We start from the raw sequence: 72,089 nt of genomic DNA, 5'->3' as shown, positions 1-72,089 counted from the left end.
GTGGCCATAAACCTTTCAATCGTGCCGTTCGCTTGTGGCCACAGGGGTGTAATTTTTCTGTGATTGAAGTACAGATGCTTTGCAAACGCACTGAACTGCTGCCCATTGAATGGAGGCCCATTGTCTGTTTTCACCTCTCTGGGAACCCCCCAAGTTGCGAACACTTCATCCAGCACCTTGAGAGTGCTAGAGGCGCTTGTGGATGGCACAAATTGTGCGATGGGATATCGCGAGTACTCGTCGATTATGGCCAACACGTATTTGCCAGAGGATAATGGTCCATAGAAATCTATGGCGAGTTCCTGCCATACTCCATTGGGTACAGCAGTCATTTGCAAGGGAGCTGGTGGGTCACCGTTGTTGGCCAGTTGGCACAGATGACAATCTTTCAGTGTGAACTCTACCATTTGGTCGAGGGCAGGAAACCACACACGTTCCCTGAGGGCTCACTTTGTTGAAACTATTCCTCGATGTCCTTCATGTGCAATGTCGATGACCCCTTGCTGTTGTTGACTGGGGATCACGATCCGCTGACCCCGTAGTATTATTCCATCTGTGGTAGCAGACAGTTCATCGCAAACGTGTCGGAATGCTTGTCTTCTTCTTGAGGATCATGTCTCCACCAATTGTTTTGAATCCTGCGAAGTACCTTCTGCAGAACAGCATCTTGTGCCGTGGCTTCTCTGATGACGTCCATGGGAATGGCAGGTGGCAATGCTTGGTCAGCCACGAAGTGGATGTACTCCTCGGCAATGGACGGGTTGGAGTCCGACGATGCATGAGGATGACGAGACATATAGTCAGCTGGCTTTTCTGACTTCCCGGGCTTGTGAATAATGGTGAAGGTGTATTCCTGAAGCCTCAGGCCCCACCTCTCAATCCTCAGAGGCATTTTAGATCGGGGGATGCAGTAGATGGTGACTAGCGCCTGGTGGTCGGTGATCAGGGTGAAGTGCTTGCCGTAGATGAAAACATGAAAATGTTCCCATGCCCCGACCACAGCAAGGCTTTCCTTCTCTGGTTGCGAGTATGCCCTTTCAGGATCGGACAAACTGCGACTGGCATAGGCAGCGATGCGCCTCTGGTCAGAGTCATTGTCATATTGTGCCAAGATGGCCCCAAGCCCTACGGGGCTGGCATCTACGGTGATTTCAGTCTTTCGCTTTGGGTTGAAATACGAAAGATTGTCAGCAGACTCCACTGCACGCTTGATCCCTCTGAATGCCTGTTCGCACTGGGGCATCCAGTTGAAGGGTTGACCTTGTTTAGTGAGAATGCGGAGAGGATGGCTGACGGTCGCATAGTCTCTGATGTAGCGAATACAGTAGCTGGCCATCCCCAGGAACGATCTGAGTTCACTGACTTCCTGAGGGCTCTTGGTGTTGTTCAGGGTCGCTATTTTGTCCGGGTCAGGTTTCATTCCTGCCTCCGAGAAGATGTGGCCAAAGAATTTTAAAGTGGACTGGTGGAATTCACACTTGTCTTTGTTTAATGTCAGATTCGCCTCTAGCAGGGCGTGACAAACACGATCAAGCGCTATGTCGTGTTCACGGACATCCGAGCCATACACAAGGATGTCGTCGCTGTAATTGAGAGTGTTGGGAATATGTTGAATGATTTGCCGGATTGCCTCTCGAAAGATCTCAGCGGCTGATGAGACACTAAAGCTCAGTCTCATATCTGAAGAGTCCTAAGTGGGTTTCAAATGTGGTGATATAACGGGACTTGGCATCCAACTCCAGCTGGTGATAGCCTTTGTTTAAATCTAGCTTTGAGAACACCCTCGCCCCGTTCAAAGCAGAGATCATGCCCCTCAGATGCGGCCCCGATGGCGTTCCCTCTCAATCGCAGTGTTGGATAGTCGCATGTCAACGCACAGCCTCACCTTGTTAGCGGTGCCCTTTTTGGGTACGATAACCACTGGCGACACCCACGGGGTTGGACCATCCGTCCGTTCAATGATGTCTGCTGCTAGGAGATCATGGAGTTCCTCCTCAACAGCCGTCTGGAGATGGAAGGGTACGCTTCGAGGGTGCTGTGCCACGGGCCTGATCTGTTCGTTGATGTGCAGACGTATTTGACAACCCTTTAGCTTACCTAGTCCTTGAAACAGCCTGGGAAATTTGCTGACAATGTCTTGGTCATCGTTGACCTTAAAGGGAATTTCAACAAGGCGGAGGTGCTCTGCAGTTGGTAAGCTGAGTAGACAGTCAGCCTCTGGGCCCTTGATGACGTGTATGATCGCCGGTATGGTGATGGCGTCGTGTTGTAGTGTTGTTGGAAATTTTCCCAGGCATTGAAATGGTCTTTTGGACATCCAAGTGAAAACTCGGACAGGTGCAAACGACAGTGGAGGCTTAGGGCTCATCCTGTCATATTCTGTGACCGGGATATAGTTCAGCGAGGCCCCACTATCTAGCACGAATTTGGTGTCATGATTCCCTACCTTTATGTCTAAACGTGGATATTTTTTGAGTTGGTCAGGGTCCGCAATCATGTTCACGTATTCAACTGTATACACAGAGTCTCTGGATGAGGATCTAGAGTCCCGGGATGGTGATCTACGTTCCCACCTGGTTCTTCGCGATTCTCGGCTTGAGTGAGATGAGCCTGAGGATACGGTGGACTTTCCTTGAACAGCCCTTATGTGGTGTTTTCTGGTGTCCGAGCGAGACGACCTGGTCGGTTCACTTCGCCTCTCTTTGTGATAGTCCCCACACATGGCTTTGAAGTGGTTCGTCCGCCCACACTTCCTACATCTCTGACCCATGGCAGGACAGGCATCCACATGAGGGTAATCATGTCCGCATCTGTAGCATTTTCTTGTCCTTTCTGGTCTCCTTTCTCTCCGCCCAGGTTCTCGCCTTTTATGCTCTGGGTGTCTTTGATAAGATGATGGTTGTGGTCTCCACTGCTTATCTTTCGAGCTTTTTCGACCACTGCCTTTAGCTTGGACGCGACGCACTTGTTCATGGCTCACATGGCGCCCTGTTTCAATGTTGGTGGCGTGTTCCTCGGCCTGATCATATATACGCGTCATTTCTTCAATCTCGTCTATGTTGTGGGTTTTTTTTAGTAGCCGCCTTCTAAGAGTTTCTGTATGACACCCGTCTATGATTTGCGATTTTATGGCAGCGTCTGTTGAAAAGGTGTCGAATTCACAATGCCTGGATAGCCTTCGCATTCGGGTGATGAAAGCGCTCATCGCCTCGTCCTTTCCTTGGCGCGCTTGGTGAAACGCATGACGTTCATAGTCCACGTTTCTCTTGTGGAGAAATTTCTTGTTCAGCGCTTCACGCACTTTGTCATAGGTATCGGCATCTGCAGGGGGAAGGTCTTTAATTATTTTGCTTATCTCTCGACCTGCCAGGTTGCGAAGTGCAATTAGTTTCTCTTTATCAACAGTCACTTTAGATCCCTCAATGTAATTTTCGAAATCTTCAAGCCACTCTTGCCACATGGGGCCCATGCCCCCTCCTGTGGTCAATGTTAGGGGTTCCGGGGCCCGCAGGTGCGACCCTCCTCCGACGGCGGGCTTGACCTCGTTTCGCTGTGGGGATACATTGGGGGGTCACCATCTTGGAGACGCGTGCTTCCCGCCTTTTCTGCCTCTAGCCAACCTGCTTGAGGGTGCTTGGATCGGTCGATTGCGATCGTTTCTCTTTCCGCGCAGCTTTGACTTTGCTTGTGCTTGTTTATTCTGGCCCACTTGTGTTATTTTACCTTTGTCAGGTGTACCTTTGCCACTCAGGTGTGTTGTTTTACTAGACAAAGAACTATACCTGACTTCAAAATGGCCACCCCACAACAACCAATGGGTCTGTCCTCAAAGCTGCCTGACTTCAAGATGGCTGCCATAGCTGTCTGCGTGCACTACTTTCTCTCTGCTCACTCGACCCAGCTCCTTCACTTGGGACTCACCGGCAGTCGATTCCGGGGGCAGCACACTCCAAATTTGGTTCTCTTCAGTCTCTGCCACAGCCAGGTGAGGTTGGGGTGGGCTCCCGCCTTACTTTTCAGGGTCCCGTGCTTCTTCGGTGACAGCGTGCCGAAACTCACGCATCGGGCGTGAGGTTTTCCGACGTCGGATGGCACTCGAGCCCGGACATCAACGCGCTCGGAGGCGCTTGCCAGCGGACCTTTAGGGGACAGCGTACTCCACACCGGGGCACTTTTCTTCGCTCTGGGGTGCTAGGCAGAGTCGGATTGGGCTCCCAACTTCTGTACTTCCAGCACTCACCCAATGTGCACGCTTCCGGCGTGAGTCGCGTTTCGGCGCGACCAGCTTCCTTTCCCTCAGGCGGTTCCACGCTTGTTGCTTTGGCCCCTCTTGGCTCCCTCACGGTCTCTGGAGGGGCAGGGTCACCTGCTGCTGGCCTCTCAGCGCGGGGACACGCCGGGAGGCGTCACCAGGCGCTTTACAAACTCCTTTAAACTTAAACTCTGCTCAGGCGGCAGCTTCGCTTCACTCGGCAGCGTTCTCCTCGTCTCGACGCTGCCTGGGACAAGGTGCTCTCGTGGGGTTCTATGGACAGTGAGATAGCCTCATCCTACCCTCGTCGCCAGTTGTCGTGTCCCTAATGTAATGAGGACAGACACAAGGATGATATTCAAGAGCTTTATTCTATACGTCTTAATCTATCCCTGTCCCTACTCTAACTGCCCCTATCCTGTCCAGTCCCCTCCTCTTCCTTTCCACCCCACTAACTCCGCCCACCCATCTACTAGAATGCTGACCACATAACAATGTTGTAGTAAAGAGAAAGAGAGGTGGGGGTGGGGGACCACAAACCCCGAAACTGGCTAAAACCCAGAGGACAAACAATCATGAGGGGAAGGTAGCACCAGAAATGGCTCATCAAGAACCAACTGATATGGAAATAGTGGACCTGGCCCGATGCCCCCTGATGACTGAAATAATGTGGCAGAAACTTGAAACACTTGTTTGCACTATGTTAAACCCTATCTCACTAAAACTAAGCCAGATAGAGGAAACATTAATTGTATTAGAACATCAGGCCAAAGACAATCGTTGTCATTAGAGGCAGTATTATTAAAGCTTGGCCCAATGGCGGATAGACAGCCCCTAACAACTCAAGAAAGGTTTAGAATTGATCCTACTACAATAACACCAAACATATTCCCTGCAATGCTCCATAGGGATCAACAGCTAAGTGATAATCCAGACGAAGCAACCTCAAATATAGCACACGGTACATCTATTTGTAGTAACTCTAGGTTTCTAACTTTCAATAACTCTAAAGAACTGCGTGACAAAGTGAGTCAGGAGGGGGTGAACTCTAATACAGTACCTAGTAGTCTAAATACTACATTGACAGGTCAGGGCAATCAGAAAGAAGTAACCTTGGACCTGAGTAACCAGATGCATGAGGTGCAGACCTTACACTTAGCCCCAGCAGCTGCTCCCCTGGTGCTAGTCTTGGGGAATGTATCACAGTTGCGGAAGGGGCATATAGAATCAACTTAACAATTAATGTATATCGCTCCACTGGTTAAATCAAAATCTGGATATGGTGGGGGCCACAGGCAGAAACATCGCAAGTCAGATGATCATGGCAAGAAGAGTACCATGGGTGGGCTCAGCCAGGAATAAAGTGCCTGGAGATTGTGTGGTTTTAAATTTTAAAAGTGAATTTGTTGTTGGCTTTCTCCTGGAGCAATTGGGCAAAGACAATATTAGAAATTCACACATTATTGTCCTACCGTTGGGCTTCTTTTATAGACCTTCTGTGCCACCAAGATCTATAGGCCACCCACAGCCCAATAAAGGACAGTGGCGGGCCCATCCTGGGGAAACTGTGAGAATATGGATTGGCGGTTTAAGAACAGATATGCTATCCTGTCCGACCTTGACGCTTGTGACTGACTACAGCCAGTATATACAAGCTCACAGTCGTGCAATGAAAGGCAATGCCCCCCTACTTCAGTTAATAGTGTAAGCCCACAGCCATCACATATACGATGGGAGAGACAAAGAAATGTTATGAAAATAGCCACATGGAATGTGGCTGGTATCGTCCAAAAACTGAGTGACACTAACTGGCTAAAGATATGGCAGAACCAGGAAATAGTATGCTTTCAGGAAACTTGGGCCACTAAGTCAGTATTTAGAAATGGATACTGATCCTTTCAGACCCAGGCAAATCCATCTACCTCAGGGAGGGCAAAGGGGGGAGTCCTCACCCTAATCCAGAATGATGTACCAATAAATGTAAAGATGAAATCACATTCTAACCAACATTTTCACATTTTAGTATTGGAGATACACCAGGAAGGGGTTTGGGTACTAATACATTTTTATAATATTAGATTTGGCACAAAGATGCATACGATTGTGGGGGAAGTCAATAAAGCTATCACAGAGACCGTAAGCAACAAGAAGTCCTCTAATACTGATATTATATGGCTAGGTGACTTCAATATACACCCCTGTAAATATAACAATTTGCCCGTTTGTGGGTTAGAGGACATGAGGGGAAACCATATATACCATTTTACACATAGTGAATATGGTAATGGTTTCAATAAGTTAACAGCCTTTATAAATCTGGAAATAATGTGTGACCCGGACCTTAAATCAGATACTTTTCCTGGTTCCTTTTTACGAAATGGGGTGGAGTCCACAATTGATTATATACTCTTGACCGCCCCTCTCATTGAAACGGTCATTAAGGTATGTAACTCTTACACAACCTATAGCGACCATGCTATGGTTTCTATGGAGCTGAAGGTATTAGTACCTGAGGGACAACATCGTAGAAATATTGAAACACCAATTGTGGCTAGGAAAAATGGGGTCCAGCTCAAATGGGCACACATTGACAAAACTAAACTGGTTCCTGAAATTATATCAAACACACAAGATGATATCCTGCTATCCCTAGACCCAGAAGCCGAAGCAGGGGAAGTGGTGCCAGCCTCTTGCAATATTCTAGGAAAAATAAAATTGGCCCTAACAAGAACAAAAGTGCCAAATAGTGGGAATATTAGGGGCTGGTTTGATTCCCCATGAACAAAAGCAAGAAAGGTCCTCTTGTCTGCCCTAAAAGTTAAGCCTAGAAATTATGAACAAATAACAACGTTCCGGGCTTCATACAAAGCTGCAAGGAAAACAAGAGAAAAATAATTCAGGGAGGACTTATGGGCGATTTGGATAAGGCAGCCAGTTCTGGAAATAGTTATGAATTCTGGAAGTTAGTAAATGCAGCATACTTCAATACTCCTAATGATCCAACACTGGACGTAAACATTGATGAGGAGTCATGGGTCACTCATTTTGAGAACATCATTGCTCTAAACACTGATACTAAATCCCAACATGTGACAAATTATGAAATGCCTCATGCACCCATATCATTCTCATTTATTGAAGTAAAGGTGGCGTTATATTTATGTAGCTTAGGAAAGGCCCCAGGACCAGATGGGGTTCCAATTGATTTCCTTCAAGCTAACCCAGATTTACAGATTTATGGATACCACGCCTAACTAATGTCCTGAATATTATAGCCCTGGTAGCCCCCTCGTGGTCTTTGGGGGTCATTGTACCCATTCATAAAAAAAAGGGGATAGGGCCGATCATCAAAGCTTATGGGCTGCCTTCTTCTCTCTAGGCTAGAGATCTGGGCTAGAGAAAATAAGAACTTGATCCAGGCTCAGTATGGTTTCCAGCAGGGAAGGGGCACTGTGGATCTATGCTTGCACCTAGCATTGACCATAGAAAAATATACTAGCATGAAGGACGGGAAAATGTACATGGCATTCAAGGACCTGAGCGTGGCATTTAACTGCGTGGTCCATGATAAGCTATGGGCTTTAATGGAGATGATGGGGGTTGAACCTACTATCCTAAACATCATTAGGCAATCGTATGTCAACGGAATCAATCAATCAATCAGATAATTTGTAGAGTGCACTACATACCAGCAAGGGTTCCAAGGTGCTGAGGGAGGGGAGAAGACGGGTGCTGTTGCTATTGGTCGAACAGCCAGGTCTTGAGTTGTCTCCTGAAGGTTAGAAGGTCTTTGGTTTGTCATAGGATAACGGGGAGGGTGTTCCAGGTCTTGGTGGCGTGGTGGGGGAAGGATCTGCCTCCGGCTGTGGTATTACAGATGCGTGAGACGGTAGCCAGGGAGAGGTCTGCGGAGTAGAGTTTCCTGTTTGGTACGTAGAAGGAGAGTCGACTGTTGAGGTAGGCCGGGCCGGTCTTGTGGAGTGCCTTGTGTGCGTGGATCAGGAGCTTGAAGGATATTCTTTTGTCGATAAGGAGCCAGTGCAGATTCCTCAGGTGGGGGGCGATGTGATCGAGGTGCGGGACGTCGAGGATCAGGCGTGCAGAGGCATTCTGGATTCTTTGCAGTCTGTTGATGAGCTTGGTTGTGGAGACGTGTGCTTAGGGTGCGGTGGCAGATGGTGTCGAAGGCGGCGGAGTGGTCCAAAAGGATGAGGGCCGCCGTCTCGCAGTTGTCTAGTAGGATCCTGATGTCGTCTGTGGTGGCAATGAGGGGGGTCTCGGTGCTGTGGTTGCTGCGGAATCCTGACTGGGAGGGGTTCAGGATGCTGTTGTCTTCAAGGTAGTGGGTGAGCTGGATGTTGACTATCTTCTGGATGACCTTAGCTGAGAATGGAAGCAGGGAGATGGTACGGATGTTTTTGAGTTTGCTCGGGTCCGCCTTGGGTTTCTTCAGTAGGGCGTTGATCTCGGCGTGTTTCCAGCTCTCAAGGAAGGTCCTGGTCTCAAAGGAGAGGTTGATGATGTTGCGCAGGTGGGGTGCAATGGAGCTGCCGGCTTTGTTGAAGATGTGGTGTTGAAAAGGGTCAGATGGCGAGCCGGAGTGGTATGTGCCCATTGTCTTGATTGTGTCCTTGATGCTCACGTCGGCCAAGGTTGTCAGGGGGTCGTGGGGTGCGGTGGGTCCGGCGTGTTGGGGCCTGTTAGGGTCATCCGGGGGTTGAAGCTGTTGTGGATGTCGGCGATCTTGCGGTGGAAGAAGGTGGCGAGGGAGTCGCACAGGGCTTGCGACGGCGGGATGTCGTTGGTGTTGGAGCTGGGGTTGGAGAGTTCCTTCACAACTTTGAGGAGCTTGTTGGTCTTGTGTGCGTTGTTGTCGAGGCGGTCTTTGAAGGATGTTCTCTTGGCAGTCCTGATGAGGTGGTGGTGGTTGTGGATGGCGTCATTGTGGGCTGCGCAGCTGCTCGGCGAATTCTTGCTGTGCCATATGTTCTCCAACTTCATATCACTGAGATTTCACATCAACTTGATTCCCCTAATGCTTGGTTATCCAGAAAAAACAAATAACCACTCCAACCTAAGCGCGTTCCCATGTGATAATCTATCACTTCAAACTAAATTGCAAATAGTTTTATTTTGCAGCCTCTATGAGAATGAAAGGAATGTCCACCTCAAACCAATTTTAAAGAAAAAGGAAATTTAAGGCGTGTCGGGTAGCATTATATTTTTTAAAAACAATACCCGACCCTCTGGTTTGTTACTCAGTAGCGACATTCCTATGGGCCTGCACGAGGAAGAGGAAGGGGATGACACGTAGATTACTGAGTCCGTTGAGTAATGAAAATGTAGGTATACACCTGTTACAACGCATTTGTTACAACGCACTACCGTTACAACGCGACTTTTACAACGCATACCATTACAACGCATTGCGCTGGGGGGCGCTCTAGGATAGGGAATAAGTATAATTTACTATCCAACACCTTCCCTAGGGTCCACGGGGACTGGAGTTAGAATAGTAAATTATACTTACCACTATCCAGCACCTCAAAGCGCTATGCGTTGTAATGGTATGCGTTGTAATGGTCGCGTTGTAACGGTAGGTAGTTGTAATAGTATGCGGAGTAACATGGTACATCCGAAAATGTACCTAGCCTCGCGATATGAAATGTTCTTCTTTCTTACATTTTTTACCAATGCTCGTCTTTATTCTAGAACTGTGATGAAATATTTGTAATTTTAAAGATAATACCTTGTAAAAACTTTTAAAGATGTATTTATATGTGCTTTTATGATTATTTTAACATGATCGAATAAAGATGACAATGATGGTGAATGATGCGTACCATTGAGTTGGGTAAAAATAAACATCTGTTATTCAATGCCTTGAGAGCCTAGCTTGGGTGACATGTGCGCTATACAAATACACATGTTATGTTATGTTATTAAGATCTGGTGTACACAGAGATGAGGGAGTGAGAGAAAACATGGCGTACAGAGAGTGGTGAGGTAGTAGCAGGTCTGGTATAGAGAGAAGGTGTTAGAAATGGAGAAGTGAGGAACATTTAGCTTTTCCAGTTTTTGTAAGAATGTTGGGGCATATTATCAAGGGGGTTTATCTCCGCTTTTTTGGCTTTAAAAGCCAAGAAAGCTGAGATAAAATTATCTCCCTATTACCTAGCTGTCGCTAACACCAGTTAGCGACAGCTAGTAGGAGATAGTGACCATCTTGGGCCCCACTTTGCATGTCAGTGATATTTATCACTAATGACATGCAAAGTGGGCGTGCCAAGATGTTAGCGACTGAAAACAGTCGCTAACATCGCTATCTCCTATTACCAACTTTTGGAGATATTTGCGCTTAGCATGAATATCTCCAAAAGCTAACACCTGCCCTGAGCAGTTCTTAGCCATGTTATCCAATGGGAGGTGGATAACATGGCTAAGAGCATTAGCTCGGTAATGCATGAATATCGCTGACTTTTCAGCGATATTCATGCATTGCGGCGATTTTTATCGCATTTGCGATAAACCTTGGTAATACCAAGGTTTATTTGCGGTAAAAATCGTCGCAGCTCAGCGGTAAATTTTTCACGCTAACCAAGCAATAGCGATAATTATCGCTATTGCTTATTAATATGCCCCGTTGTGTTTTTGATAAGGGTAGACAGATCATCGAAATCTTCTAATTTAGAGATTTCTGGTCAGCCTATATTCCCTATCCCGATTTTTAATGGACGACACCGAACGTTAATTGGCTTATTTCTTCTTTAATAAAACCTCTATGTGATTATGCTTACTCAACTAAATGTTTGTCAACTTGTGATGAACTGTTGTTGCACAATAGTTGTATACACTCTCATGTGAAACCCACCTAACTTGACTAAATTTTCTTTGAATAAATACATATTTGAATTACTCTATTATTCCAGTCACATGCTCGGTGACATAAGAAACCTGTTGGGAAATGTACAGATCTAATTTGATCCATAACTTCATTTGGTTTCACCACCCTATGAATATTTTGTCTCCATCTTGCTCTGTCCACTTTCCGTACAGATCTCAATTTTTTTATATTGAGTATCATTAATAAAATACACTATGATGTCAATAGTGTACCCACCAAACGTTCCTGGATTAACATAAATTCCCTCTAGTTTTCTATCATTTCATGTTTTCCAAAAGAATGAAATCACGGAAAATTAGACCCAGAATCTGCTAATTACAAATCGATTTTACAGATTGATGACTCACTTGGATCCTCGTCGATTCTTGCATCTTTTGTTTCTACCTCTTTTGATGCACAATGTCAATTTTCATGTCATATTTCTCCCCACATTATCATCTTATATAGCATGTATCCAACTGTTGGCACTAGCACTGTTCAGAAGCATTTTTTGTGAAATGCTTCGTCTTCTTACACACCCTATTTGTTATGCTCAGCATGACTTGATGTTTAATCATGGAATATTACTTCTCATTTCTGATATCTTCCTTTTGGATTATTTCTGGGCACTTAGGGGGTCATTAGGATGGCGGGCGTACTTCGCCCGCCCGCCATCCTGTCGGGGATTGGGACCGCCGGCCATAAGGGTGGGGGTCCCGTGGGTGGTATTAGGATGCGGCCGCCACAGTGGGGTGGCGCATTCTGCATTTATAACATTGTGGCGAGCGGTGCTCTCTGCACCGCCTGCCACAATGCCATAAACTAATGTGTGCATTTGCATACACAATGCGGCAGGGACCGCGTGGTGCCTACCGCATTGTATATGCAAATGCAGGGGAGTACCACAGGTACCCCCTGTGTGCACCCCCGCCCCTTCTTCACTTTGGGGGCACGCAGGGGGCCTCCAAAGTGAAGACCGCATGCCTTTCCATGGCGGCCTTGCCGCCACGGAAAGGCATTGTAAAATGCCCATCATAATATGGCTGGCGGTGTCTGATAGACACCGCCATCATCCTATTCCTTTTCCGCCCCGACCGCAAGGCGACTGGGGCGGAAAAGCGGCGGACTGTCTTCCCGTCCGCCGAGGTCCCCCCGCCATATTAGTATGGCGGGGGGGGAAACGAGTGAGGATGTCGGGCGGATTGCCCCCGCCAGGCTGGCGGTAGCTACCGCCAGCCTGGCGGGGGCAATCCGCCCGACATCCTAATGGGCCCCTTAGTCTATGTAGAGGTTGATGTTGTACATCGTACCTAGTACACATGGTATCATGATTTCGGCCAGTAAGCTGGGGAGGAGTTGCTGTATACCCTTAGACTGGGACTATCTGTGAGATCCCCCCACATCCTCTGGAGCGCTGAAGAGCTCCAAGTCTCGCCCTGATCAGGGGATATAAAGGATATTAACCTTAGTTACTGTGGGATTCTGTTACAGAGGTGGAGGAGAAGAAGAGATAGTGCCCTCATTTTATTTACCTATGTGCAAGTGATAACTGAGTCATAGTAATAATACATCTGTAAACTGAACATTGTCATCTTGGGGGTTATTGACCTCTTGCGAGGGAGGTGTTACTCTGTGAGAGTGGAGGTAATTTTCCAGGGTTCTAAGACCTGGACATTTCTAATGTGTTAAACTGAAGGGGAGAGAACCCTAACACTGTAGAAGACCAATTTCTACTGAACTGAATTCTGCTAAGGTTATATGACACGTGGAAACTGCTGATAAATTTGTACAGTGTAATTAGATGCCAAATGATTGAAGAATAGGCAAAAATATTTTTATAAAACTATTCGTATTTTTCCACAAAGACTGGTGTAGCGCCATTTTTGAGTGGAATTACTTTGAGTTACTGTCGGATGGTTTGCAACCTTCACATATGTGCCTCTGTTGATATTGCCTTATCCTAGGCCAGGCTACCTTAGGTGACCTGACATATTTAGGTTCCAACACTTATGCAGTAAATATGTTATACATGATTATGTTATGAATGTGATGCACGTATGTACGCTTTTGTATATGGTAGCATAGCATATGCATAATATTACAAAAAATTGTACTTTATACATCAGGTAATGTGTGCATAACAAATACAAATATTTCCAAAGAAACACATTGCATATCCATATTGTATAAAGCATAACATGTACATGTGATGTAGTACCCCATAGGTGGTCATAAACACTCATTGATATTATTAAGAGTGATTTTTTCCAACTCTTCAAAACAGTTTAAACAAAATCATTTTTCACCAACTCTGTGTAGGCTTCAATGCTTCATTTATTGTCTAAGACCTCCTTTCGATGTACAAACTGATTTTGCCATCACCATCACTGCCATGTTGTATGTCACGTTCAGGAAGTGAAACCTTAAGTTGAATGCAAACATTGTGAAAAATGCAGCTCATTACAACAATATGGTTTCTACTGCATGCCTCCCTGATGGTTGTATGATAGAAGCACAAATGGTTTTACCACACATGCCTCTACCACACAGCCCAACCAAAAATGCGTCCTAACCATTCATTCCATTACCACGCATGCCTTTACCACAAAATTCTGTGGTATAGGCATGAATGGTAAAGGGGTATATGTGGCTAAGGTTGTCACTACCCCACCTCCCCCCGACCACCCCTACCACTGTCCCCTGCACTGTCCCTTAAACTGCCCCAACCCCTTTCATTGCCCTAAATCAATCCCGACCCCAATACTAAAAACTACCCCAACTACCCATTCCACTCCCACTGCCCTAAGGCCTAAAACCCTACACTACACTACCCCGCACGGAACCCCTTCCACTGCCCTAAAACCTACCCCAACCCGCCCTAAAAACTAACCCAACTACTCATTCTCCTCCCACTGCCATAAGGCCTAAAACCATGCCCCTAATTTACACTACCACGACCCCCCACACCCCGCACATCCCATAAACTACCCAAAAATCTAACACTGCCCTTCAACCTACCGATCCCTCCCAGCCCTAAAAATGACCCCAACAATCCATTCCCCTCCCACTGCCCTAAGGCTTAAAACCCTACAGTACCCTGAACACCCACCCCATGCTGTCTTTTAAAATACTCTAACCCCTTCCACTGCCCTAAAACCTACTCAACCCCCACCCAAAAAACTAACCCAACTACACATTCCTCTCCCACTGCCCTAAGGCCTAAAACCCTGCACCTTAACTTACACTACCCTGAACCCCCGCCCCCCTTTGCTGTCCCTTAAACTATCCCAACCCCTTCCACTGCCCTAAAACCTACTCTGGCCCCCTCCCAGCTCTAAAAGAAAACCAAGCCCCACTTACCTCACAGCGGCGTCTTCTTCCTTCCGTCTTCCAGCAGCTAGACCGCGCACTGCCTTAACCACGCATATGAGTGGTTACGGCATATGCATGGTTAAGGAAAGCGTGGTAGAGCTTGCATTGTCGGTTCACGCGTGGGTCAGACCGCGGTGTTATGACTGTTTCCCCTCCCTGGTTATGTGTAGACATAGAAAGTGGCTTTTCAGAAGTCAAAAGTTCTCTCTCTGTTTCAATATGAGGTTCAATATGAATTTTCATCGGCCTCGGACTGGAGATGACGATAGGCAATGAGCAGCCATAGCTTTAGAGGGTAAACACTATCATCTGCATACAAAGCAGACATGAATAAGTGTGGGTTACTAAAAAAAGGCCTCTGGATAGGCCAATGTACAAAAGCGCCAATTTACACAATAGCCTGTTTCACTCATGCTGGACACTAAGGGCCCGATTCACAGAACTAACTTAGGACAAAATCATAAACTTACTACTTTTGATATTCACAGAAGTTAGGATTTTGTCTTAAGACAGGCTTAAGACAGACTTAAGACAGACTTAAGTTAGGATTCTGCTTTAAGTCTGTTTTAAGACAAACTTAAGACAAACTTAAGACAAAATCCTAACTTCTGTGAATACCAAAAGTAATAAGGGGCAGATTTATGTTGGGAATGCGCCACGTTTGCGTCACGCAACTGCGGCGTAAACGTGGCGCATCTCTACGACCCATTTACAACGTGACACATCTAGGCAGATGCGTCACGTTGTAAAGCCCTGCGCCACTTGTGGGCGTTCCGGCGCAGGGTGGGCGTTCCGGGGCAGGTGCGCCTCGCAAAAGTGGCTGAGTAAAATATAAAAGATTTCACTCAGTCACTTTCAGGCCAATGCTGCGTCAAAACCCTGCGCCTGCTTGAAGCAGGCATAGGTCTTGACGCAGCATTGTAAAGGTGGGGTACCCCCGAGCCTTGCTGGAGCTGCGTCGCGCTTGCGACTCAAATCCAGCAATGCGCCACCTTTACGGCACAGATGCGTCACGCATCTGTGCCAATTTTGCCCCATGGTGCGCCGCATTGTAAATGCAATCTAACACACAAAGATGCCCCCTTTCGCAAATTACTTCCTATGTATTTTCAAATAGGGCCAAGTGAACAATCTCATTAAACCTGGTCCGGTATATTTATTTATACCTCTTAATCATATAATTTCATACAAAACAGTTTCATATAGCAGAGAGAGAATACACAATACAAAAGAATACTTACAATATTACTTGGTCACAATTAACACAAAACATTACAAAATTTATATGCAAAAAATGACATTAAACAACACATCCAAACAACAATATAGATAACGATTTCATTAATTTTAGAATGTATTGTTAATTTTAGAATGTACTAAACCATTTCTGTAGTCACAATTGTTTGATAAAAAAACAAACAAACTGATTCATAACAAGAGCGACAAATTCTGTATAACTTATTCAAAAAGCACTGGATGTATTAATTAGCTCTTGATGAATTTGCCGACGCGTTTCAAGTTCGGGCCATAAATCCCCAAACTATCATCAGGGCTCTGTTTTGTAATCTGTTTAGGATGCAAAAGAAACACTAGTTTTAATAACAACCTATTTGCCTCTTCTCTAAGGTAAATTGTAAATGCAGCGCACCATGGGTGGCAGAGCAGCGGCGCAAAATAACTGGCGCATCCCTGGGGATGCGCCAGTTATCATAAATCTGCCCCTAAGTTTAGGATTTTGTCTTAAGTTAGTTCTGTGAATCGGGCCCTAAGAATCCTCTTGTAGCGTATGATGTGGGATCAAAGGGCCGAACCTTGATAGTTCACATAGGAAGGGAATGATGGAGCAGGCTGCATTGAAGATCATCTTTACATGCAATGAATGTTGCAATTTTTGTCCCTGAATAGTTATTCACAAGCAGTGGGTGACACAAAGCACGCAATCATGCAGTCTTTTCAACCTGTGATACTTGGAAAAGTTGAAAACGAGAAAAGTCTGGTTTCACTGCATAGATCTTCGCAAGAATTTGAGGAACATTAATAAAATGAGACAGATGGTCCACCATGGGTATCAGTGATTTGATTTATAACTCAGCAAAGGTCAATTGTGCTATGCCAGTGAGCAATGCCACAGTCCTCTGAACTGAACCAGTTACACAATAATGGAGCACAGTTAATAGTTTTACCAGCAGTGGAATCACACTTCCAGTGATGAAGGATAGCTCCAATTTGGTGACAATCTACCCAAGCATCAACAATATGTTTTCATTATCCAGCCTATACAAAGCTAGGATTTTCTAATTACTCATTTCAAACAGATTTTCATGTGCCCTATAAATTCTTTTCTTTCTCTATTTTTCTGCTGACCTCCGACCTTCAGATCATGCATCCCATCAATAGAGGTCGTAAGGTGCTTAAGAGCAATTGCTCCTACAGCATTGGCTATTGCTTCAAAGTGGCAGCTGGTAGGGAACGGGGGGGGGGGTGGTGTGAGGAGGGGAGGGGGGGGAAGGAAAAGAAAAAACACTTACCTGTTCAGCTGGCCACATCTCTCCTCTGCTTCGCTGTCGACGTCCGAGAAGGGAAGCAGGAACTTTAAGCGCACACAGGCTCCCACCCCTAAGCCAACTACAATGTTGCAATTCAGTGTAGTGATTGGTCTGAGCATCTTGGTTCGGCACTCAGACAGGAAAAGTGGAGCCTGGGCATGTTCCTCACCAGGCTGTGTAATGCAGCCTGGTGGTAACATGCAAAGTGCGGAGGGCTATTTGGCTGGCCTAAGGTGGCCAGCCATACAGTCATGCACACTTAGAGTGTCCCCACCACTCCTCTCCTATGACCCCAGGCCCACCCCACCTAACCCAGCCCTGCAAAACAAAGTTATCATTTTATTTTCTATTTGTTCACTGCTTTGAAAGCAGTGGGGCGGCGCTCCTTTGCCTCAGCAAAGTAGCCACCCCTGCTGCTTCAGTTGAAATGGTAGAGAAGTTCTTGTTTTTCAAGTAATTTTGTTATGTTTATATTTCAAAATGTTATACACAAGTACTGTTGATAACTGAAGGTACAAATGTTGTTTCTTTAGGATTTTATAAGTTATTGCCAGTAATATTTGAATTTGATTGATGGGGCAAGGTTTCACACGTAAAGTGACTTGCTCATACTCAACCCTATGGTATACACCTGTTACAACGCAGCTTTTACAACTACCTACTATTACAACGCAACTTTTACAACGCATACCATTACAACGCATTGCGCTGGGGGGCGCTCTAGGATAGGGAATAAGTTTAATTTACTATCCAACACCTTCCCTAGTGTCCACGGGGACTGGAGTTGGAATAGTAAATTATACTTACCACTATCCAGCACCTCTAAGCGCTATGCGTTGTAATGGTATGCGTTGTAATGGTCGCGTTGTAATGGTAGGTAGTTGTAATGGTATGCGTTGTAACGTCATACATACCAACCCTTTTGATAATAATATTAATGCACTAACTAACATGTTTTGTCTTATTAATATTGCATTACACGACATATTAGGAATCTAGGGGAAGCTTGCCAATGTGCTTTTACTAACTATAATCCGCTTGCACTAAAATGGCTGCTGCTACGTGGGATTTTTTACTGCGCATGCGTCTGTCATGCCCACGTGACATGCTTGATGGGAAAACGTTTGCTTCTGCGTAATAGAACTAAGATGGCTGTTATGTGTCCTAATGGGCAAGAAGCTTGCATCGCTGCTTTGCTAAGCTGTTTGTTTTTGCTTAATATTTAATGCAATAGTATAAAATATAATAATGGGAATAGAGTAGAAAGAAGTGGTATACAGTGCATTCATTTATTCTATTTTTCTAGAACTGTTTCTTTTCTATTTTTACATGTTACCAAAATTACGGGCCTAAATGCTTTGCTGAACTCCATCTGTGGAGAAACTGCGCTTGTGTCACAAATGTCCTGAAGCCACAGAAGCTGTAGCCTTGAATCATGGCCAAGACGGACATGGAAGGTGGAGAAGAGTGAACTCCTTGCCTTGCCAGAGGAAGCTGAATTGATTAAATTGTTTTAAAATGATTATTGATACATTTTACTACCGGGAGCAATAAAGAACATGGGTAGATAAAGTTATGCGAGGGAATGACTTGAATGCATGATTGACAAGTTGCTTCTAGAAAAGTATGGTGTGATGGCTACTCCTCGTTCTTTGTCCAATAAAATTGTGGGATTCACACATTTGCACATTTGGGGGTGGTACACTGACCGGAAAAATAGTATAACTAGGGTATGCTTAAATAGTTATATTGTCCGACTTGTCCAAATAGCTGACCTGTCACTGACCCAACGCACTCAATAGGTGATCGGGAGCAGAGCTGCAGGCGGAGCACTCTGTCAGAAGATTCGATAACCCAAGTGGGGTTCTGGTGAGGAGATTGATGACCCAATCGGGGTTCGACTGTTAGCTGCAGAGAGGGTTTACAACGCTGGCGTTTTGAACTTTAACTGTGGTGCTGGTCTTAGCCTGTGGTGGTCCTATCCTGATCCAATTTGGTCCATAACCTGTCCTGATTCTGGCTTGCACCTGTTCTTTTCTGCTGGCACTTATACTTTGGGATCCTTATTTTTTGACTCATCCTATGACCAGGGTTGGTCATTACACCGTTCTAGGTAACTATAAAGTGTGGGTTTGTCATTGTACTGTTTTCCCTTTTTCTCTTACCCACCCTCTGTTTAAATGCGTAACGAAATGTTCTCTCCTAATTTTTCTGAAATATTTATGTTTTTAAATCTGCATTAGTCTAAACATAATGAGAAATTAAATTGAGTTTTCATGTTTATAAGTTTTCAATGATTACTTAGATAAAGATTTTAAACCTTTCCCGAGTTTGTGGTTATGTATGAAATACTAAATGTTTTTATTGTTACCTATTTTCTCTCTAACTCCCTTGATCCTTTAAGACTATAGGTATCGGTGACTTGGATTGGTAAGATAAATGGTAAAAATCCAAACGGTAAAACCCCAATTGATTTGAGTGTAGGTTTACCTGTTTAATGTATATATAAACATATGGGCCCAGGTGAGTATGTTCAGCAGGTGAGCCTGTGCTCTATCAGATGATATACAACAATGACAGTAATGAGAAACTCACACAGCAAATACATATAAATATGTTGTGTTTCACCAAAATGTTGTTTATTTTCGACTCAACGGAAAACAGTTGCTAAATTTGATTGCCAACAAACCTCAATTGGGGCGAGTAGCAACTGGTTCTGTAGTATGATGATTCTAGTTTCTTACCTTAGATATACTTACTGTGAATGTGTACCTTATAATCCCAAAATCCTTATTAGAAAAAAATAGTCAACAAAATCCCCATGCATACATTTCATTATGGCGACATTTCGCCACGTCTCACAGGTTATTTTAGGTTAAATAAGTAAGGGGTTTCTTTATGATTTGATGAGCTCTACATAGATTTGCCAGAAAAGGAGAAGCATGTACTTTGCAGGCCTGGTGAACAACAGCCCACCATACTCAGAGATCTATCTTAACGTACTTGCAGGAGATCTCTGTGCCTTCAGAGGAGCCGTCACCAAAGCAGCTCCTCTGAAGGCACTGCAAGTTTAGTGAGCTGTCACCATTTTTCCAGCCGGAGTTTACTTTTGTAAATGAAATGCTAATGGCCTTGGCCCTGCCACCCTGGGGACATTTTATTATTTTACCTTGGCCCAGCACGTTTTTTAGGGTGGTCCCAAATAGGAAAAATGTGGAAAAAAGTTACAACTTTTCACATAAATAAAGTGAATGATCAGAGGTACATAAACCGATGGCCTAATGTACATGCACCATTGATCTATGGTTTCTGCCAGAATACTCAGTGGGACCTGTGCTGGAGGAAACACAATGGTTCAACCAGACTTAAATAGAGCACTTGTACCAACAATTTGGCAGAAAGGGCACTCTCCCTGTATGTGGTGGACTACTCTTGTCTGTCAAACTAAAAATCCCTCAGGGTTTGAAAAATGCCTCTTTATATAAAATTGAGCTGAACCCAGATTTACTCTCTTCTGGTTTTAACAAGAGATAAGACAAGTAACAAGTGGTTGATAAGAAATGAATTTTGTAAATGTGAAGATTGTCTCAGAACAATATCACTACAGCAGAAAGTTCATTTTCTTCGTCCCATATGCAAAAACATGTCCTATGTTTCGCTATCTAACCAGTTTAGCCCAGCGTAGATAATAAGCTGAGGGGAAATAAAAAGCATATTGTGGGAAAAATCGATGAACCTTGCTGGTACAGGGGCTAATGGTTGAAGGTTAAAATGTTTGTTTTTTTAACACAATTTTGGCATTATTTTTTTCCCTTTTCTACACAACTATACCAACATCAGGACTAATCACTGACAATGCAGGAGAAACCATGTAAGTAAAAAGGTGACAATTTCAAAAGACTCAGATCTTGATTATGAGTAGCTCCTGTTGGATGTGTTAATTGTCTCACCCAATGAAAATCCACCACTGACTTGTCCACAATGTATCAAATGTGATCATTACTGCCTATTTTAACTTTTTGAGGAAATAGATGCAGATTTTAAAGTACCAAAAAGAAGATATCCTAATCAATGCTGGGTCTTTTCTGACTGGTAAACCCCAGGTAGTTCTGATCTACCGAACTTTATTGCCCCTGGTAATAAGCATGTGCAAATAAAATTGCACCACTAAAATTGCGATCCCTGTGCAAATGAATGTTTAGGTAGTGATTGCAATTTAACAGACTACTAGTAATTAGGTCCGTAATACCCTCACAGATTGAATTCATGAAAGGAGCGATTTAACAATAAAGTACCAAATGGTCATGAATCATACAGGAGGCAGCGTGCGTTCCCATGTCTTAAAATGCATTACACAATGTGTAATCAGAACACAACTAAAGCAGGCAGTTATGCTAGTGGGCATTCCCTGAAAGAACATTCCTCCTACTTCCTCCCACGCCTGCCAAAAATATTCTCCATTAGAGTAGAAAAATGAATCCCTGGAGAAAAAAAAACCAATTTCAGTTATCATGATCGGCATTGACTCTCGCACTTCTGACTCTTGTAGAGAATAATGTATTCTCTTCGAGATTCCAGTGAAGAAGAGCGGAGGGTTATTTAAAATCCTTCAGTTGGGACACTTTTTACATCCTTTCTCCCACAAATTAGGAGCACAGGTACATGCACCCCTGCCACATTCACTGCTATGATTGTCTGTTCAGGTGAGGGTGTCTAACTGCCACTTTTTCAGTTAGGTGTGCTTTGCAGTACTGACGAAAGGAGGGGCAAGGGAAGCCTGTATAACCCTCCTAGACGGTTCGATTATGAACCGACAACACGAACGTGGCTCTTGCAGGAAGGATCACAAAACAAGTCAGATGAATATTTAAACACCCTTTGAAATTAATCTTTATTAAACCTTTGATCTGTGATAAAAAAAATTGCAACAGTGGCATTGCTGTACTGCAGAAAAGGAAACACCGCAAGAAAGAAGATTATTTTATAACAATACACTTATTTTACTTAGGCTTGCCTATTTTACAATATATATACACACAAGGTAATCTGATAAAATGTAAATATCCAGGTAAGCAGTGTATCCGTAATGACGGACAATGGGCCTTTGTAGGTAATGTCAGAGAAATAACCGTCTCCAGGTAGGAACACCTAATACAACTAGCCCTATTAGTACATTACACAATTCAATTGCATGGGACTATAATTTTTACATAGGTCTACACCATTTAAATTGTATATTTTAGACTTCTACCCCTGTTTGGTTATTTCTGATGGTTATAATGCTGTGAATGTTAGAATTGCACAAAGCTCTGTTTACTGGCTATTTTCAGAATTATGGATTACTTTCAGTTATTTTGGCTGTCCTGGAGCTGTCAATGCGAGTTGGTGGTCTGTTGCTGTGTACAACAAATAAATCCAGTTCCAAATCACTAAAAAACACTCCAGTGTAAGTTTCTTTACGGATTTAATACTTGCATACAGCAATAGACCACCAACCGGCTTTGGCAGCTCCAAGACAGCAAAAATACCTGACAGTAATTCTAACTTTAGAACACATCCATTGTACATAGCTTTGCTCTGTCATGGACAATATTCTAATAACATTGAAGCCTAAGCCACAGCACAATTGTCTTGGAAAGGTATTCGCAAGTATCTTATCACAGACAATAGGGTAAAATTAGTTTCTCATGAGGTGTGTGAGTTTTTCAAGGAACTATTGATTGTGCATTTTAAAACAGCTCTTTATTCACCTCAAGCCCAAAGTTGCATTTAGCTAACAGTATAGTTGTGGTACCTACGCCAGAGAATAAAGATCAGGTGCGCACCTTCTTGGGATTAGCAGAGATTTGTTTAAAGTTTATTCCAAACTTTGCTAGTCTGTTTCAACCGTTGAGGTTGCTGTTCAATAAGGGTTCCTAATTCGATTGGACTGATGAATGTGGCGTAGCATTTTCGAATATTAATGGCAGGATTGGGAAGTTACCAACACTTGGGCATTTTGATTCTTGCAAGAAATCAGTCTTTTCTATTGATGCTAGCATCAGAGTCTTAGGCGCAGCCTTAACTCAGTTGGTTGATAGTAAATTGAAAGTAGTGGTATTTGCTTCTCGCTCAGTGAAAGGTGCTGAGGAGCGGTATTCAGTTATACAGCGTGCATCATTAGCTGTATATTGGGTAATTCGCCACTTTAAATTATTTTTGTGCAGTATACCTTTCACTGTTCAATTGGATCACCGCCCACAAAGTTTTACTTACAGAGAGATGGAACATTTGTCTCCTCATATCAAACGATGGATCGGGGAATGATCTGACTACAATTTGTATGTAGCATATGTACCAGGACCCAAGAATAGCATTACACACTGCTCATCAAGATTGCCAATTGATTAAGATGGAGAAAAGGGGGATAACAGGTTAGTGGAATGGGTGTGAGACTGCAGTTGATGACAAAGAATGAGCTGATGCCAATTTTAAAGATACGGATTTCTTGGTTTTAAAATAATTCGTTCTAAAGGTTTGGCCAGAGTGCAAGGGTGCTCCTGTCACCCTAAGAGGATTCTTGAATGTAAAGGATGAATTCTGCATTGTGGAAGAAAACATTTTCGGAGGCAATCGTGTAGTACCCCCAATCATCTGAGGGAGAAATTAATCAACCTGGCTCATGAGGGGCATTTGGGGAGAAACATGAGTAAAACGAGGTTACGAAAATTATATTGGTAGATGGGATTGGATCATCAAGTTGACAGTGTTGTGAAATACTGCTGGGAATGTGCTAATAATAATAAAAGAAGATGAGACAAACTGCTCCCCTACTCCCGGTTAAAATTCCGTCAGAGCCCTGGACCAAGTTGGGTTTGAGCATCACTGTTTTTTTTATTGATGGCCCACGATGTGCGGTATGTTATATTATTGTTTCATTACACCTCCAAATGGATGATCACCAAATGTGTGGCTTCAGTGAACACTAGGACTTTGATTGCATTTCTCACTCATTGCATTTATTTATTTTTAAACCACAGTGTGTGTTGGAAAGCATCAACATACAACATACCGTTTGGCTCTTGATGTAATGATCCCTGTACAGGAGGTTCAACACAAGAAGAAGCCACAAACCCCTTGGTTCAATGAATAGTTAATTGTACAAAAAAGCTGCAAAGTGCAAGAGCACAGTATGATGTTAAAGGTAAGAAGAGTTATCTTATCACAAAATGATAAAAAAAGGCTTGGTCTAACTATTATATGGCCAGCATTGACTGAAGCCAAATTCTCGCCTGAGAGATTTAAGTGATTGTATTGGATTTAATGAAGCCAGGGGATAACCCTGCTTTGAGGGATGCATCTACTGTTTGCTTATAGACAACTGTGTGATTAACCCCTTCGCTGCGGGGCAAATTCCACCGCAGTGCGAGGGGGGGCGGGGTTGGGCGTGGCGCTCCCATACTCAGGACGGCACCCGGCCGTCATAAATCACGGTGGGCGTGAGCTCATGACGGCCGGGAGCTGTCCGAACTCCGCCCACTGATTAATTCTCCAGCACAGGCGGGGAATTAACACCGCGTGGGCAGAGCAGTAACGTTCGGACGGCTCCCGGCCGTCATGAGCACACACCTACTGTGACTCATGACGGCTGGGAGCCGTCATGAGCGCAGAAGGAGTTAAAGTAAAGGTTATTTACTCCAGATTTTCTGAGGTAAAATTAATGGCATGCCCAGCACAGTCCTCTCAATTAGAACTTGATTCCAACCAAACATGTACTTATAAATGTTAGAGCTACTGGCCCTAGTTGGGTTGCTAACATTATAATCTAAAATAAAATCTGGATCACCTATTGACCCAGCAAAGCTGGATTTTTTTAAAAGAGTAGATTCTGTCCTCTTTCCTTTATTTCTTAATTTGGTAAATGCATCTATTTCAGTTGCTAAAGTGCCTAGTGACTAGAAGCATGCAAAAGTGCTTTATCTCCTAAGAAAACCCAGTCTCGATCAGAATCTACCTGAGACTTACCGGCCAATCTCCCTTTTGTCATTCATGTCAAAAGTGGGAGAAAAGATTGCACACAGCCAAGATTATACAGAATGCCGCGGCAAGGCTTCTTTGCAATGTGCCACAAATGTAATCACTGGCTAAGCATCTCCATAATCAACATTGGCTCCGAGTTCAGAAGCAAGTTCCTTTTTAGGCACTACTGCTGCATAAGGAAATCTGGTAATTTAAGGAATCGGTAAATTACCGATTTCTTAAATACCAATTCGGTAAATTACCCAATTCCTAATGTAGGGAGCACTTAAATGAGTGCTTATCCCATGTTAGGATTCGTTATTTACCACCAACTACAAGTTGGTGGTAAATAACGAAAACACCCCAAAAAGCTATTTTATGCAAATTGCTTCAGTGCCATGTTGCAGACATACATGCCTGCACATGTTTGCAACATGTGCTCCCATACACAATTGAGGGGTGCAACAGGGTGTCAAAGTGACACCCTGCCACCCTTCAATGTTTTCCCCCTTTTACCGAATCGGTATTTACCGATTCGGTAATTGACATTAATTCCTATGGGCCTCCAGGCCCATAGGAATGTATGGCGATTCGGTAAATACCGAATCTTAACGATTCGGTAAATACCGAATCTTAACGATTCGGTAATTTTTACCGAATGATTTGCTACATAGCATTTACCGATTCGAAAATACAGAATCAGTAAAATTCGGTATTTTCGAATCTGTAAATGCTATTTACCTACATCTGGCCCTAGGTGTGGTGCACCGAGTTTTTCATGAAACATGTGCACTGAGTCTTTAGTCTTTGCTATAATTATCCCGCCCAACCAGGCCGTTAAGATCTGCCTACCTCAACTTTGGTTTTTTTAAACAACATTTTTATTTTATTTTTCATCATTACATCTGCAGAACTCAATTTAGCGGTAATCCCATGCTTTAAGAGGGTAAGGGAGAAGGGTTGTTTTGTGTATTTGTGCCTTCTCTTTGCAGGAAACTTCGTCGTCATTTACGGTCAGTGTCTTATCACTTCAGGAAACAGCTCGAGACTTAACTAATCCAGTTGTAGGTGCTTTTTTTTTCTTCAGCTACCTCATCATATGAGCTGGGAAGCCTGTTGAAGGTAGCCTTGCATCATATAAATCTTTATAACATAACATGTCATTAGGACAGGAACACATAATAATAAATTTGTAAGGATCTTACCCTATTGCATTCTCTTTAAAACATAGAAATAACAGAGAACCAGATCTAGGGGCTTTGGTGGGAGCATGCACATTCAGGAGATGGTAAGCTGTTTGGATTACTTCTAATTGAAAGGACGGTGGACCAAGATAGGCAACTTAAAATGAGTGTGTTACAACTTGTTGATTAGTGCTTCAAGAAGCCCAAGATAGACAGCATTGGCATAGCTCACGCGGGCTAGGATTAGAGAGCCACGCACATTTTGACATATGACTCTTCTGGATAAGAGTAAGATCTATTGTTGAGCCTAAAGCAGATGGAAACCAGAAGTTTGAAATTTGTAAATGTGAAACTTAGTCCCTTGTCCAACCAGACGACTACATTTTTTACCCTTTACACTGGAATGGGTTGACTCCCCATGGACAAGAAATTCAGTCTTGCTACCATTAAGCTTCATAAAATTAGCAGGTGTGGCCGGCACAGGTAAGATCGGTGGAGTGCAGCATGTGCAGGCAGGGTGGGGGGAAGACAACAGATGACAGGATAGATCAAATTAAATAAAAAAGAAATAAAACCACTCACCTTATTGCCGAGTCTGTGATGTGGTGACCTCAAGGTAAGTGAATTTATTTATTTTTTCTTTCATTTTACTTATCCAGTCATCTGTCGACTTCCCACCTACCCAGCACAACCCCTGCCCCGCCACACTGCCCCACCACTATTACCTGTACCGGCCTCGCCTGAAAATTAGTAGCCATTAATAATGATGCCATTCCCTCAAAGGAAGGCTCTTGATGTTTGGTAGGCTTTCACAATCCATCCGAAATTGTGTATTGTCAGCATAACAGAGGGCTTGAAATCCAAACTCTCTAATCAACTCTGCTAAAGGCTGGAGGTATATGTTGAACAGAATGGTGTAGGGGACTAAACCCAAAGGAGCCCTATAACTACCCACCATTTATTTTGTGAAATAAAGGGGGTAGAGACCAGTTGGTAATAGCACATATAGAAGGATCCAAACCAGCTCAGAGTTAGGCTCATCAGCTTGAAATTTGCCCGATAACTCAAGAGAATGTTAAGGTCCATGGTATGAAATACCAGGGTCAAGTCCAGGAGCAGGGGGCAAGTGGTCTGATTTTCATCTTTCATGGACAAGAGGTTCTCAAGAATGGTGATTCTTGCAACTAGCGTGCTCTGTCCTGTGCAAAAGCCTGCCTCCAACAAGCCATGTAAGCCGATGGATCCTAGTGTGGCAGCTAACCATTTTGCTAGATGTCACTCTATAATTGAGGCCACTGCTGACAGATGTAAAATAGGCAGGTGCGGCCCATGCAGGTAAGAGCGGTGGAGTGGGATTGGGGGGGGGGATTCGATAGACGTCCACAAGGGAAAACTAAATTAATAATTCATTTTCCCTCGTCGTCTGCTGAACCCCCTCCCCCCAGCCCCCCCCTCCCCCCACGCCTGGTGTCACTGCTCTTTCCTGCATGGGCCGCAGCTGAAAATAGCCCTGTAGCTTCTAATGTCGTCTGGGTCCAAAGCCTCTTTTTTTTAATAATAACTCCTCTTTTGCATAAATCAACAAGAAGCCCTCTTGAAAACACAGGTTGATACATTTCACAATAGGTTATGAGAGAACAAATCAAGCAATTGCAGGATGATCACCGGACAAGGATCCAGAGAGTAGCCTGACTGGCACTGGCAGAGTTCTTTCGTCACCATAGCATTTGAGATTGCTGTTAAGATGGAAATCAAGTTTAACTGCTTGCATTTGGCAGGTGCTATTCTCAGGTGGGCGGGAGTAGCATGCTAAATTCATCACATCTGTTAAAGATCATATGAGGGGAAAATGGAAACCAAGTTGCCATACAGCCCCTTTGTAGGTTTGCCGAACAACTCACAAAGCAAAGTGAAGAAATGAACTGTTTTGAAAATATCGCACAATTGTTAGAGTGATGTTTGGATATGTGCAGCAAAAAATCTGGCTATTATAGTAAACAAACATGTCTTATGTCACCTTAGCTGCAATATATATCTTGGTCTGTGTTCCAGAGAGTAGTTCCTCATCCACTTTCTTTCTGCCTGCTACATAGTCATATCGGCTTCAGGTCAAGGGTAAACCAACAGTTTCAAGACTTGCTGTTGGAAGACATAGAACATTTAAAGATCAAAAGAGTCATGCCTTTCCGCTAACTGCCCCAGTTTGTCATTAAAAAGGTATAACAAAATCTGCAATTCTCCTTCCTGGTAAGGAAGCTGACATTTCAAAGATCCTCTAATGCAACAATGATTTCAAATTGTCCTCACTTGCGGAAATGTTTTTTAAGGAGGTATATGTCTGAATTTATTGGAGGTTGGTCCTTGAAAGGGAACTAGATAGTGATTTGATCAGTCTATTGATATTGCCCAAGGCTGGTAGATCAAAATTAAGGTCTGAAGTATGTTTGTCTGACTATTAGGACCTGACATGTCACACCACTCCGAAAGTGGATAAGTCCTGTGATCACTTGCCATGTACTATGTCCAGGGGTCATACGCATGAAACTGCAACCTCCATGACAAGTTCAGAGAATGTAATCAACCAGTCATAGGCCACATCAGAATGTGTATGTCAAGAAGAACGCTCAGTTAGAAGAAAGGGACAGAGAGCTTTACCAATTATAATTTCTGGCAATGATCATTACAGTTTCTTTTCAGAATGTAATGTTAAAATCAGATTTAAAACTGATAGTGACTCACTGTCCCTTTTCCCCTCCATTTCTAAGCAGGATGCTGAAGCCAGGAAAGCTATAGTCACATGTCATGTAAAATCTGAAGATCTACCAGCAGTACTTGGGATGGATTATAGATTGATGAGCCTTGAATTATAGATTGATGAGCCTTGGATTACAGATTGAGGAGTCTTGGATTATAGATTGATGAGCCTTGAATGATAGACTGATGAGTCTTGGATTATAGATTGATGAGCCTTGGATTATAGATTGATGAGCCTAGGCGGTATGTCAGAATATCGAATACAAAAAATCTTCACATTCAAAAATTTTGTATTAAAAATATTGGCATCCAGAATATCATCAAAGTAAGTATATATTGATAAGTATAGATTTACTATTCTTAATGCCACATCGACGTACCTTGGCAATAGGTATATAGTCTAGGTAAATATATGGGGATTTAAGTAAAGTAAACTTGCTCTTACATACATAGTCACACTTTTACAATATTCTGGATATTGATATCCTAATTACAATATTTTTTCAGGGTTGATACGTAAAATGTTTTACACTGACATCTACTCTTAAAAAGCAATGTTTTATTTTCCCTTCCCAAAGGGGAGCTTTTACGTATTGTTTCCAAGGTTCTGAGGACGAGGGTGTCACATCAATTCTACCAGCAGCTAGGTGCTGGATAGTATTGTAGTCAGGCTCTACCTGTACTTTAGCTAAACCCTGCATATTTCTCATAGAGTAGAGAAGGCAGTGAGAGGAGTTAGGACTGACAAAAATTATTCACATGGGACACAAGCACACAGGCGCAGATGGGCTTGGCTTTTGGAGTGAATCGGTGAAGGCAGTGAGAGAAGTCAGGACTGACAATTTGATACAAATTCTTCACATGGGACACAAGCACACGGGTGCAGACAGGCTTGGCTTTGGAGTAATTTGGTGCGCTACCACCACCCCCACTACTTGCGACTGCATCTAAATAGGCACAGGTGGTTCTGTACCTTTCCATGCACTAAAATGCTAACTGCTGGTCCTCCCAAGATTTCAGTCATCAAGGTTTGGGAGGGTGTGGCTAGTTTTGAGGCAATAGAATAGATATGGGGTGAATATGCTGCCTTGGGTGAAAGAATCCACATTCAGCCATCGTAGAAAAGCAAGGAGAGCCCAAATTAGGGGAAATAACAAGTGCCACAAGAGATTCTGTGTAAGCTTAGTACAAGAAGAATACATTGCCCAAAGGAATGACAGCAATGATACACCTGGGAAAACAAGGGGGAGAGTAAGGGATTGTGTCCACTTGTGGTGGACGAGGAATACTCCTGTTCCCCTGGTCACGGATATACAAAAACAAAAGAAGGAGTATCACCCGATGTATAGGTTGGAGGTTTTCCAAAAGTGGAATAATTATTCCTTTTCTAAAAAAACCCTCACTCACCACCTAGTGGTGACATGCTTCATCATCGGGGTCCACCCTGGTGGCCTAGCGTCACCAGGCTGTGCTTCCACACCTGTAATACAGTGGAGCAGGTTGTGAGATGTTAGTGCAAGAAAAAAAAAATAGATGTTAAAAATTGTCCTGGTTTAACTTTGTAAAAGTGAATTTTATTAAAAAGCAACTGGACAATAATAAAAATAATAAAGTGCGAGATAGTGGAAGGGGAGTTACGACCTACGTATCTCTGTATGTGTTATAGTGCGTTGGTCAACATGTTTCAACAATTAGGGAAGATTCCCGGTATTCATCAGGACCAAGGAAATGGACGGTATGAGTCCCCTAAAAGACTCACCCTATCCTAAATCCTAAGGTAAAGTTATTTTTATTATTGTCCAGTTGCTTTTTAATAAAATTCACTTTTACAAAGTTAAACCAGGACAATTTTTAACATCTATTTTTTTTTTTTGCACTTACATCTCACAACCTGCTCCACTGTATTACAGGTGTCGAAGCACAATCCCTTACTCTCCCCCTTGTTTTCCCAGTATCGTGGCAGTGCACAGCTGCGAGAGTTTAGACACAACCGCTTCCAACGGTACCATTGAAGAGAAGACACAATACAGACATGGCGGAAAACCCAGAAGAAGAAATAGACTCAATCATGAGTAACCTCAATGTAGTTGCAGATGCCAACATCAGTAACACTATTTCACAGACTTCAGAGTGGGACAAACTGACTGAAATGAAACGCAACCGCATCAGAATCATATTGCACGGAACCAAATTGAAGGAATACGTAACCAACAACATAGCCCCAAAGGGCTTGCTGGTTACCAATGCCCCAAGAATATTCCTAGATCATCCAGAGTTCAGGAAAGATTGGGCCCTCATAGCATGGCACTGTACACACAATTGGATTATACTTATCCTTAAAACAGCCGTACGACTGTCCGAAAAAATCCAAGTGGAGATACAATTGACTGAAAGCCAAATCAAAGCCACCATCACAGGGTATAAGAAGAAGTTAGACGACCTCAACAAAGAAATAAACGAATATAGAGATAACCTCACTCAACAGAAAGTACTTAAATTTCAAAAAGATCTAAAAAAATGTACATTCGTTAAGGCATACCCGTACTCAGATCCAGACTACAAAGCCACAACAACACCGGACCCAGATTCGGATGCTTCAAGCAACACCTCCCACAGCTCTAACAGCAGCGGAGGATCCAATAACAACACACCAAGACAAAGACAAAGAGGAGCATACAGAGGGCATTACCAATGGCCGCAATACAGCCACCCTCCTTTCCAGAACCCTGACCAACAACCCCAGCAATTCCCAATGTATGGATGGCAGCCACCATTCCAACAGTTCCCTTTCCCACCAAACCAATTCCGCCCTCCTTTTCCCAACAGAGGCAGGCGCGGGAGAGGGCGCAACAAACAAGGGAACAATGTCCACTGGGAAGAGGAAGACACAGAGGGCAGCAACACCCGGAGCAAAACTGGGACCAACAGGGCTGGCCCCAGCAATGCGAAGAGCTAGTGACTAACCTGTCATCACGAATACTAACTGAGACGGAAACACAAGTCCTAAACAAAGGACTTGGTTTTGTACCCACAGCCGCTCTGGACAAATTCAAATTACAATGCGATTTGGCAGCGTTCTTCAGAAAATTGAAGCTCAAAGCTTTTTTTGAGAAAACCCACACAGAGAACTCAGAAGAGATTACGAATGAAACTGGATTAAGAATAAAATCGACATTTGTACCACCCCCACACACCATTCCAGTCGAAATCAATACTTTCGAACAGGCGGTGTTTAACGACATTGAAACCATGTCAGTTACCACACTTTACCACAACAACAGCAGGTCAGAGAAAAAAGCCATATCTGACCTCAAAAAAGATGACACAATAGTGATAAAACCAGCGGACAAAGGTGGTGGTCTGGTAGTAATGAACAAAACAGACTACAACACGGAATGTAGACGCTTACTTGGTGATACAAAGAACTAACTGCCACTCCCAACTGATCCTACAGAAGACTTACGCACAGAAATCACTGACCTTGTGGAAACAGCGGAAACAGCAGGCCACATCTCGAAACAAGAGGCCGACTACCTGAGCAAAACAGAAGCCAGAATACCATATTTCTATGTGGTACCCAAAATGCACAAAGACAAATTGCCCCCTCCCGAAAGACCAATAGTATCCGGCATAGGTTCACTATTAGAACCTGTTGGACCCGGCCCTTTTGGCAGGTTCACCCCGAGACTTTTTGCTTTTTCCTAGCCTGTTTCTGTGACCTAGTGTTGGTGATTTTAGGCCTCTGCGCACTTTTTCACTGTGGTACAGTGTAAAGTGCTTGAGCTCTCTGTGTATGTGTGGTGAGTGACCTGCCCTCCCATAGGAATGAATGGGGAATATGTATGCCCATGGTAGTTCCTGATGTGTGGGTAGTGCAGGGTCGAGTTTGATATGTACGAACTCGTGAGATTGAATGCTGCAAAATGATATATGCGGCATGACTGTGTCTAGTCTAGAAATGCCACTTTTAGAAGTTGGCATATTTGTGTAAGTTGTTGCTGGCGTGTGATTGGCTGGTGAGCCTGGCCCAGAGTGCCTGGGCCTGCTGGTGGATTGACTGTCTGGTTTGAGGATGACAGGGGCTGCAGATCCCCCAGAGGGTTATCTGATCCAGCCCGTGGATAAAAGGCAGCATCTGCTGCCAGGGAAGTGGGAGGAGATCGCCCCTGATAGTGGAGGACTGCGCCTGCCTGACTACAAAGCTGGCTCCACCTCCCGCTGGGCGACTGTCACCTCTGTCCCTGATACTGGAAGAATGAAGGAAGCCAGGACACCCCCAGAGCCCAGCAACCCCCAGAACTGGTTTAGACCGGGCTCAGGGACCCCTTGCACAAAGACTTCAAAGGACTTCAAAGACTTTTGTCTGTATAAGAAGGGGCTGTGTCCCCTTCCAATTTGTTCTTGTTTGTGGACTTGAATCTTGCCAGGGGCTGCTGCTGCTTGGGCCCAGGGGAATCCCTGGGCCCTGCCCAGCCCCTGGACCTCTGATGGACTTTCCTGGACTCTGGAAGGACTTTGTGTTGGTCCCTGGACTTTGGGGACCCCAGCACCTGGTAGCGCTTGCCTTTTTGCCTTAAAGCGCTGGGAGCGCTTTATTTTCCCTTTTGCCTAGCGCTTAGGAGCGCTTTATCTTTGGCCATAGCGCTTAGGAGCGCTTTATTTTGTTCTAGCGCTGGGAAGCGCTTTGTGGGCTTTGGCCGGTGCCCACCCGGCATCTTATTACCCCGTGTTTCACCGCCCCTGGCCCGGAGATTGAGATGGAGGTGCTGCGCCCGCCTCCCTGCCCGGGGCCACACTGCCATTGGCGGCCCTCAGACAGGAAGCCAGGCAGATTCTTTGGTGACGTGGGCGGTGCCTGGCGAGCGTGATTTCCGCTTCCCCCTTGCCTTGGGGAAGCCTATGCCCGAGTTGCCGGTCTCCCGTAGGGAGAGGGAGACCGGAGATGCTGGCGCCCCCCGCCGCGACGTGAGGAAGAGAAAGCGTCGTGTTCCCGCGGTCCGGGGCTCCCGTAGCTGTGGAGAGCCCCGGGGCCGCCAACCAGGAAGTGCCGTGCCGAAGGGGAAGATGCCGCCGGCTGGGGGAAGCTCCCGTGTGCCTCCGCGAGACAGGAGGTGTGCTGCAGTGACTGGCGGGGCTCTTGTGCAGAACGGAGAGCCCCGCGTGCAGCCAGAGTCTGCCCGAATGTAGAGGAGTCCCCCCCGAGAAGCCCGGCGAGTAGTGAAGGGCTGGGGGGAAACTCCGTGTGGTGAAGTGGTAGCTGTGCCGGTGCAGGCACAGAGTCAGAGCGGCCCCGTGTGCTCAGTGGGCCGCTCCAATGATTGGGCATCTCAATGGTTAAGGGGCCCCATGGAGGTCCTGGGGGCCCATGTTCCTCCCCACATTTTTAATGCCCATTTTTATCTTTGAGTGCTCCAGTGGACAGTGGTTGTTCCCGAGCCCGAGGGCTCCAACCCTTTTTGATTTGCGCAGTCTTTTGTCCAATAAGCAAGTGTTGGCTCAGAGCCTAGAGGGCTCCCCTGGGTGCTACTGGTATTTACATAGCCCTGTGTGACCCCAGCCTGCGCATATGTTCTTCAGAGCCTGTGTGGCTCCAACCCCTGCGGTGCAGTTCTGTTTTAGGGTCAGTAAGGGCTCTGTCGCAGTTTTGTCTCCAGCTGCCCAGCAATTAATGGGCAGCTGCACCGTTTAGGCGAAAGATGGAGAGTGAGTCCCTGAGAGGGACAGAGATGGCACCGAGGTGCCCGGCCAGTCACAGCTGCGCAGCACTTAGTGCCAGCTGCAGCGTTTAGGCCCTTGTGAGTGTTCCCAGGTGCCCAGCAAGTAGTGGGCAGCTGCTAAATTTAGGTTTTGCGCCATTGGCGCACCCCTGGACTGGCGCTGCATGGCAGCGCACCCTGACATTGAGACTCAGGGCGTCTTAGCCCCAACAAGGCCAGTTGGCCTAGGGACTGTCACAGGTGGTGGCTTATGTAAGTTGTGCGCAATGTGGTTATCTGCTATGTCTAGGGTGGTAACTGCCTACTGTGTGTTTATGCGCTATTGAGTTGTTGTGCACCTCTGAATGTTTTTATGCATCATGTGTCTTCTTTTTCCCTGCACTGCACCTCTAAATGTTTTCATGCATCATGTGTCTTCCTTTTCCCTGCGCTGCACCTCTGAATGTTTTAGGCATCATGTGTCTTCTTGCGCTGCACCCCTGAATGTATTTTATTGCATCATGTGCTCTGTTCCGAACACCGCTGAATGTGTAGGTTTATGCATCATGTGTTTCTCTTTACTACTCCTCTGAATGTATAATTATGCATCATGAGTAATGTGTTCTTTCCTAGACCCCTAAATGCTGTGTGATACTTAGGTGGTTGTTCTTTTTAGTACAGGTGGTCCTAGTGAGGTCCTGGTCCCCTGCGTGACATGCTCTTAAGGTGTTTAGGGTTGCATAGGTGGTACTTACCTGTTACCAGTAGATACTGGTTGTGATTTCTAACTGTTACTTTGTGCTACAGTGATTTTATATTCTTTTATTCTAATTTCTGACAGTATTTCATTTCTACTAAGTGCTGATTCTGACAGTGGCCCATGTGGCCCTGTCTTGTGAATAATCCCTTGTAAATAGTGCCCGTGCCAGTTGGCACAATGTACATGTGTGATTCTATCTGATATGTTTTGAGAATACAGAAGTTATTTTTATACAACCTTGTGTGGAGTTCCTTTTTGTGGTGTGCCTAGTATGTTGTTGCTGTTGTGCACTGGCGCAAATGCTTTACACATTGGCTCCGAGTTTAGCCTTACTGCTTGTGCCAAGCTACCAAAGGGGTGAGCAGGGGTTATCTTGGCGTTTGACTTCCTTGCCCTGACTAGAATGGTGGTTCCTGCCTGGCTTTGGCGTCAGCCTTAGCCTACCAGAAATAGCCAGTTCTAACATTGGTGGCAGCAGTGGGATTTGGACTTGTGTTTGCGCAGTGCCACAGCGACCACTGGCTACATTACAAAACTCTGCAATTTTTTTCAGATAGTCACATGTTTGGGATTATTGTTTTTGATTTTTGTTTTTCCTCAAGAGTGTCATTTTCCAATGTGTTTCTGCACTTTATGTTTAGTGGCAGATGAGAGAAATTGACAGGGCGGGACGCCAGTAGAGGGGGGAGGTTCCCATAGATTAGGAATCCCTTGCTGGGTCCAGTGCCCATCCCTGGTCCTGTCCCTGTGTGGGTAGATGGAAGAGAGGGAGTGTGGAGGAGAAATGACTAGCTTGGGGGGGGGGGGTTATCCCCTGAGTGTAGTGTGTGTGTCTGGATTCCCCAGTATGGTAGGATCCAGTGGTGGCAGCTTAAATGTGTCCAGTGCGTGTGAAGTCCCATTCCCAGTTCCCAGAGTATGGTGCCTGGTGCTCAGTAAGAGGGGTACAGGTTGTGAGTCAGAGGCAGTGAGGAACTGTCTCACCAGTCTGGAGGGGGAGTGTGTGGATGAGTGGTGTCTTGAGCTGGAGGAGTTGGTGTGAGTTTTTTTTAAGGAGCTTGCACGTGAGGTGTACCTCTGGTGGTGTGCAGGAGGTCCTGCAGATGCACTGGACAAGAAGGTGGATGTCTGGCGGTGTGCTAGATGTCTTGCAGAGGCATTAGGAGGTGATTCTAAAATGAGTGGCTTGTGTATCTGATGATCCTGTGAAGGGGAAGAGGTTCATGTGTAACCCAGCTAGGTCCCAGTAGTATGGTAGGGGTGTAGGGGCTCAAGCCCTGTCTCAGTGGAGGCGGGGTGAGTGTGGGACGGTGTGTCCCACGTTGGCCTGAAACCCTATCTCAGGGCCTGGAGGGTTCCCTAAGGGAGCGCCAGGTCAGGGGCCTAAGCTGTACATAGGTCATTTGAGGAGGATCTTCCTGTGTCTAGAGGACGGGGAGTGTCTGTAACCAGAACTCCGGCGGTCCTAGTGTTGGGCAGTACCGCTCCTAAGTGGAGGGTTCAGAAGTCCTGGCTCGCTGAGCATTTGACCGTCTAGAGTGCTTGACCATTTGTGGGGCCTCTGGAGGTCGTTCCCCGAGGAGGGGGGAAAGCCAGGTTTGGGTTGTGGCCTGACCTGGAAGGAGTACTGGAGGAGAGTGTGTCGCTGATACGCCGCTGGCGTGTGCTCTGTCAGCCTGAGACATACTGGGCCTGTAGTCATGGAACCGGAAGGGTGTGCAGAGGGACGGCGTCCTTACTTCTGACCCCGGTGGAACCTGAGGGTTTAGATCTTAGGTTGGGAGATTAGGAAACTTCTAGGTCAAGAGGAATCTCTACCAAAGTGGATCAGCTGAAGAGACTGAGGGGGCTGCCCTTGCTGTGTGTTCTGGGGCTCACCTGCAGTTTGTTGTTTCCACTAAGGTAGAGGAAAGGGGATTTTGCTGTGTGCTGTTTCCCCCCACTTGCTTGAAGAGGGACTGTGCTGTGTGCTTTGTACCTCAGGAGTGAAATAGTTTCCAGGTGGTAGACCAGTGATGGAGTGAGGTCCTGATCTGGTAGGAGAATTGTGTTCTGGTGAGTGCTTCTCTGTGAGGGTGCGGAAACCCAGAAGTAGAGGTGGGGGGGCATTCTCGCCCGTGACCTCTGGTCAGCCTGGAGGTGTGGACCCTAGGTTGAAGGATCAGTGGTAGTTGTAGCTACACTGAGGAAGAGTGGAGAATGGCTATTGTGTGCCAGGGGTTACTGCCCCCCACTCTGTGGATTGGTTAGGACCTGTGATATTTGGATGGCCTAGGGCCTGGTCTTGGCGATGGATGACTAGGGAGAACCAGTGGGGTATCCTAGTTGTGTCAGAGAGTTATTGTTTGGAGGTAACCAGGTGGGTTCAGAGTGGCGTAGAACCGGAAGGTGTCCCTGCTGTGCGGGTCCGTGTCCGTGTTTTGTCGCCCAAAGCAAGGAAGCCCATTAGTGGAGTGATTGGTCTACCCTGCGTTTTGGCTGGAAGGGGGTTGTGTTGGACCCGGCCCTTTGGGCAGGTTCACCCCGAGACTTTTTGCTTTTTCCTAGCTTGTTTCTGTGACCTAGTGTTGGTGATTTTAGGCCTCTGCGCACTTTTTCACTGTGGTACAGTGTAAAGTGCTTGAGCTCTCTGTGTATGTGTGGTGAGTGACCTGCCCTCCCGTAGGAATGAATGGGGAATATGTATGCCCATGGTAGTTCCTGATGTGTGGGAATTCAGGGTCGAGTTTGATATGTACGAACTCGTGAGATTGAATGCTGCAAAATGATATATGTGGCATGACTGTGTCTAGTCTAGAAATGCCACTTTTAGAAGTTGGCATATTTGTGTAATTTGTTGCTGGCATGTGATTGGCTGGTGAGCCTGGCCAGAGTGCCTGGGCCTGCTGGTGGATTGACTGTCTGGTTTGAGGATGACAGGGGCTGCAGATCCCCCAGAGGGTTATCTGATCCAGCCCGTGGATGAAAGGCAGCATCTGCTGCCAGGGAAGTGGGAGGAGATCGCCCCTGATAGTGAAGGGCTGTGCCTGCGTGACTACAAAGCTGGCTCCACCTCCCGCTGGGCGACTGTCACCTCTGTCCCTGATACTGGAAGAATGAAGGAAGCCAGGACACCCCCAGAGCCCAGCAACCCCCAGAACTGGTTTAGACCGGGCTCAGGGACCCCTTGCACAAAGACTTCAAAGGACTTCAAAGACCTTTGTCTGTATAAGCAGGGGCTGTGTCCCCTTCCAATTTGTTCTTGTTTGTGGACTTGAATCTTGCCAGGGGCTGCTGCTGCTTGGGCCCAGGGGAATCCCTGGGCCCTGCCCAGCCCCTGAACCTCTGATGTATTTTCCTGGACTCTGGAAGGACTTTGTGTTGGTCCCTGGACTTTGGGGACCCCAGCACCTGGAAGCGCTTGCCTTTTTGCCTTTAAGCGCTGGGAGCGCTTTATTTTCCCTTTTGCCTAGCGCTTAGGAGCACTTTATCTTTGGCCATAGCGCTCAGGAGTGCTTTATTTTGTTCTAGCGCTGGGGAGCGCTTTGTGGGCTTTGGCCGGTGCCCACCCGGCATCTTATTACCCCGTGTTTCACCGCCGCTGGCCCGGAGATCGAGATGGAGGTGCTGCGCCCGCCTCCCTGCCCGGGGCCGCACTGCCATTGGCGGCCCTCAGACAGGAAGCCAGGCAGATTCTTTGGTGACGTGGGCGAGGCCTGGCGAGCGTGATTTCCGCTTCCCCCTTGCCTGGGGGAAGCCTATGCCCGAGTTGCCAGTCTCCCGTAGGGAGAGGGAGACCGGAGATGCTGGCGGCCCCCGCCGCGACGTGAGGAAGAGGAAGCGTCGTGTTCCCGCTGTCCGGGGCTCCCGTAGCTGTGGAGAGTCCCGGGGCCGCCAACCAGGAAGTGCCGTGCCGAAGGGGCAGATGCCGCCGGCAGGGGGAAGCTCCCACGTGCCTCCGCGAGATAGGAGGTGTGCTGCAGTGACTGGCGGGGCTCTTGTGCAGAAAGGAGAGCCCCGCGTGCAGCCAGAGTCCGCCCGAATGAAGAGGAGTCCCCCCCCGAGAAGCACGGTGAGTGGTGAAGGGCTGGGGGGAAACTCTGTGTGGTGAAGTGGTAGCTGTGCCGGTGCAGGCACAGAGTCAGAGTGGCCCCGTGTGCTCAGTGGGCCGCTCCAATGAATGGGCATCTCACTGGTTAAGGGGCCCCATGGAGGTCCTGGGGGCCCATGTTCCTCCCAGCATTTTTAATGCCCATTGTTATCTTTGAGTGCTCCAGTGGACAGTGGTTGTTCCCGAGCCCGAGGGCTCCAACCCTTTTTGATTTGCGCAGTCTTTTGTCCAATAAGCAAGTGTTGGCTCAGAGCCTAGAGGGCTCCCCTGGGTGCTACAGGTATTTACATAGCCCTGTGTGACCCCAGCCTGCGCATATGTTCTTCAGAGCCTGTGTGACTCCAACCCCTGCGGCGCAGTTCTGTTCTAGGGTCAGTAAGTGCCCTGTCGCAGTTTTGTCTCCAGCTGCCCAGCAATTAGTGGGCAGCTGCACCGTTTAGCCGCAAGATGGAGAGTGAGTCCCTGAGAGGGACAGAGATGGCACCGAGGTGCCCGGCCAGTCACAGCTGCGCAGCACTTAGTGCCAGCTGCAGCGTTTAGGCCCTTGTGAGTGTTCCCAGGTGCCCAGCAAGTAGTGGGCACCTGCTACGTTTAGGTTTTACGCCATTGGCGCACCCCTGGACTGGCGCTGCATGGCAGCGCACCCTGACATTGAGACTCAGGGCGTCTGAGCCCCAACAAGGCCAGTTGGCCTAGGGACTGCCACAGGTGGTGGCTTAAGTAAGTTGTGCGCAATGTGGTTATCTGCTATGTGTAGGGTGGTAACTGCCTACTGTGTGTTTTTGCGCTATTGAGTTGTTGTGCACCTCTGAATGTTTTTACGCATCATATGTCTTCCTTTTCCCTGCGCTGCACCTCTGAATGTTTTTATGCATCATGTGTCTTCCTTTTCCCTGCGCTGCACCTCTGAATGTTTTAGGCATCATGTGTCTTCTTGCGCTGCACCTCTGAATGTATTTTATTGCATCATGTGCTCTGTTCTGAACACCGCTGAATGTGTAGGTTTATGCATCATGTGTTTCTCTTTACTACTCCTCTGAATGTATAATTATGCATCATGGGTAATGTGTTCTTTCCTAGACCCCTAAATGTTGTGTGATACTTAGGTGGTTATTCTTTTTAGTACAGTTGGTCCTAGTGAGGTCCTGGTCCCCTGCGTGACATGCTCCTAAGGTGTTTAGGGTTGCGTAGGTGGGACTTACCTGTTACCAGTAGATACTGGTTGTGATTTCTAACTGTTACTTTGTGCTACAGTGATTTTATATTCTTTTATTCTAATTTCTGACAGTATTTCATTTCTACTAAGTGCTGATTCTGACAGTGGCCCATGTGGCCCTGTCTTGTGAATAATCCCTTGTAAATATTGCCCGTGCCAGTTGGCACAATGTACATGTGTGATTCTATCTGATATGTTTTGACAATACAGAAGTTATTTTTATACAACCTTGTGTGGAGTTCCTTTTTGTGGTGTGCCTAGTATGTTGTTGCTGTTGTGCGCTGGCGCAAATGCTTTATACATTGCCTCCGAGTTTAGCCTTACTGCTTGTGCCAAGCTACCAAGGGGGTGAGCAGGGGTTATCTTGGCGTGTGACTTCCTTGCCCTGACTAGAATGGTGGTTTCTGCCTGGCTTTGGCGTCAGCCTTAGCCTACCAGAAATAGCCAGTTCTAACAGAACCCTTATCGAGGTTCTGTGACTTTTTTCTGAAGACCATTGTGCAAGGGACATCCACATACCTGAAGGACACGAAAAATCTGCTAACACTACTAGAGAACATCAAAATGGTGGAAAATACCATCATAGTGAGCTTTGACATTGAAAGCCTCTATACTAACATACCTCAGGATGCAACCATCAATGTACTAAAGAAAACACTGGAAGAAACCACCTGGGACCACCGCACGCCCAAAGAATTCATCATCAAATGTGCTACCCTAGCCCTGAAAAGGAACTTTTTCGAATACGAAGGATCCCTATACCTCCAAATAGGGGGCACATCCATGGGCAGCGTTTTCGCCCCGAGCGTGGCGGGGCTCTATGTGTTTGACTTTGAGCAAAAATATATCTTATCGCCAGACAACCCCTACTTTGAAAACATCAAATTCTGGCGAAGATATATTGACGATGTTCTCACAATTTGGCAAGGTCCACAAGAAACACTAATGGCATTCATAGCCTGGCTCAATAATCGCGAGCCCCATTTGCACTTTACTTATAGTGCTGACAGAGAAAAAATGGTTTTCTTGGACATACAAATCCAAAGGGAAAATGACACTCTAACAACTAAAACCTACTTCAAACCAACTGCCAAAAACAATCTGTTAAGGTACGAAAGCTTCCATCCGCGACCCCTGGGGGAAAATCTGCCTTACGGTCAATACCTGCGTCTACGAAGAAACTGTAGCAAACTAACAGACTACAAAAGCCAGGCAGAAGATATCACCACAAAACTAATGAACCGTGGTTACCCACCCAAGATTATTCACAAGTGTCAGAAAAGAGCGAGGAACCAACCTAGACAAGCCCTACTGGAGGAAACAACAAAAAACAAAGAAACAACTCCACTCACATGCGTTACAACCTATAACGCAATTTCAACCCAAGTCAGCAGAAGCATCAATAAACATTGGCCCATAGTAAACTCAGGAAACTTAAAATGGGAGAAACCACTGTTCTTTTATAGAAAAGCGCAGAGCCTAAAAGACAGCTTGGTCAATACGAGACCCAGGAACACGACCATGAACAACAACCCCACCCTTACACAGATGTGGGGCCTCCCTCCAGTGACAGGACACTCACGATGTGGTGATTGCAGTGTCTGCCACCTTACTGACAACACCAAAACTTTAAATCTAGAAGTGGGCAGGGTCGGGGAACAAAGATCCCACACCAACTGCAATAACAGTAATGTCATCTACCTGATTACATGTACCTGTGGGAAGCCCTATGTAGGAATGACAACCCGCAAGATAAAACAGCGCATCTGTGAGCACAGAAGCACGATACGCTTAAAAAAAAAATACCACAAAACTGACAGATCACTTTCTTACTGTCCACCACACCCCAAATGACATGAGGTGGACAGTGATTGAACAATTGCAACCAGGCCCCAATATACAATCACGCCTCTTTGAAAAAGAGCAGCGATGGATCTATAGACTTTCGACCCACAAGACGGGCCTGAATGATAACATTCCATGGGCTTCGGTACTAAAATGAATAATGTCTTCCCTTGAGAATTACACCTATTTATTAGGGCTCCTGACTACCCTGAAATCTAACCCACTGGACATCCCTATGTCCTTCCATCACAGATGAGCTTTCTTATTAACATCCCCTGGGCCTCAATGCCTGAATGAAAATGCCCAATCCTGACACTCATCTACAACTGAGACCATATGACATTCTCAGCCTCAGTCTCTTTTTGTTAATAGCAGCACAATAAGACGTCATCTGTTAAACACTGGGGCTACTAATAACACAGCCGCCCTACAAACCCCCCCTCATCTCTCGAATTAACACAGAATCGTCACTTATAAATAATCGGATGCTCTAAAGCACCTCGCTTAATATCGTTAGGCGCTGGCTCTCTGATCTGTGATGTTATTATTATTATTATTATTATATGAAATTTGTAATGCGCTCAGCTTACCCGGGGGCATCCCGGTGATGTATTGTCCTGATTAATCTAATCACTCTTCTAAGCATGCGCGTAAGCCTCGGCATTCAATCCCCTTGGCAACCAGCGGCCCTCTCGGCTTCCCGTAGCTCAACCAGCCCAGCCGGTGACGCGGCTCCCACGTGACCGCGCCAGGAAGCATTTTCTCATTATCACTGGCACCGGACCACACAGCAATCATAGCCGAGCAGCGGAAGGTAGAAGCAGGTTATGGGCCTCTCGCCACGCCAGTAAACTGTAAGTAAAAATCTCGATCCTCACAGATTCCTGATACGAGCATATGAGATGCCACGTACTTTTACCGATGCGGCCATACTTTACCGCCCCACGGCATCCATCGTCATTTGTAACCTAATCACGGGTACAATATTTCTTTACACAGAATACGTTGTACCGCGTGATGTGCCTACCCCCTGCCCGCCGAAGCACAATAGAAAACTACCAATAGTAAGCCTGCCCTCTGCCATGCAGCATCTGTGACCCTCTCTATGTTACCTGTCTGTTAGTCTTGTATGTCGCATGCCTGCACAATAATTACTAAGGGCTACCATTATGTGGCCCATGTCAAGTAATAATGCGCATCAGAATATATTTGCGACCTAACAACGCAATTCTACCTACCATTGGAATATGGCGATAAGAATAGAATTATTGCAGGCAAATTTGCACGCACCTATAGACATTGATATATAACCTTCTTGGCTATAATAATAAGTGTTCACGTACACAATATCATCACGCTCATCATCCCCTGAGGTTTTTCCAAACACCACTGTGGCGTGCAGTATGTATGCACTAAGAGTCTGCACGACGTAACAGGCCAGTAAGAGTGATTTGCACCTGACGCCCATTTATTTTCTCTCCCCACAGGTTTTTGTCCATGCTCCTTATTTTTTAGAGCATTCCACCTTTGGTAAACTTTACTATAGGTACTGAAAGGATTTAGGATAGGGTGAGTCTTTTAGTGGACTCATACCGTCCATTTCCTTGGTCCTGATGAATACCGGGAATCTTCCCTAATGGTTGAAACATGTTGACCAACGCACTATAACACATACAGAGATACGTAGGTTGTAACTCCCCTTCCTGTATCTCGCACTTTATTATTTTTATTATTGTCCAGTTGCTTTTTACTAAAATTCACTTTTACAAAGTTAAACCAGGACAATTTTTAACATCTATTTTTTTTTTTTTTGCACTTACATCTCACAACCTGCTCCACTGTATTACAGGTGTCGAAGCACACCCTGGTGACGCTAGGCCACCAGGGTGGACCCCGATGATGAAGCATGTCACCACTAGGTGGTGAGTGAGGGTTTTTTTAGAAAAGGAATAATTATTCCACATTTGGAAAACCTCCAACCTATACATCGGGTGATACTCCTTTTGTTTTTCTATAGCAATGATACACCTCCAGTAGCCAGAATAAAAGTAGAAAAAAACGACAAATGTAAAAACAGACATTTCTGAAAAAAGAGAACACTCATAGCCCTCGCACAATAAGAGCCGTATCCTGCATTAGATCTAATTAGAACATGAAATTCATGTTGGACAATACTTTTGACTATGATATTGTGAAACTCAACCATTCACTACAATTTGCGTAAAAGCTCTTAGACCAAGATGTAATATTGGCGCTCTGGCTGGAACAAGTCAAATGGCCTGTTTGAAAAGATCAAGGTGATTGTCAAGAAGCGTGAAGACGAAGACAGTGCATGGTTGTCAAGTATCTAATTTGAATGACTTGAATGTATTGAGGTAAAAGTGAGGTGAAGAGGAATGTGGGTCAAAATGTGTAGGGAATGTTGGTTAAGACAGCATTGAACTAGGTGTAGGAGGATTGAGATCTTGGAACTAACGGGAATGTTATGCAAAATCTCTGACCACATGCAGGTACATTTTGCAGCTCCAGCTGCATGGACAGGATTCAGTCCAGATGTCAGCTTGAATGACGAGTATTGATGGCTCCAGGATATCAGAAAAAAGCAAAATGTTCTAAGCTATACCATGCAGATTTTATGCAGCTCTTTAATGATATTTCATCAATCACTGTGTGATATTAGGATTTCAACTGATGAACTGCAAATAACAAAAGGATCTCTGTGCCAAAAGCAGTAACCCACTAAGCTACCCACATAAAATACAGTTCTGTGATCTGTATGGTACACTTTTTTGCAGCAGGCATATTAATCCTCTGCACTACTTTATGGAGAGTCAAAACTGCCACTAGATAAAACAAAACTCAATTTTTCTCCATCAGAAACCTTAACCACCTGAGTTATCTTGACATTTGTATTGTTGTCTGAAAACTGCTGCATAAGGAACTCTGCTGCAGATGGTCTCATCTGTTCTACATAGGGCCTATTGACGTGTTTCCTATGTTAGCCTAACTGTGCGTGACACAGTCCACTTTAGCTTTGCACATCTTGCTACATAAAAATTTTACCTTTTGTGCTACATTATATTTTCAGTCAGAACTTGCTGTTGTTTTCTCGGTTACCGGCGGTTTTGCCAATGCTGATTTTCTTTCGGCAGATGCGTGGACATGGGTAGGTTGTAAGGAGGCAGCACCCGCACTCATTTGTAAGTACTCCATAGATGCAATGTCTGGCACTGTGAGCACTCGGCCCAGCACTTTTGACGATTGGCTAATGTGCCTCTATGACCTGTTTATGTACTTATTGTTTCCACAGCCCGGCTACTCGCGGGCGTCCATTATTCTGACCACGTAGGATCACTACACGCAGTGCTTGGTGAGCATGTTATTTGAGTACTGGTAATTCTACAGTTTGGACGCTTGTTCTAAGTAAATAAACTATGACAGGATGTTTTGTTTTATGGGGCACATAATGCGCCCCGAACTAGATTGAGGCCCACGTAATCCATTCTCTCCTGGCTACACGCTATGTAGGGTAGGCCCCCCCCTTTTTCTGCCTAGTTACGATTGACCTGTCTTGTGTGCCTATCTACTCAATTGTTTATGTGTAATTGATGTACACACAGAAGTGGTACATGCTGCGGCATCAAGTTGGTACTGATGCTGACCTATTACTTTGTCTTTCTTTTATTTTCAATTTCCTAGGTATCATTCAGGAGTGGCTTCCACCGAGTAACTGCGACCATTATAAGGGTATACAGGTTTCTACTCTGCCCTGATTGAGATAAGAGGTTCATTTTTACACTCACTATTTCACGTGCACTTTATTTTTACTTGATGGTCCTGATGAAGCGCTAACGACTTATTGGCAACGGAAGCGCGAAACATATTGACCTTGACAAATGAAACCTAGGCAGAATAGGCCTCTTGGGTCAATAAATTCTAGCAGTATTGACTGCCAAGGGTATACTTTTTGAATCTTATCGCTGCATGTTTACCCTTGCATTATTTTAAAATTATTTTAAAATTATACACTGGCACACATTTTTATTACTCTCCTTTTGACCCACTCCCCGCACACCTGCATGCACCATCCGGCATTCCTCTAAAAAGATCTCCGCCTTGTGACCCTTCGGGGGACCCATAGGGAACTGCACCGCCGGCCCTACGAGGAGCAAACGCCCGATGATGAAGCATGGCACTCTTCGGGGTGTGTGAGGGCAACAGAGGATACAAAGTGTCTTTCCCTCTCACAGTTTTGGGTCTTCCATTCCTAGGAATCACTTTTTCTTTTTCTTCTATCTTTTTAAAGTATGGGTGACTTTTTGCACCACGATGCATGGGTGACTTTTTGCACCCTGGCATAGGAACTTTGTCCTCTTTTGTTAAAATACTAATATTAGGAGCATGGCCACTGGACCTTAATAAGCTCCTTGGTCCCCCCTCTCTCCTCTTGATAAATATAACATACAGAGATAGACAGATATTTCCTGAGTACAGATCACACCTGTATCTGAGATGTAGAAAATTCAACTGTGTATGCAAAGGTACGGGGTCTGCTGCTAAACCCAGAGATCTTTGCTGTATAATCAGTTTGCTTCTGTAGAAGTGGAGGGTGTTTAGGCTGTTCTGTCTTAAAATAGCAAAATCAATAATGAGGGGCCCACTTTCCCAAAGGGAAATTTCCCTTTGGGTACACATACAAAATAATCCACACCTTTTACACTTCTGATTGTGTTTCCACTAACACTTGATATACGATCATATGGAAATTTGAATATCACCACTCTGATATATTAGAACAATATTTGTTGTTTTATTAGTCAAGGAATTAGCAAATTCAATCAAAAACACCTAAAATTGATCACATTATTTGGACATATCACAAATATAAAACATTATAACAAAATTTTTTCATGAAATTGGCCTGCTTAAAAACATTTGCATAATACTCAGTGGGTTATTACTCTCTTATAACTAGGTATACAATCAGAAATATTTCACTGAGTTTGCAAAAATACTCCATTTAAAAATAAAAACATATAACAAAAATCAACACAAATTGAGAGAATACAATAGACAAATACATATGTCTTTTAATCGCTATTCTGTTTAGCTCTTGTTTACACTATACAGAGTATCCTTAAAGAATAAATATCCACTGTATCCTTCACAGCTCATCAGATTTATTAGACTCTAGTGCATCAACGCATGTTGGTGGATTTCATTAATACCAACCACCTTCTTCAGGACAAAGAAAAGTCTTTTTCTCCCACAACTTTTAAAAGATATTTCACCCTTTTAAAAAAACTAAGATAAAACAAGAAGAAACCTACTATTCCTCATCCCTTTTTGTATTAAAATGAGCACAAAAAAGAGCAACAATAGTGGGGTCTCAATATTATTCCATTTTATAGTTTTCTTTGTTGGTTGATACACATATTCTTTATGTACCCCAGGTCTCTATATAGCACAAATATGTGCTATATACACCTTAGGACTCTGTGAACTTTACTACTGCAAACCAATGCTAATGTGATTGTGCTCTCTCCTTGAAACATGGTAGAATTGGATCACACCCAATTGGCATATTTACTTTACTTGTAAGTCCCTATTAAAGTGGCACTGCCGATGGAATGTGTTTTAAATGCTCCCAGCTACCACTGATTGTGCTACCTACTTAAGTAGCACTTTAAACTTTTTCCAGGCCTGCCATTGCAGCCTGTGTGTGCAGTTTTTAAACTGCCATTTCGACCTGACAAAATAAACCTTTTGCCAGGCCCAAACCTTCCTTTTTAATATATATAAGTCACCCCTGGGGTAGGCCCTGGATAGCCCAAATAGCAGGTTGGGGACATATTTAAAAAGTAGGACATGTACTTTTAAGTTTTACATGTCCTGGTAGTGAAAAACTCTCAAATTCGTTTTTCACTACTTCAAGGCCTACCTCTCTCATAGGATAACATTGGAATGACCTTATTCCATTTCATAAGTGCAATTTCCAAATGGGAACAGGTACGCCCTCCATATTTAGTGTCTTTGGTATCACAATTTAAAATCTAATCATATGGTAAATTCAGATTTTATATTGCAATGCTGAAAATGCCTCTTTTAGATAGTTGCCATTTTCTTGTCTTAGCTGTTTGGTGCTTGCATCCTGTCTCTGGGTCACATGACTGGGTGTAGCTGACAGTTGGGCTTTGTGTATACCTCCTAAACAGCTACATACAAGGGGGAGCTTAGGAGTGAATGGATAGGCAATAACTGGCAGGATGGGTGGGAAGAGCTGGGCCCAGCCCCACTTACACTGGAATAGGGTGTTTCCTGTGTCCACACAAAGGGCCGCATACCTCCTGTAGTTAGGAAGGCAGGGCATCTGTGCACTTCAAAGGCCTGCATCTAGAAGCATTTCTCCACTTCAAAAGCACAACTCTGTATAAATAACGGACCACAGTCACTACCATTTCAGTATGCTTCTGGACCTGTGGATACTCTGCCAGGAAGAAGGGCGACTGTGCTGCTATAAGGACTACCACTCTGCTAGACTGCTACTCTAAAGTGACTGCTGCCCTTCTGTGCTGACCTGCTGCCCTCTTGCCTGGGGAAGAAGAACTTGACCTGCAACTTCATCTTGAACCCTTGACCTCAGGGTGACTCCAAGGGCTAGTCTGCTGGCCTCATGATCAAAGTGTCAGGACATTAAAGGCTCCCCAAACAGCTCCTGGACTCAGCTGCAGCAAGTTCTATCCCCCAAGTGGTGGTTCTCAGGTCTTAGTCCCTTGGCATGGGTCACAGACTCTTAAATCAAACTTTGGGCTCTATATGACCGCAAACAGGTTCCCTCGGACCGATACCATGCCGCTCATGCCGAATATCAGCATGAGCCACTGCCAGCCCTTCTCTTTGCACTGCAGCATTGACCACTCATTGAGGACTAACAAAGTGAAGCACCAGCCCACCCCTCTGTGATGCCTGGCCTGCTCTTTGTCCCACACCACCATCCCCCTGGGATGCGCTCTTTGCCCCTTGCAACCATTTCCGATGCTAATGGGACTCTTGGCATGAGATTTGAGGTGGTAAAACATCAGTGGGCTAATCTGGTACTGTATGCAGCCAACAATCCATTGCGGTCAACCTGAACTTTTGACTTTGACCCAGTCCAGTGCGACCAGATAGCTGTTGTCGACACTTTGTGCTTTTATGCGCTATTTTGCAGTTTATTTTTTCAAAATTCATAACTCTGGATCTACTGATAACATTCATGTCATTTAGGTCTTGTTTATTTCAACTCTATTTTCTAAATTGGTGTGGGATCCTTTTTGTGTGGTGTTGTCCCTGTTTTACTGTTAGAAGTTTTGCACATATACTTCACACATTGACTCTAATTTAACCCTGACTGTTCTGTCCCCAGCTACCAGGGGGATGAGCAAAATTTAATTAGGGGTTTGCATGTACCTTATCCTGACAAGGATTGTGGCTGCTGTTTAACCAAGGCTCACACCACAGTCAATCAGTAACCCAATTTCTCACAATATATTACTCTGTATTTGCAACTTTCTAAGATCTCACGGGCTCAGTTTTTCAATGGTATTGCTAAGGTTACACAGCTCTTGCAAGCTGAAGTCTACGACAGGAAAGTTATTTGTTGGGTTACATGGATCTTACAGCCTCAGACATATGGTTGGAGAGCGGTTCTTCTGTTATGCACATCTACCTTACTGAAGAATGTGTCAGCAAAGCTGTGCTTCTATTTAGAATTTTGAAAACTATCCAGCATACAGAAAGATATATACTCTCTGATATGGCTGTCTGTCTCATGGCTTTTTTGTGGTCACCATCCTGAAGGACAAGCTTTTAAAGATATTTACTTTTCGATATAGACAAAGCACTGTCTAAAAATTGAATAGGTGAAGGTATATTGGTTGTCACCGTATTCTTGGCTGTGGGCAACTCCCTAAGTGTGATGGGTATATCCAGATGTGGATCCTCTGCTCATTGTTCCACTGGACTAATATACTTTGATGACAAGTCGGAGAAGGCCAAAACAAGTATGGGTTTGCTTGTGTTCCCACCATCTGGAGGGGACATGCCCTGGCAGCTTGGGCTGGACTGCTCCTGTTGGAAGAGCACCAAGACTGAATTGAAAGTTGTGCATCTGTGTCCAAAGTGGAATGGTAGCAAAACATACTGGACAGAAATTCCGTCCAAGTGACCAGCAGTGGCTGCAATTAATTCAAACATTTCTTCAACTTCCTTGGTGTTTGTTGCTGTGTATTGGACTATATCATTATACTTGTGTGGTAGTACATGCAGTGAGCTCAGTCTGCATTTTTGCCAAATATTTCATTAAACGTGGAAAATAAAACAGATAGTAAACATTTGCAACACTGAATGATAACAATTCTAAATTCAGAGTGTAATTATGTAAACCATTAAACAAAAAATAAAATTTTCAGACATTTTATCAGTCTTAGTTTCTAATAAAACATGTGACTTATGAGTCTAGAATTGCATTGTAAAGCAAGATAAATGTGTCAGGGTGTAACCGATCTAGAATAAAATGCCCCCAGAATTAGGATAAAAGAAAAAGTAAGCGATGTTCAACAAGGTAGAAGAACCATCTTCATGCTGAACTGTCTGCATTAGGGATATGTTAAATACATTGTTTTTAAAAAGCACAGTGAGATGTGTGCATGTTTATTTCATTTATTTATTTTTTAATCAAACTACACATTGCATGTACTTTGGGACATAGTAGAGCACATTTAACTCACACAGAGAAGGTAAAGCAGAGAGTGCAGCTCATCAAGATTTATCCTCTCTTAGACCATTCAAAGTGCAGGAAGCAGCAGTCAACTGGTCACACTTAGGGGCTGATTACAATGTCACGGACACCATTGCAGAATCAGGACTGACCCACCTCTGTCCGGCAGTCCCGACTGCATTATTTGGATGCTATCGCACATGGTACGGTCGCAGACTTCCATTTCTCTATGGAGCTTTGTTGCGGTCAGAAACCGGCCGCAGCAGAAGCTCCCACAGGGAAATGGCAGTTTGAGTAAATCCCTGCACTGCATGGCAGGCACTGTGTGGTGCAAGTATTTACAGGGGGGAACCATAGGTGCCCCCCAAGCTACAAGTGGAGGCTGCAGAGGCATGGGAGCCCTGCTAGGGTCCCCCAAAGTTGCTTTCCAACAGGCTTCTCATGTTGGAAAGCCCGATATGAAAAGCCTGCCAGAAACTGACTTCAAAATCCCCACGGCGGAAATGGCGTCCATAGGGATTATGTGCAGCCTCCAACTGGCCAATGGGCTCCTTGAGCCCATCGGAAGCCAGTCGGGTTGGCCTTCCAGTTTCAAATACGACAGCCTTCATTGTAATAAGGCTGTCGGATTTGAAACCTTGGATGTCGGTCGGAGGTTTTCTGACAAACATCCAAATCAGCCCCTAAATTGGGACCGCGGGAGGATGGTGCCCTAGTGAAGAGCACACTTTGCCCATGGCTTAAAACGTGGCTGGCACTCCTTTCCAAACCAGCAACCGTTGAAAAGTGACCCCTACTATGACCATGAAGGAATTATCATACACAACTACTCATGAAAATGCCCAGGGTCTACAGAATCAGCCAATGATATTGTACTATGTACCTTTCCCTGGAATACGTGTCTAGAGCACCAAGTGCGACACATCCGGCTATTTTTATTTCATTTCCTGTCTTCTTATAAATCACTTTTTATTGCAGCAAAAATGACACAGATTGAATAAGCAGAAACATCTAGCCATTCTAACAGTGTAATCAGACAAAACACAGCTATTGCTCACAAAGGTACAATAAACACAAAATGAAAGCCGGTTTTCTCTTGCCCGCGGTTGTTATGCCTGAGAGAATGCCCTAGATTCGGAAGCCAAAGGTACATCCCTCAACCATGAAGCAGTCCCACAAGTGCCGTAAGTCCTCAGACGTGCCGCAGGCAGTGTCTCTGATCTGATAACATAGGCATGACATTGAAAAATGGGCACAGATGTTTCTATACGGATGGTAAAGCGTAGGGTATCGCTGTGCTCCATGCAGCCGCTATCCTTAGCTATAACCGGAGCATCATTTGAATATAAGTCACTGGTGAGAATGTATCATCAAGAGGCTTTCCCTTGGTAAGCCAATTAAATATTTGTAAACGTTGCATGTACAGCGTCCTATAAATCAGGCTTGCAGGACAATGGTTTTCAGCAACAGTGTTTTTAATAGTGTATCCTAAATTGATTAAACAATCATAAAATTTACATGCAAGTTTAACTGAATTGCGACAAAACAAAACTTTACATCGTAATTTCCCTAAAACTGGATTAAAATCATAACATTCACAGTCAGTTAAAATAAACTGGGCATGCAGTTTGGAATAACCGTCCTTCATTTTTCAAACATGCATAACTTATTTTTCACTTATACCGCCACTCCCAGTTTTGGTACTGCGTCAGTCGAGATGAGAAGGAACCAGATTATAGTGCATGTGAAAAGTATGAAAACCCAAGAAAAGTTATGGGTTGCGGGTGATCCCAAGCCACAAGATGCCATTACAAGAGCGAGGGCTTAAGAGCAACCCAAAAAGTGGATGTTGACTGTAAAAGAGACCAGCATACATGCAGGGCCAGCTGAGGATATTTGTATATCAATCAGTCAATCAGGAGTTTGTTAAAGTGCAACTACTCACCTGTAAGGGTCTCAAGGCACTAGGGGTGGGGGGGTGGGGGGGGGGTGCAGGTTCCATTCCATCAAGGAGGGGGTCTCTCGAAGAGCCAGGTTTTGAGGTTTCTTGCGAAGATGGGGAGCGATGTTGTCTGTCTGAGGTGGAGCGGAATGGCGTTCCATGCTTTGGCCGCGAGGAAGGAGAAGGAGCGGCCTCCCGATCTGGTCTTTCTGGTGCGGGGGACCTCGGCGTAGCAGAGCTGGGCTGATCGTAGGGTCCTTTGGGGTGCGTGGAATTTGAGCCAGCTGTTCAGGTATGCTGGTCCGGTGCCGTGGAGGGCCTTGTGTGCGTGGGTGAGCATCTTAAAGGTGATTCTCGCCTCGACAGGGAGCCAGTGGAGTGTGCGCAGGTGCTGGGAGATGTGGCAGTGTTTTGGCAGGTTGAGGACCAGCCTTGCGGAGGCGTTCTGGATGTTCTGTAGCTTGCGGATGAGGTTTTTGTTTATTCCGGCGTAGAGTACGTTGCCGTAGTTGAGTCTGCTGGTGACTAGGGCGTGAGTGACTGTCTTTCGGTGTTCGAGGGGGATCCATTTGAAGGTCTTACGAAGGAGGCGGAGGGTGTGGAAGCAGGAAGATGAGACAGAGTTGATCCGGCGGTCCATTTTGATCTCGGAGTCCAGGATGATTCCCAGGTTGCGTGCATGGTCTGTGGGGGTTGGCGGGTTTCCAGGGGCGGTGGGCCACCAGGTGTCGCTTCAGGCGTCGGGGTTTGGGCCCATGATGAGTACTTCTGTTTTGTTGGTGTTTAGTTGTAGGCAGCTGTTTTTCATCCATTTGGCGACGTCTTCCATGCCTTCTCGAAAGTTGCGTCTGGCGGTGTTGGGCTCATTGGATAGGGAGAGGATGAGCTAGGTGTCGTCTGCGTATGACACGATGTTGAGTCCGTAGGTGCTGACGATGGGGGCAAGTGGAGCCATGTAGACCTTGAAGAGCGTCGGGCTGAGGGAGGGCCCCTGGGGGACTTCGCAGGTGGTAGGTGTGGGGTCTGAGAGGAAAGGGGGGAGTCTGACCCGTTGCGTTCTGCCGGAGAGGAAGGAGCATATCCAGTCGAGGGCCTTGTCCTGGATTCCTGCGTCGTTGAGTCTGCGTATTAGGGTGCGGAGGGAGACTGTGTCGAACGCCGCTGATAGGTATAGGAGGATGAGGGCTACTGTTTCTCCTTTGTCCAGTAGGGTGCAGATGTCGTCTGTTGCGGCGAGGAGGGCGGTTTCCGTACTGTGTTTTTTTCTGAAGCCGGATTGGGAGGAGTCGAGGATGTTGTGTTCTTCAATGAATGTGGCGAGTTGGCAGTTGATAGCTTTCTCGATGACTTTCGCTGGGAAAGGGAGCAGGGAGATGGGTCTGTAGTTTTTGAGGTCGTGGTGACCGCTGAGGGTTTCTTCAGGAGGGGGTTGACCTCGGCGTGTTTCCAGTCGTCGGGGAACGAGGCGGTCGCCAGGGAGCGGTTGATGGTGTGGCAGAGCATGGGTGCGATGGTGTCAGCGGCTCTGTTGAAGATGTGGTGGGGGCAGGGGTCCGTGGGGGCCCCTGAGTGGATTGACTTCATTGTCTTCAGTGTGTCTTTGGTGGTAAGGACTGTCCAGTCATCAATCGCTGGTTTCTGGGTGTCTGGGGTGGTTGGTGAGGGTTCAGTGTGTTGGTTGTCTTCGTCGAAGTTGTCGTGGATGCTCTTGATTTTGCGGTGGAAAAAGGTGCTTAGTTTGTCGCAGAGGTCTTGTGAGGGAGGGATGTCGGTAGACTCGCTGGTGGGTTGGGCGAACTCCTTGATGATGCTGAAGAGTTCCTTGCTGTTGTGTGCGTGGGTGGAGATTCTGTCTTCAATCGCTTTTTTCCTCGTTTCTCTGATGAGTTGATGGTGAGGGTTGGTGGCGGCTCTGAAGTTGTTATGGGCTTCTGTGGATTTGGTGTTTCTCCAGGCCTTTTCGAGGCGGCGGCATGTGCGCCTGGACTCTCGAAGTTCGGTGGTAAACCATCTGGCTTTCTTGGCACGGGTATTGTTGTTTTTCTTGAGGGGGGCTATGGTGTTGGTGCTGTCCGAGATCCATCTATGCAGGGTTCGGGCTGCGCTGTTGGGGTCGTCGTTTTCCGCGATGGTTGGGGTGGAGTTGTTGAGTGAGGAGATGAGCTGGTTGTCGGTGATTTTGGTCCAGTTTCTTTGTGGAAGCACGTGCTGGTGTCTGTGGATGGTGGGTGTTCTGAAGGTGAAGTGGACGCAACGATGGTCGGTCCATGGGAGTTCGGTGGTGTGGCTGAAGGTGATGGAGTTTCCTGTAGTGAAGAGGGGGTCGAGGGTGTGTCCTGCTGAGTGCGTGGGCTCGGTCACGATCTGGCAGAGTCCAATGTTGTGTAGGTTGTCCAGGAGGCATGTGGTGTTTGGGTCCAGTTGATTGTCGAGGTGGAAGTTGAGGTTTCCCTGCAGGGTGTAGTTGGTGGATGCGATGGCCTGCGGGGAGATAATGTCCGTGATGGAGTTGGCGAAGGGTCCGGGGGTCAGGGGGTCGGTAGATGAAAGTTCCTTCATCCTATAGTTAAATGTTTGGATGAAGTTTGTGCTAAATAATTAGTTCCTTATGGGGTAGGAAATCAGAGAAGCCGGGGAGAGGAGGGACGTGCAATAGATACAGGCGTAGCACACATATATAGCATTGTATGCTTGGTGTCCTGAAGTCCACAGGGAACGTAAGATGTGTGGTTGTGTGCGGCTGTTCGACTTGGACTTTTCAGCGGGTTTACCCCCAGTCATTTTGCTCCTGTTTTTGACTTTTTTTTTGTTGTTTGTAGGACTCGGGGCACTTTATCACTGCTATTCAGTGCTAAAGTGCACATGCTCTCCATGTAAATTGTGTTTAAGAATTGGTGTTTCCAGGATTTACTTATTTAATTTACTACCAAGTCCCTAGTAATGTGCACATGTGTGTCCAGGGCTTGTATATCAAATGCTGCTAGTGGGCCTATAGCACTGATTGTGCAACCCACACAAGTAGCCTTTTAAAGGGTTCTCAGACGTGCTACTGCAGTGCCTCCACACAGTTTTCACTGCCATGTCGACCAGGCAGGCATACTCACTTGCCAGGCCCTAACCTTCTTTTTTCTTACATGTAAGATACCCCTCAGGTAAGCCCAAGATACCCCCATGGGCTTGGTGCAGTGTACATGAAAGGTAGGAAATCTATTGGTGTGTGTTGCATGTCCTAATAGTGGAATAGTATGTATTTAGTTTTCACTGTTAAAAGGCTATCCCTCCCAGAGTTTAACCTGGGGGCTGCTTGGTAAAAACCTACCAAGGTAGCTTGCTAGTTGGAGCTGATAGAGAAATGTAATTTAGAATGCTTGAAATCAGAATTTAAAAATATATCTTTTAGTAAAGTTGATTTTTATATTGTGTGTTTGAAAATACCACTTTTATAAAGTGGCTATTTTCTTGTCTGGGCACCCTGTATGTCTCTCTGCCCTTTTGTGTATTTCCTGTCTGAGTTTAGAATGACAGGAGCAGGGGTTGTGCATTCACACTAGGCAGACACAAGGGGGCGGGGGGTTGAGATGTGTCCTGCCTTTCCTGGGAGACTCATAATAAGGCTGAATATACCTGGCTGCATTTAGTGTAGTAGGGGGAGTTGTCACTTGCACCTGAAAGGACTGTGGTTACCTCACACAAAGCTGTCTCCACCTCCTGTGGTGAACCTGGTCTGAGCAAGGCTTATCTGGTTTATGTGTGCCAGAGGAACTTTGTTTCAACCCACTTCAAGGGAAAATCTGGTATAAATATGAGGGCCCTGACCTCAGAACTTTAGATTACTGCTGGACTAAGGAGCCTGCCAGGATGAAGGGCTGGAGGAACAGCGAGGAGAGACTACCACTTTGCTGTGTGTTTTGCTGGGTTGTCTTGTAGTTGCTACTTCTGTCTTGGACAGGGAGAGGACTGGACTGTTGTTTATACATTCTAAGTATCCCTAAGGCCTTGATATAAAGCTAGCCTCCTGTTGGAAGTCTCAGGGAAATCAAAGACTGTAACTTCTTATGAGTACTGGCTTCTGGAACTGGATGTTTCAGCTGCCACAGAAGAAAAAGGTAACCCAACGCCGTCAATGAAGCAGATGTAGCTCCATGACCTGAAGTCACCACAGAGGGCACGACGCACTTTACATCGCAACCCTGGTCTCACTGACAACGCTACCACCACTGAGCCGCTGCTTGCACTGTGACCTGTTGGCACCGCACCGCGCACTGCCTTGCTTCACAATGCCACTTTGGCATACCCAACGATGCTGCAATGCCATCACCAACGCTGCTGGCTGCACTTTGACCTGTGGACACAGCTCGTGGAGAGCATGGAGCAACGTCCCACTGCACACTGCAGCCCTGATCTCACAGATGACGACTCTCCAAGCTGACATCGACGTCGCTGCTTGCGCCGTGGTTTTAGGGCATCGCTTGTAAGTTACAGGATGCACCGCCCCATCCCACATCGCAGACTTGGCCCACCAACACCAGTGCCATCAACAGCAGTTTGTCAACTCACGGTGTTGCATGCACCGCAACCTGTGGGATCTGCACACCGCATTGCCCCGACTCGCACTGCAGCTTTGGTTCTACCAAGGACAGCACTGCAGCAACGATGACGCCATTGCCTGCACCATGATCTATTCGGACCACAACGCGCACTGTCCTGCTTTGGACCGTAGCCCTGGTCTTACTGATGCCGCTGTACAACCATCACCGAGCCACTGCCTGCACCGTGACCTGAGGGCAACGCATGTTGCACCACTCTGCTTCACACCGCAGCTCCACCACCTGCCAACGCCAGAGCTCCTGGCTTCAAACTTATGGTGTTTGACCTGCAGCACATATGACTTCAAGTGCCCAACGACTCCTGCACCAAGTTCCGGAACTGACACCTGATGACGCCACCCCTCCAGAGCTCACCAGAAGGTGCAACGCCCGGCACCTCCAAAGGTACTGTTAGGGTCTCCCTGACACTGTAGCTGCCCCGCGACGCCACGGTCAGCCAGAACTGTTGGATTTGTTTGCTCACGATGCTGTGAATTGCCGCGGACAGAGCTATCAACTTCGAGCAACTGTATATAAAGTACATTTTTGCTTCAATGTTATTTGGATCACTGTATGTTGGATTTGTATCTTTTTGTGTCTTGTTTTAAACAAATTAATAATGGACATGACATTCTTTGCACCACATACACAGGAGGAGGCAAGCATGTCTAAGGTGAGTACAATGCAGGGCTTGCACTCTTTCCCTGACTTCATGAAAATTGGAGATTCCATTTCTGGAAGGTTCTGAAGTCACATGTTTGAAAAGGAATGGGGACAGGGTATCAGGGTTCATAGCCTGGCATTCTCACGTCTGTCCATTGCTAACACACGAAGAAAGTTCAGTGCCCTGTCATTACCTTGTCTAATGTGTTGGCTCTGCTCTTTTTATAATAGACTATGGTACATCTACAAGAAACCAAGTCCACAGTTGCAAGGATTCTGTGGAAACATAACTTTGCCTGGGATCACAGAACATCATTATGTAGGGACTGAGTCACCATACCACATCAGTACCTATGACCCCCAATCTAAACTAGCTCATAGTGCCTTTTCTGCCCTTGTAGCCCCCCCCCCCAGAGTGACATGCAAGTTAGCACCGCAAAACACAACACTCTAGTTTCCTCAGGGAACCGTGAATACAGATTGTCACCTTTTGTTTTCTTTCTCATGCATGTCCATAGTAAACAAAACTAAGACAAGAGAACAGTTTACAATGTTTATTGAAACTATTGTGCTCTATTATAAAACAACTGCACTGTAACTAAAAAACATATGTATGCCAGCAAAGCGAATAGTACTGTATACAATGGGAAGCCCTACCATGTTAAAAGATATAGCTGCTTCAGCCTGTCCTCACTATGGGGGCACAGTGATATATCATAGATCTCTGGAATCAGAACCGAACTCCATACCTGTATTATTATTCGGTAATCTGCATCTCAGGTTGGCGAGTTCGCTTAAGGATCTCACCTGTGCAAGAATTCCCCTCTCTGTTTTCAAGTGGCACGTCTTTGTGTATATAATACGAGGTGTCTTTTTGAAAACAGCGAATTTGAATGTATAATGTGTCTAATGCGAAGCTACATTGCTAACCAAGCATAAAAGACAGGGCACAGTGTTGTTTGACTTTGTACGAGATGTTCAGACAGAGTCCTAAAGAGGAGAACCAATGACAAAAACATGAGTAGTGTTTTGCTAAAATAATATCGTGGCACAACAATAAATATGCTGATTGTAATGTGTGAAAAGCAAAGCAGCCTACAAGGTGCAAGTAGACTAAAATAAAGGGAGAACTAAGTGGGCCTTAAAGGGAACTTGCAATACCACATTTCTTCCACAGCACCTATTGTGGATGTTTAGGCTAGAATATAGAGTCAAGTGCTGTAGCTCCTACTAGAAAAGATCTTTGTTTTCCAGTTGAAGGTCATACAGGTAGTTGCAGCATTTCTAGACAGAGAATCACTTGTTCCTCAGGCAGACTGTGACACTCCATAGTGTGATATCACGGCTCCGTACAGCTATGTTGTAGACTAAGGTCCCATTTCTGGGTTTAGTTCTGTATTACCTTTGAAGACAGCCATTTGCATATGTTTTACATTTGGTCATTATTTCGGTTGCCCATAACACACTCCCACAGGACTGAGGGGCATATTATCAAGGATGGACAATACATTATCGCCGCTTTTATCGGCAGGAAACTGCAGATGAAGCGGTGATAATGGGCTTGATAATATGCTCTATGGAATTCCAATTGATTGGAATTCCATAGAGCATATTATCAAGCCCATTATCACCGCTTTATCGGCAGTTTCCTGCCGATAAAAGCGGCGCTAATTTATCGCCCGTCCTTGATAATATGGCCCTGAATTCTTTACAATTACCTGTGCCCCTAAGCTGCACAAAAAGTCACTGGGCCCAGAAACATGGACTCAGCATACTTGGCACCCGCTTTGTTACAGTTTAGCAGCATCCAATTAATGAGAGTGTATGATTATCATATTGAACTGCAATGGAAGGCAGCGCTAGACTGGTGCAAAAGTACAGACATAAGTATACCCTGTTTATGCTGTAAATAAGGCACGGATGGTGAGGCTGTATTATGCACTGTTGTAAGCAGGAAAGGAGCGCCCAGTGGAATCATTTAGAAGACAGAGTGAAAGAATATCTTAAGGTTAGTATCATTTGAAAATAACCTTCACAAATGAATTGACCACCATCATGAGACTTTATATAAATGTAAATACAGATGGGTATCGTCTGTACAAATTAACAAAAAAACATGTAGAGTGCATTTTTATCGACACATGTTTTCAATACTGACAAGATTTCGCCTACATTTGATTCATTACATCCTGGGCTCTTTCCGTACTTGGTGTACTCCGGATAAAGCAGACACTTGTTCTTGTGATTATTTTTCATCACAAAACACACTACATTTTGTAATGTTCTGTACATATTATAAACAGTGCAGAAGTAAATATTTGTTATCAGTCTTGAAGAAGGCGGGCTTTGTTCAGGTTAGATCAGCTTTAGTATACTTAATGCAACTGGGTAGCCCTTACATTATGTTTTCTGTAGCTAGTTTTTTGACGGCAGCCATTTGTGTAAGGAAAAACAATACTAGCTTACCGCAGATTCAAAGTTGCTTTGAGTAATGTACTTTGTAAAATTATGCAATATACTTGCGTACTAAGGTTTGTAGTTTTAAAGGATTTTAAAGGTACCAATTTTATGGTGATATAAACATTTTTAAAATGTACTGTATTTTTAATAATGACAATGAATTGTTTTAACTTTACTGGTTATTTCTGTAAATGTTTTTTGTTTGCTATTTAAAATGATTGTACCATGTCTTTCATGATATTAATTGTATTGAATAAAGAATTTTTGACTGACTGACTGACACATGTTTTCAATATTGAGCATTGAGACAATGGTGGCAAATATGTACATAGGGTCAGAGGAATGGCACTTAATGATGTCTCCCACAGAAGTGCTATAGTGGGGTACACATTTATACATGCAGCAGCATTCAGTGAAACATCTCTTTATTCATAGATAAAGTGTGCATGCAGGTTTTTTGTGTTTGTGAAGAAGGATGCACTATGAAGACATTTAGGGCCAATGTGGAGCAATCCTCGACGTTTTGGTCTTACAGGCCAACTGTGCACCAAGTGCTGTGATCATTTTATCAGATTAGAGACAGATGTTTTGTATTCTTTGGTTCACTTTAGCACAATTATCACCACATCATGTAGTAAAGTTGTTTTGGTGGATTATATATTGAATTTGTTTTTTTTCTGCTGAAACATCACCCTTCCTGATTTTCATGAGTGGCATGTTTATACTGGAGATTCAAAGGAGGAAGGCTGCACCGCAGCTGCAAGAACCCAGGAAGATTTGTATCTCTTTGAAGTTATTTGTCAAGGCTAGGTTCTGAGATCTTTCATCTTTACTCAAAATACCCTCAGGTAGTGGTGGGCGTAACTCCCGCAACATGCTGTTTCATAAATACACGAAATTACAACAAAATTATGCATTATTACACAGAGTTTCTCAAGCAGTGTAACCCAGTAGTTAGCGCTTTTTCCTTAATGCAAATACACCCTTGCGTCCAAAATAGACACAAGAATGAATTCTGCGCTAAGTAAATAGTGCTAAATGAAAAAGAACACAAACAGCAGCTTCTCTCGCTCACCAATTTCATTGTTCCTGTGCTCCTACAGTATGATTTATGTGCCCAGGGCCAGCTCTAGTGCGGTGCGATTAGTGCCATCGCACCGGGCGCTAACTTGGGGTGGGGGATCCATGTTTATTCTTCTAAAAGCACCTTATGCTGCGTTCCTAGTCCCAGCACTAAAAATGTCAATAACTAATTTGATTAATGTTAGATCTGGGGGTCTCTAGTTGGCAGAGGTAGGTACCAATGTCCAAATAGGGACCATGCTTCTAGTAGTCAGGGTAAGGGGGATACACTCTTTAGATAACCCCTGCTCACCCCCTTGGTAGCTTGGCACAAGCAGACAGGGTTATCAAAGGCAATGCGTAAAGTATTTGTACCAACACTCACAGTAACACAGTGAAAACAACACAAATGGACTCCACACCAGTTTAGAAAAATAAAGTATCTTTATCTAAACTACACAAGACCAAAACAACAACAAAATCAAACATACACAGTTCAAGAACATGATTTTCAAAGAGTTCAAGGGTTTGCGTCAAAATAAACCAGAGGTGCATCACTTTTAGCCCAAAGTACCTGTAGATATGACAAAAGTTCCAATACCGCAACTGAACCGTCGAAAAATAAGCGATGCATCACTCCTGAGACCCTGGGGAGGCGATGCGACAGCCCCGCTGCAAGCACCGAGCGTGTTGCGGCGAATCCGGTCTGTATGGGGAGCGATATGATACCTTGTGTGGATTCCGGCATGCAGCTTCTCCGGTAAGATGTGTCACGCACAGGCACGATGCAACGATCTTCAGGCGGCGATGATCTTCTGTGCAGCGGTGATGTGCAGCGCAGCGTTGATCCTCTACTGCTGCGGCCCCTCAATGCACTTGCGCTGGACTCTGCGATGATGTTTGCAGCAATAGGATGCGGTCCGAAAGCAAGCAGTGCGATGATTTCGCAGAGCGACTACAGGCTCTGAGACGATCCTCGCAGCGACAGGAAAATTCTCGCGCCCGGCCGATGCGCTCCACAAGCGAACGATGCGTTGGTTCTTGCAGCGGCAACAGGCGCTGCGAAGTTCTTCGCAGCGACGGGAATTCTCTCACACTTTCGACAATGCGCTCCGCAAGCGAGTAATACGTGCACATTGTAGATTTTCTTCTTTTCTTCTTGTCCAGCTCCTCAAACAACAGGAAACGACCTCCAGAGGCCCCACAGATGGATGAAGCACTCTAGGCAGGTCAGAAATCACACAGCAGAGTTCAGGGGGAAGCTGGGGTGAAGTCCTTTTTTTCCTGGGACTTCTTAACGGGAGGCCAGCTCTTCTCAGGCCCTTGGAGATCTCGTCAAGCAAAGGGACACAGCAACAGCAAAGTCCTTCCCCTCTCCTTGGCAGCAAAGCAACTGCAGGTCAGCCTTACAGCAGGTCAGTCCTTCTTCTTCAGTCTTCCAGTTTTCGCCTTGGCAGAGGTTCCTTCTTGATTCCAGGATGATCTAAAGTCTTGGGGTCTGGGTATCCCTTTTTGTACTAATATTTCCTTTGTTCTCTGAAGGCAGAGAGGTCTTTCTCCAAACCAGTTCTGGTCAGTCCTGGAGCACTCTGTTTACATGACTCCTTCTTTCCTTTGAGAAAGAGGGGCAGGGTTGCCAGCCGCCCAGCAGGAGGTGGAGCCAGCATTGTGGAAGGCAGGCACAGCCCTAATCAGGCCCCAGATACAACTCCTCCCTCCCATCTACATGCAGATCTCTCTATTCACCACTGGGCTGAGCCATCCAGCCTCCTGGAGCCACCCCAGTCCCTGTCACTCACAAATCATACAGTCAATTCACAAACAGGCAGAAGCACACAGAAAGGTTAGACAAGAGAGCAGCCACTTTCTAAAAGCACTGGTCTCAAACACAGGATATAAAACTCATCCTTCCTAAAAGATGGGTTCTTACATTCTAAGTTCAGGGATACCAGACTTCAATTTCCTATCTTGCTCCTATGTGAAGATAGACAGGTAAACATTATACACAGCTTTCCCCATTATAGCCTATGGGCAAGATAGCCTTTCAATAGTGAAAAACGAAAATGGCTGTAATTCACTATCAGAGCATGTCACCTACACTAGTACAAGCTCTACCTTTCACATACACTGCACCCTGCCCAGGGGGTACCTAGGGCCTTCCATAGGGGTGTTCAATGTGTACAGAAAGGGAAGGGCTAGGCGTGACCAGTGTGGGCACTGGCCAGGTCTGCATGACAGTTAGCAACTGCACACAGGCACTGTGGTGGCAGGCTGAGACACCATTTTAGGGCTACTCATGTGGGTGGCACAATCAGTGCTGCAGGCCCACTAGTAGCATTTGAATTACCAGCCTTAGCACACTCAGTGCACGTTACAGGGACCTACTGGTAAAACAAATATGCCAATCATGGATAATCAATCACAATAACAATTTATACAGAGAGTATAGCACTGATCAGCAGTGGTAAAGTGCCCAGAGTCCTATTGCCAACAACCACAGGTCAGGAAAAATAAGGGAGGCAGAAGCAAAAAGGTTGGGGATAACCCTGCAAAAAAGGGCCATTTCCAACAATTAATGTTCTTTCTGGGGAGAAACCTGAGCTTGGTCTAAGAAATTTTTACTTGTTGTGCAGAGGGTTAACATGTCTGCTACAAAGAACGTGTCCCATTCAGATCACAAAGTGCATATAATTTATAATGGTCAATGGGTTACCTTTTTGTCAGAGAGATCCCTTTGTTACTTGCAGTGCATAAGTTAAAATCTTACATATTAACTGTCATCAAAGAGCTGTTTGCAAACAGCAAGGAATGTATTAGAGCAATGTGTTTTTTACCCTGTCTTTTGTGTTCCTAATTTTGCAAAAAGGGATCATAAAGGTAGAAATCAATTATTATTATTAAAGAAAACCCTAACAATGGTGTTACATTTTAAATTCTGAATTTGCGTTTTTCTAGACCAGGGACTTAAAGTATACTGTATACCAGAATGGATGACATGTGACTCCTACACCTTGTAGGCCTCTGTCTTATGTAACATTTCCTATACATGCATTTATATATGTATGATTGTGTCTGTGCAATGTGTGTGTGATGTAAAGTGTTCAGACACCTTAACCACATGCGTGCGGGGGTTATTTTTGCGCTGTGCGGCTTTTTTCTAAAAACCGCGTTACATGACGAGCTCGTCATCCGCACACGACCACCGTGGCTGATGACGAGCTGAGCTCGTCATCAGCAGCGAAGGTGTTAAACTTGTATGACTAGTGCTATATAACTAAATGAATCTAAGAGACAGTGGTTATGGAGACTTGAGGGGCACTGCCAAACGTGGTCGTAAGGGAATCTGTGGCAGAGGTGGTCATTGGAGGGCGCCAGCAAACAATGTCGAACAGGGTGCCACCACTGCTAAATCCGGCCCTGTACGTGCCAAATTACTTATCATTATGTAATCATGCAATTTTCTGTAATTTCTCAAAGAAAATTCCTGAAATGACTCAGATTACACCGGCGTAATTAAAATTGAGCCTAGTTTACTTTATGCTTGAATTTTTTAACAAGTATATTTTGTGGTTTTTCTTATGTGTCAACAGTGTTGGCAAAGCGTACGAGCTATGAATGTGTTGGGTGAACTTTGTGAGGTCTCAAGTGCCATCTACATCAGATGAGTCTAGAGATACCCTGTGAAATTGTTATTACTGGTCATTATATTTATGAACCTTGAAGATATATATATATATATAGAGAGAGAGTTTTTTCACGGAACATAGATGTGAAGTTGGGAATATAAAATCAATATGAAACTGTTAGAACTGGGGGTCTCTAGTTGGCAGAGGTAGGTACCACTGTCCAAATAGGGACCCTTGCTTCTAGTCAGGGTAAGGAGGATACACTCTTTAGATAACCCCTGCTCACCCTCTTAGTAGTTTTTTACAAGCAGTCAGGCTTATCCAAGGCAATGTGCAAAGTATTTGTACCAACACTCACAGTAACACAGTGAAAACAGCACAAACTGACTTTACAACAGTTTAGAAAAAGAAAGGTATTTAAATCTAAACTACACAAGACCAAAACAACAAAAATCCAACATACACAGTTCAAGAATATGGTTTCAAAAGTGTTCTTAAGGTTGCGTTAAAATAATCCACAGTTGCTTCCGGTTTTAGCCAACAGTACCTTTTGATGCGACAAAAAGTTCCCAGTGAAAGCTGTAGCATTGAAAAGCAAGCGATGCGTCACTCCTGAGACCTTGGGGAGAAAATGCCACAACCCCGCTGACTTAGCGGGCGTGTTGCTGTGACTCCGGTCTGTATGGGGAGGGATGCGATACCTTGCGTGGATTCCGGTGCTCAGTTTTCGGTGGAAGGGTCTCGCAAAAGGTACGATGTGACGATCTTCGGGGCGGCGACGATCTCCAGTGCGGCGACGATGCACGGCTCAGCATCAATCTTCTACTCTCGCGACCACTCGATGCGATGGCTCTGCGACGACTCTCGCAGCGACTTGATGCAGTCCGCTAGCAAGCGGTGCGACAATCTCACCCAGCGACGACAGGCTCTGCGACGATACTCGCAGTGATGGTAATCTTCCCGCACTGGCCTGGTGCGTCCCACAAACAAAGGATACGATGACTCTGGCAGCGGCAACAGGCGCTGCAACGATCTTGGCCTTCGTAGCAGAGGGAATTTCCATGCACTGACGGGCATTTGCTCCGCAAGCGAGCAATGAGATAAAACTTGCAGAAAGTCTTTAAAATCTTGGTTTCCAGTTTCCCAACACAGGTACAACTTCCAGAGGCACCACAACTGGTCCAAGCACTCTAGGAAGGACATAACTCTCTCAGCAGAGTTCAGGGAAGCTGGGAGTGAAGTCCTTTTGTTCCTGGGACTTCTTAACAGGGAGCAAGCTCTTCTTCAGGCCCTTGGAGATTCCTTCAAGCAAGGGGACACAGCACAAAGCAAAGTCCTTCTCCTCTCCTTGGCAGCAAAGCAACTGCAGGTCAGCCCAGCAGAGCAACAGCAGGACAGTCTTCCTTCTTCAGTCTTTCAGCTTTCTCCTTGGCAGAGGTTCCTTCTTGATTCCAGGATGATCTAATTTTCTGTAGTCTGGGGTCCCCTAAAAGTCTTTCTTCCCTTTGTGCAGGAGGGCTCTGAGCCCATTCTGAACCAGTTCTGGGTGTTCCTTGAGCACTTTGTGTTCCTGGCCTCTCCTTTCCTTTCCGAGAGAGCGGCAGGGTCGTCAGCCGCCCAGCAGGAGGGGAAGCCAGCATTGTGGAAGGCAGGGACAGCCCTATTCAGGCCCAGGTGCTAGCCCTCCCACCACTCTAGATGCAGATGGAGGTATTCTGCCCAGGGATGGCCCAATCAGCCTCTGGGAGTCACCCAGCCCTGTCACTCACAAAACCAGACAGTCAATTCACAAACAGGCCAAGGCACACAGAAAGGTCAGACAAGAGAACGGCTACTTTTTAAAAGTGCTGTTCTTAAACACATGATTTAAAAACCACCTTACCTAAAAGATGTGTTATTAAATTCTGAGTTCAGGGATACCAGACTTTTATATCCTACCTTGCTCTTATGGGAAGATATGCTGGTAGCCACTGAAACCAGCATTCCCCATGATAGCCTATGGGCAAGGTAGCCTTACAATAGTGAAAAACGAAAATGGCTGTCATTCACTACCAGAGCATTTCACCTGCACTAGTACATGCTCTACCTTTCACATACACTGCACCCTGCCCAAGGGGGTACCTTGGGCCGGCCTTCCATAGGGTTGATCAATGTGTACAGAAAGGGAAGGGTTAGGCCTAGTCAGTGGGGACACTGACCAGGGGGACATGGCAGCTCACAGACTGCACACAGGCACTGCGGTGGCAGGCCTGAGACACCATTTTAGGGCTACTCATGTGGGTGGCACAATCAGTGCTGCAGGCCCACTAGTAGCATTTGTATCACCAGCCCTGGCACACTCAGTGCACTTTACATGGGACTTCTTGGTGATACACATATACCAATCATGGATAACCATTTACAATATTAATTTACACAGGGAGCACTTGCACTTTGACACTGATCAGCAGTGGCAACGTGCCAAAAGCATCTAAACCAGCAAAAACTAAATCCAGCACAGCGTCAAAAATACAGGAGGCAGAGGCAAAAAGACAGGCGAAACCATGCCACAGATGCCAGGATTAACAGAAACTATACATTTTTGTTACCTTCACTGAATGCTTGCAGTCATTGTGCATTAAAATATTTTGCCTATGATAATCTGATATACCATCGTTTTGCAGATAGTCTCCATCATAGATGCAGCTCTCTTAAACATTTTGTAGATTCAATTGGAAAAGGTAATTGGCAATCCATTGGGTACAATATAGTGCTCCACACAAAGGTTACTATAGCTCCTAGTTACCCCTCAATCCTGAAGTAATTTTGGCACCCACCACAAAGGATTCATCCCCAGATTCCAGACTCAGACCTACCATGCTCAAAACAATGGTGCAAGTGTACCAAACACTGTATGATTGTTTCTCATTAATCTACTCCATTCAGATATTGGCTTCTAAAAGGCACTTATATGTGTCCAAAAAAATCCTTTTGTGAACATCCTTTCATAAAGATAGAAATGCTTAACTTAGCAGGAAATGGATTTTGGATGTTAATAGAGCTTAAAGTACTGGTTTTACACTCATGTTGGGAATAAAAGGTGGGTCCATTACCGCCTGGTCCCTCCTGTCCTTGTCCCATTCATGACAAGTGGAGATAATCATTTCCCGACAGAAAAAAAGAACAGTGGAATGCGGCGACCCTAATCCCAACCCCTTGCACTGGTAGTACATAAGTAGTACTTACCCAGCATTCCGCCTGTTCTTTTTTTCAGTCTGTCAACAGCAATGGGACGTGCTGATGGTGCTGCTCCTGCTGGGTTGGAGTGGAGTTCCTCTTCGGTCCCCGTCTGGCTGCCTGTCTGCTCTGGACGGGGATGCCTTCATTGATGCTTCCTTGCCAGCCGGGCTTGCCAGGAGGATTGGATGTTTCCGGCTGGGTGGCCCTTTGTGGCTGGTGCACTGGCCTCCTGGCCCATTCCGGGTTGCAGGGTGCATCTTCCTATGGCCTGGCCGGTTGAAAGATGTGCTGCATCGCTGGTTCCCATGCCTTCCAGCCTCTCTGGCAGTACCACATGCTGTGGGCTTTACAGAATGTATGATCCTCGGAAGGTGTGGTTGGTCCTGCTTTGTTCCTTTGGTGCCTGGATGGGAGACTGCCTTGGAGGCTGTGAAACCTCCTTCGGATGCCCATTGCTGTGGGAAGGGCAGTCTTTGATGCCCCTGGAGTGCCTGGTGAATGGGCTGCTTACTTTCATCCTGCCCTGGCGTGGATGCTGGGGGTGCGCCTTGGGCTGGCTGGAGGGGGGGCCTTGTTCAGGTTTTCGGTGTCTCCTGGCCCCCCCGGGTGTGTACCACATAGCGGTTTGCCTTTTTTCCTTCATCTCTGTGGTTCTCCCTGATTGGAGTCAGCCTCGGAGCATGGTGCTGTGGTGTGTGATATCTAATTAAACAACCGCCAGTACTGCCATCTTAATCCTTCTTAATTTGTACATACAAGTTAAACCTCCTACAACAAGTATACTGGATTAATAGTTCTGTCTGAATCAATCTTAACTTTTATTGTTTTCTTTAAACAGCCTTAGGCCATGCCACATGCAAGCTCCTGTTCTCCTCTTTTCACAGGAGATGTTCTGTGTCAGGCTTGGTTTGTACATGGTTGGGTGATTGCCAGAGTTTACCAGGTGTTGTGAGTGAGAAGTTAGCCTGGTATATGGTGTTCACTATTCTAGTGAGCACTTTGCACCAGTCCAAACGACCCTCATGGTGATTGGTTGTAAGTCAACTTATAGAACAGCTATCCTAATGGTAGCGTGGACAAAGCAGTCTTAGGCTAAACTCAAGAGGGCATGTGAAGCCAGCTGTTTTACCATATGCAATCCCTTTTAATACGAAATGAAAGGACACCACACAAGTTATATATTGCAAAATACCAGGTGTTGTGGCATTTCAGTCCCTGTTTGATAACCCGCCTGTGACCGTCCTGTGCTGGTGGGTTTAATTTTACAGGTGTCGGGCTGCTGAAGTTTTTTGTTTCCCCTCCCCCCCGTTGACCTGTGCTCCTCCTTCCTTGGCCCTTCTTTGTGGCCTGCGACCATGTCACCCAGTTTGCCTCTGGACTTGTCTCCTATCAGGAGTTGTGCTGGGTCAAGCATTGTTCGTGTCTGTGTGGGGGCCCACCTGAGATTTCCGGGGGCTTGGTACTTCTTGCTATCCTTTACCACATTGTGCTTTGGCGGCCTGGGGCTATGGCACGGTCCTGCTGCTGTTGGGGCCCCAGGTCCCTCTATTGGCTGGTTTTGGTTCCCAGTGTGATGCTCCACTGTTCCACTGTGAGTGTTCTTCTTTCTTTGACCCTTGTGTGGTTGGCAGTCCGGGGGCTGTTTTCCGGTTGCCCCTTGAGGGCAAGCTTGAGGGTGGTTCGTCTTGGCCTCCGGCCGTGCCACATAGGTGCGCCATCTCTCATCTGCTCTCTTTGATTTGGCAGGTTCGGGCCTGGTTGCTGCTTGGATGGGTGTCCACCTGGTTTCCATATGCTGTGGGCTCTGTGTTGTCCAGGTGCTCACTTGGGGTGCTCCTGAGCTGCCTGGTGGGGCTGTGATTAGGGCTGGCTGTGTTTTGGGGTTTGTGTTAGCTCTGGGCTCTGTTGCTGACCTTGCTCCGTTTGGGGTATTGGGCCTCTTGGGGTTCTGGTCTCTGGCTCTTCCCCTAGCCTTTCCGGTTCAGTTGGGGTTGTGGTCTGGCTGTCTGGTCCTCTTGGTTGGTCTTTCAATCTTTTAGAGGCTGGTTTTCTTTTGGGTGCTTGGGCCTGATCCCTTCTGACTCTAGGGGCCTTGTGGGACCGGGGGTTGTGTTAATGTTTCCCTGGCTTTCTTGTGTGTGCCTTGGCATTTGCCTCTTTCCCTGTTCCTGGCCTCCCACTTTGTCTCCCTGGCTGGGTGCTTGGTGGTTGTCGAGTGTCAGCTCTGGTGGTTGGTGCTGGCCGTTCTACCCCGGAGCCTGGCCCTCCTCCGTGGGGTATCAGATGCGATTTCCTCTGGGTGCCGGGTCATTCTGGTTCGGTGGGCTGGTGCTTGGCTGGTGCTTCCCCCCTGCCTAGTAGGGTCTGGATGGTCCTGCCCTTGTTTGGTCCTTTGGGTTTGTACCTTTGCCCTGTTGGCTGACCCTGTTCTCTTTCCTTTTTGGGTTGGTCTCCAATGTTGGGGGTTTTCCTGCGGTTGGCCCTTTTTGCCCTTCATGCCTGGTTTCAGTGGGGGCTGTAGGGCCTTCCTTTCTTCCCCTCGCCTTTCTTTGGGGTTTCTTGTGTGTCCGTTTGGTTGTCAGGGCTTCCCTTCTGTTCTTGCTGGGGATAGCTCTGTCTGTGCTGCTGCCGGGTCAGTGTGGCTGCCTGGTGGTGCTTGGCTTGGTGACCTTTTGTCTGGTGGGCGCCCTTGGGGATTTTTCATATCCTGTTGGGGCTTCGTCTTCTCTGGTCCCCTAGGTTTCAGGGTGTTGGTTGCTTTGGCCCCTGTTTCCTTCTGGGGCTTTGCTTTTGGGAACTCTGTGGGGTTCCTCATTTTCGGCCCCAGTTTCCTGGCCTGGTCGCCTTTGTGGAATGTTCCCTACCACTTGGCGGTTCGGGGTTTACCTTTTGTTGGGGCCTGGGTGCTCTGTTTCTCATTTCTCTGGTTGGCTGCCTTTTGGTGTCGCTGTCACCTTCTGTGTTCCTTGGTCCCGGTTTCCGGTCCTTGGTTGTGTCCCTGATGGCCTGTTTCTGGCTTGCTGGTCGGTTTAGCCGCTTGGGGTCTTCTTCCGTGCGTAGCCTCCTTGCCGTCCTTCAGTTGCCGGCCTCTGATGGTTTTTTGATGGGTTCTCCCCCTTCGTTGTTGGCTCAGGGGATTCCTGGTGTGTGTTGATTGCCCTCAGTGGGTTTGCCTCT

The sequence above is a fragment of the Lissotriton vulgaris genome, chromosome 11 (genome assembly GCF_964263255.1).
Source record: "Lissotriton vulgaris chromosome 11, aLisVul1.2, whole genome shotgun sequence".
NCBI classification, from domain to species: Eukaryota; Metazoa; Chordata; class Amphibia; order Caudata; family Salamandridae; genus Lissotriton; species Lissotriton vulgaris.
Note: the sequence above shows the minus strand (reverse complement) of the source record.